Source organism: Pinus tabuliformis, chromosome 2_1, assembly GCF_031772625.1.
Source record: "Pinus tabuliformis cultivar Carrire ecotype Pingquan chromosome 2_1, CPIR1, whole genome shotgun sequence".
NCBI classification, from domain to species: Eukaryota; Viridiplantae; Streptophyta; class Pinopsida; order Pinales; family Pinaceae; genus Pinus; species Pinus tabuliformis.
The window spans coordinates 714,815,471-714,887,559 of record NC_142299.1 but is presented as its reverse complement, the minus strand read 5'-3'; the positions used below and the strand labels follow the sequence as shown (position 1 = coordinate 714,887,559).

The 72,089-nt window shown below is 38.7% G+C and overlaps 1 protein-coding gene across 1 annotated transcript; it reads left to right on the top strand.

Annotated features, from left to right (window-relative positions):
• Positions 1-18,832: 18,832 nt before the first annotated feature.
• Positions 18,833-61,703, top strand: LOC149202585 (short-chain dehydrogenase/reductase 2-like). The gene is made up of 3 exons (XM_089403193.1): positions 18,833-19,116; positions 54,836-55,009; positions 61,004-61,703. The coding sequence occupies exons 1-3, from the start codon at positions 18,985-18,987 to the stop codon at positions 61,397-61,399; spliced, it is 702 nt and encodes a 233-aa protein (XP_089259319.1). The 5' UTR covers positions 18,833-18,984; the 3' UTR covers positions 61,400-61,703.
• Positions 61,704-72,089: the final 10,386 nt, after the last annotated feature.

The window sequence follows — 72,089 nt, the reverse complement described above, 5'->3', positions numbered from 1 at the left end:
GACAGTCCTCTATATATAGAGGCTGTCCACTCCCTCATAATGACCAATACTCACCTCTGAAATCAGCGAGCAAGAGAAGTCAAGGAAAAGTGAAGAAGGACGAAGTTTAAGGGGTCTCCAAGTGCAGCGAAGAAAGAAGGAAGAAAAGCGAAGTTTTGGGACTGTTTCTAGGGCAAAGTACAGTCACACGTGCGAGAAAAAGGAGGGTAGTCTGTGGTTATATCAGCAGCAAAATCACAGTCATATATTCATCTTGGTTTGGGCTTGAAACTTAGGCCTACAAGGCCTCCCACTAGAGCGAAGAAGAGACTCTCTCATACGAAGGAGAAAGGAACCAAATACACTACTAAACCTCCCACACGTGTGAGAATTTAGGGCTGCAGAACTGTCATATCAAGTCTGTACCTACACATTGAAGAAGGAGCTTGGTTGGTCAAGAAGAAGGAATAAATCATCATTAGTGAAGGGCTTCACTAGAGACCAAGGATAAGTGTCTCTTCTAGGGCAAGTACAACAAGGACTACCAACAATTGTAAGAAGAGCAAAGTGCCGGAAGAAGGAGAACAAAGTGCCGGAGGAAGGAGGACTAAGTGCCGGGGAACAAAATGCTGGAAGGAGGAAGGACTTGACTTGTGCTTGGAGGATATTCTAGTCAAGGGTCTAGGGTCTGACATTGATCAATAAGAAGCTTCAATAAGAGAAAATTACGAGAAGGTTTTCCTCTCTAAGAGAGAGAGGTTTTGGCCCTGACAGAGAGCCAATATCTTGTGTTCTTGTTTCATATGTTTTGGTAGCAGTTTGATGAAGTAAACACACACACATAATAAGAAGGAGATCAAGCTAAGATAAATTGTAGAAGTGCTTCACAAACTGTTATCAAGTTTAGAAGAATCCTATTATACATAACTTCCCTTGATTCTTCAACACATTGAGTATTTTTCGCTTGCTTCATTGATCATTGGAATAATCTAAGATTCTAATCTCATCCTAACTTGTGCTAAAAATATTAATTTTCCTATTTGATCATATAAGTAGAATGGTATTTTTGTTATTGATAAATCTGAAGATTTTTCACTTTTGAAGCATTTCGTTTTAATTGTATCTCACTTGAAGCAATTAACTAATTTTCATTTTAGATCTAGTTTGCATATTGCATCCTCTAAATTTACCTCCAAGCATAAGCTTGGTTGATAGACATCTAGGACAACCTTCCTTAACTGTCATTCATTTTCCTAAAATATTGAGTTTGGAACAAAGGTTAAAACGTGTGACCTCACAGTTCTCTTGTGGCTGAGTCCCTTGTAGGAATGAAGGCATGCGGGTTGTATTGAAGTCCTAAGGGGGTATCGTTAATGAGGCCTTAGCCTTCTCACTTAGCACTTCTTGCAACCACCTCACTCCTTACCAAATTGAAGGGATTGAGGGGTAGTCAAACCTTAGATTAGGCATTAATTAAAATTTACCAAGACCATTTTGTCTCACACACTTCACATACACTTGTTTGCATCTTTTACACAATTGGTTATTGTATAAGTTAGGTTGTGGGCATTTTATCAAATTTGCAAGCATTTCATTTTCTTATACATGCATGCTCTTGCCAATTGTCCTTTAATGTTATTTCGCCTTGAGCATTTCTCTTTAAGTACAAGCTCTTTATTTCCTTGCAAGATCTAGATCTATTTATTGCTCATATCTCAAATTTATTTATAATCTCATGTGGTTCACTAACCTCTTGCTTTGTAGCTTCTCTAATTGTGCAGCTTGTTGATTTTCTTGATATCATATTTGCAAGTATCGTGGATTTATCTGTGAGCATATCTTTCTTACAAGTATATTTGGCACTGGTCTAATTATATTTGCCTTGCAGGATATCTCGTTGAACATAATTGATCTATCTAGATTGTTGATTGCTATATGCTCTTAATTATTCATATTTGCTAATCAATCTCATTTCAAGATATAATACAAGTTGTTCAATTGGCAAAGCCTTAACTAATTTATTAATATCATAATCTCCTAGAGCTTGTTATCCTTAGCAAGTTTTCCTCTTAGAATCATCTTTAGAGACCACCCCCCCTGCTTAACTAGGAGAGAAACTAAACGGAGAGAGTTGGGAATAGGTGACAGCCCCTTCTTTGAGCGTTTCGCCTTAAGGCCGCACCTGGTGGGATTGGAGACTTTTCCCACATTAAGGTGTGCATCCTAGGCGACAACAGGTCCCACTAGATTCAATATGAAATATATCTCATTTCATATTAATATATTCGTATACTCCTTGTAACTTCCAATATTTTTTTCAAACATCTTATATATAAAACTGTATGCATGCCATGACAAGAATATATATGAACAACCATCAAAACATATCAGCGTCATAACCTTGTCCCTCCATATATCAAAATAAGCTTAAGACATAACACTCAATTTTTTCTCTCAAAAACATATCAGGGGTCATATTCAAAATTGTAAAGGTTTCATCCAGTCAAAAATACAAATGTATATCATTACCACATGACCATAAAACGAAAATAAGCTTCAATATTGAGATAAATTTGGATGCATGTCCAAATGTGAGATCTCCCTCTTGCTGCCTTCCTCCTTCTTGGTGTCAGCTTGTAAGTTTTTAGTAACCAAAAACAGACTGGGAAGACTCAGAACTAGAGGTTTTTACCAGATGTTGTTTTCCTTTTTCATTGGCTGGCTACTTTGGTGAGGAAGATTTAACTCATTGGGTTTTTGTTTTTAAGCAAATGAATTAGTAGAAGTAGCAACAAGAGTAGTGATTGGCATAGATGGTTTCTTATGGTTGTTTGGCTAGTTTGCAATCTTAGAGGCAGGTTCACACCCATCATTCACTTGGTCTGGTTGCGGTTGAGAGATATCTGCTATGCTAGGATGAGGCTGCAAGGGGGTATTAGTGGGGATAAAAGGCTGAGGTAAAGCTTGCCCACCTAGGAAAAGATGCCTACTCTTTGTGAGCTGATTGAACTTATCAGAATTGGCATCAAATTTGTATAGAAAACCTTATCCCCTTGTTCCTCTGTTCTTGCCATATGGCATAAGGTCTCCTGCCATGTCCTCTTTTGTGTCCATGAGAACCTTTTCCAAATAAACTCATTTAGTAACATGCATAAATAATGTCATCTTTCGTTCCATAAAACGTTTTAAACTTATAATTCACTATTAACTGCATGTGAACATAATGTATAATACCTCACTAAGCGTTCATTCATGCAGTTTAATAATGACTGGAGTTTAAGAAACATGCTCTAAAAGAAGAAATGATAAATTACATGCAAACTTATAGAGAGTGTCCTTAATTTATACTAGATATTTCTCTTTTTGTCAAAGGAATTTCAAAGTTTTGAATGGCATGCTTGCTTTTTGTTATTGTTAGAAAACAAAATTTCTTCTATGCAAGTGGTAATAAAGGAATGATTACATGCATAGGGAGGAAAACGATGTATCCAGAAGCAATACCCAGGTACTAGTCTTCAATTATAGATCTTGCCTTATAACAGAGCTATGGAAAATCATAAATCATGGCATTTGGAACCCATAAAATTTTGAAAATATATGTCTAATATACTGTAGCTATGCATGTGGATTTTTTTTTCTTTTCCAACAATTTTGACAAAACTATATATTAAAGGGTATGATAGGTATGAGTAGCGTAAACGGATGATGCACAGGAGTTTTATATTTAGTAATGGTAAACCAATAGCTTGAACTATTAATCAACATTTGAGTATGAAGGTGATAGGGTGTATATATATATATATATCCAACTCATTTTAGAAAGTTAAATTTATGCCAATGCTACTCGATAGACTGAGACTGGACATAATAGAGCAAATTTCCTTCATAATGGATAAAAGAATGAATTCTTTTGACATGCACTGGAGTTAAAACCACCATAATATAAAGAAAACAGAGCACAATACAGGCAAAGAATGCAATGGATGAAAAAGCCCTGTTCATTTTCTATATATGTATAAAAGAAATGAATTCTTTTGACATGCGTTGGAGTTAAAACCATAACGAGGAAAACAGAGCACACTACAGGCAAAGAATGCGATGGATGAAAAAGCCCCATTTCATTTTCTATATATATATATATATATATATGCAACTCACTTTAGAAAAGCAAATTTATACCAGTGCTGCATGATAGACTGAGAATGGACATAATAGAGCAACTTTCCTTCGTAGTGGTTAAGAGAAATGAATTCTTTTGACATGCACTGGAGTTAAAACCACAATATGAGAAAAACAGAACACACTACAGGCAAAGAATGCGATGGGTGAAAAAGCCCTGTTTCATTTTCTTTCATTCCATTTCAATACATTTAGTGACAGAGCATAATAATGTGCAATAGGGATGGAAGAAAATGAAAGAAAAACTCTGAGCCATTTTAACTTTGAAATGAACAAAAAGCTACATACAGTCATCTATGTCCACAGCTAGAGATTACAACTGGCATACTTATCTTGGACACTAAAAAAATCCTTTTGGCTGTGCGTTATCAACCTCCAGTAGCTTGGCTCCTTAAATTTTCTTCTGAATTGGTTGCTAAGCTACAAGGATTCACCAGATCCACATCGGAAGCCAAGCCTGAGAGAAAGGCGACCTCCTAACTCCACGTTAGTTCTTGAATGCCAGCGGAACAACAACCATAACCAAGTTACAAACCAAAACTTGCCATCCATGGAAATACCTCATACTAAATGTGCCTTGTACATTCCAAAGTGTTACATAAATGCTGACAAGACCTCAAGACCTTCAAATTTCAAACAGGTGCTAACTTTATTACGAGTCATACCACCTTTTTCATATTTTCATAGACCCTCCATAATACTATACACCAATGCCGATCCCTGCAGTATATTATAGTACACCGTAAACAAAACATTATATTACCATTCCATATTATATTATCATTTCATGTTAGCTTATAACATATGGTCACAGATTTCACAACAAAGTTCACTTCATTCCTTAATGCCATAACCACTATTCCTCAAGTCTTGTGCAATTAAATAGTTTAAAATCTCTATACCATATGTCACTATATCACTTATACCCCATCCTTTGTAACACGCAATATCAATCATCAGTTACTTATCATTGCTTATTATCGTCATTATAATGTGTCTTTCAAAATAAGTCATAAGTTAGCACCATTCCAAGTCTATTTTCACATGGATACCAGTGCTTGATTATTGCCTCATACATTAATTTGTATTGCAATTAAAATCAAGATTCGTACCTTTATCAGCATGCAATACATGCTAAAAATTCTACGGGGTGAACTAGTAAATTATCTTTATCAGCATGCAATACATGCTAAAAACTCTACAGGGTGAATATTTGTGTCCAAGTATAATAGCTCATGTCATTCTTATTTCAACAGATATGGCATATGCATATGCTTCCAAACAGAATTGCAACACCTTCTAAAGGGACCACCGCCTATCTTCCAATACAATCCACATATAATATTAGGCAAAGTGATAAGTCAATATTTACATTCGAGACTGGCAACTCTTTGCAGGCTTTTAAGATCAGTTGAACCATATTTTGGGTCAACAGGTTCAATTCTTTCTCTCTTAATTTTCATGAAGGAAAGACCCTAAAGGAGGGTGAAGATGAAGCAGTGAAGCTGATGATGCTTCCTCAGAGAAGCAAAAGCAAAACCTTGTTATGTTGAACTGCTAAAATGTTGAACAGGTTAATTCCATGGACAAGCCAAGTCTTACATTGATTGTGGAAACATTGGCTGTCATCTCGCTGGTAAGTCAACGGTCAAACAAAAGGTTGGTGACATGACTTATTTTGCATCAACCTTTCCAGGTACAGTTCACTTCTGCTTGTTGACTGAAAACTTCACTTTGAAGTGCACTGCACAGACATTTTTTTGTCCAAAGATTTTGGTTTTGTTTTAAAACAAACAATCTATGTAATATGACCATGATGGGAGGCATAATGGTCATAATTAGAGGAATACATACTTTAGACATGTAACAAAGTTATAATAAATGACTGAGGGAGAGTTAAATATTTTAAGTGATGTAATCATGACACAATGAATAGTGAGTTATTAAATGATTGGGTTTTTGGGAGTTATGTAATGTACTCCTTTCTACCTTACTATGTAATGAGACATTGGATATTGTGTCCAGTGTCCTTCAATAATATTCCTATATACAATCTTGTTTGTAAATCTGACAGAGTTATGCAGAACAATATCAGACATCAATTTCTTTCAGATGTGGCTAGATGCTCAGCGACCTTAATGGAAAGATTGTTGTTGGAGCTATTATAAACCTTTTCTTGTATGACAGAAAAAGGATATATAAAAAGATCAAATTGATTAGTTAGCTAATAAATGGTTAAGAGCATGTGTTTCCTCCTAAGAGGTGACAGGTTCAAAACCACAGGGGGGTAGAGTATGTATGCCTTCGTAGACTTAACAGTCAAATCGCTGCGAGAAGTGAGTCCCTTGTCCCACAAACAAGGGGGTCTCATACACCAATTTGGTGTCTGGCTTGGCTGTGACCTTAAAAATAGATATTATTATTATTATCACTAGAAAGGGGCTCAATATGAGTCACAGGGGATTTAGGACACTAAGGGTAAGCGGAACAAAATATGTGAGTCGATAAGTGGCTTTCAAGCTGAGTGTTTGGTTGGATGAAATTAATCATTGCTTGGCCGTTAAAGCAAGGTTGCATTCTACTGGGCTTTCCAGTATGGAGTTTTAAGGTGGCACAACATTGTGGGAACAAACAACGTATTTTGCTTATTCTATGAGGTAACCACGAGACATTGAGCGACCCACAATGTTGGTATACATTATAATTTGTTTGAGTCAACCAGATTGTACTGAGTCATTTCTGATGTTGGTATACATTATAATTTGTTTGGGTCAACCAGATTGTACTGAGTCATTTCTGGTTTGCTCCTTATTGTGGAACGATGAACGTTTATTTCCAGACACAGCTGGGCTGGACTACCACCGGTGGGAGCCACACTTTGACCTTAAGATTTTGTCAAATTTTTTTAATTAAATTGCCAATAAATTTTTTAATATTTATTTATTATACTGGCCGAAAGCAGGTTATATTGTTTTTGCTTTTAGCGAAAAAAAAGTTAGACTTTCACTTAATTTTGAAACTTTGAAATGAATTTTATAAATTTATTAAAGTTTTGAAAAAAATAAATATTAAACTGAATATTTTGAAAAATTAAAAATAAAATTTTGAAAATTTGAATTTCTATTTTCTTATTAGTTTGAAATGACTAATTTTATGTGGTTATAAATAGAATTTGTCAGAAATAAAATTTATTTCAAAAATAAAAAATCATAAAAATTCTACATGCTTATGAATGTCATAACAATACACATATCAAATCTCAATATTTATGAAAATTTGATTTTTGATAGAATTTGTCGGAAATAAATTTTATTTCAAAAAAAAAAATTCTAGATGCTGACAAATATCATAATAATACAGATCAAATCTCAATATTTATGAAAATTTTGATTTCTATGCACAAAGAGCTGAACCGACGTTTTGTGTCCTTAATTGTTCCAGGGAGGTCATTAATCGTCCAAGATGACATACACGCAAACTAATGGAAAATATGTTGTACACGCAAACTAATGGAAACTTTGTTGTAATCCATTTGAAAGTCAAGTTGTAAATTATCACTTAATGTATTCTTTAAGAAAGAAAGGCTTCTCTTATATACGGAGGCTAGTGGGTAAATTTGTTTGGGATTACGTGTTAAAAGCATATTGTTTCATTGACCATAGCGCTTGTGCGTAAATATCGATTACTAGACTTTATTGGCGCATTATTTTTTTGTTTGTCAAGTAGTCTGAGTTCATCAGAGATTACATCAGGCTTGACCTGTGGCTTGAGAAACCGTGACCCAGGGGCATCTAAGCCATCAAAATCACTTGGGAATCGTACCTAGTTTGAATCACACCAACGCTTAACATCACTGAATTTTTGCCCACAGAGTTTCGAACCAGTGAGTTAATAGTACACCCATCACCGTATATTCTATGCCCCATGAGCTTTATTGATACATTATTATTATTATTTTTTAATATATATTTTTAAATTAATTTTATTTTATATTTAAATGTTGTTTATGAGTGTAACATATAGAGGAAAATGTTTAGTAAACAAAGTTTGTATGTTCAATTAAATAAAAAGTACATAAAATGCAATAAAATGTTTTTTAAAACATTTGAATAATTTGTTTTTTCAATTAATTTTTTTCTTATCAATATAAATATAAATTATTAAATTTTGTATATTTAATGAACAAAAATGTCATTCCATGCTAAATTGATGTATCCTTTACTATGGATTTTTTGGTTCATAAGAGGTCACTAACTCCATTGATCTATTAAGTTAAAATTATGCCCATCTATTTTGCAACTATGAATGTACATAACCCATTAAAGAGAAAAGAGGCTCAAACTTTTAGAGAGATATTGATAACATTCAACTTTCATTGACATGTTATTATAAACTATTTTATATTTAAAACAAACTAATAAGTTTATTTTTGTGTCAAAATGTATTTTTTACAATTTAACATGAAAGAGATGTGTAACTCTTATGTTCAACATAAAGTTAACATATAATATTAAAAGAAATTAATGATAAAAGAATAAATTATTTTAATATTCATCTTAAATAAAATATTTTAAAATCATCTTTATTTAAATAATATAAATAAAGTAATTGAAAAACAACTCTTTTTTTATTTAAATTTTATTCAAAATTGCTTTTGAAAAACAACTCTTTTTTTATTTAAATTTTATTCAAAATTGCTTTTATATCTTAATACTAAGGAGATATGTCATTTATTAAGTGTTTAGTATAGAATTGGAATGTGACATTTAAAAAACTGTTTTAATGCCAATTATAAATTTTATATATATATATATATATATATATTTTTGGCTGTGGTTCACGGACACCCTGGTCAATCGGTGGCGTTACGTCTACGGAAAAATCTGGGCTGATCGACCCCGAAGGGAATCTAGCCCTGCGGCCCACTAGCAAGGCCTAACCCCAAGGGCTTCGGGGAGAATGGACCCTGTGACCTCTCGATGGCAAGGTACTGATTTTGACCAAGTGAGCTAACCCTTGGGGCTTATATATATATATATATATATATATATTATTAGTGTGTTGTTTAGTATGAGTGAGGTGTAATTTTTATTATGTTCAACAAAGAGTTGGCATGTGTGCACACACACTTGGGCATGTAGAGACTCACATACTAAGAATTAAAGTAAATAACAATGACAATAAATATTGGAATTGAGCTGGTTTCTTTGTTTTTTTATATGATGTAGAATGCTTTGTTTTCAAAAGTGATCTTTGTGGCTTGAGCTCAATGCAATTTTGAGTGAAACTTTTTTGCTCACTTTTCTCTAGTTAGCATGTGATAATGATTTTGTTTGTTAACTTTGTAATGCCAAAGTAGATGGTGGCATATTTCTCTTTTGTCACTGTTAGATTGTGATGCTACTTTAACAATGGCATATGCTAATCAATGACATTTCAATTGACTCCTTTTCCAGTCAATATTCAATTGGAATTAATTCTTTCAAGATGAACAAGGTTGAGACACTATCATGGCACTTTGTGTTATCATTTTTGTATTCTTATTGCTTGATTGTTGAATTATAATCTTCTCCCAAATCTCTAGTATAAAATATTTCAGCACTCAACATCCATCTATATAATTATAGTTAATGCCAAAACCACTTGTTCAAAATCAGATTTGAATGCATCTACTATTTAGTAGTAGTCTCTTAGCTGTAAAATAAAGGAGTTGAATTGTGGTTTCCAACAACCATAGCTTCTCCTGTCAAAGTTTCACCTACCATTTAGATTTTATTCCCTTCCATTGAGATTCTATTCATTTGAAATCAATTCTTTTCAGATGAACATGCTTGAGACACTTTCATGTCATTGTGTGTTATCAGTCCTGACTCCTAATTCATGTGGCTTGATTGATGAATTATAATCTTCTTCCAAATGTCCAATACAAAATATTCTAGTAATCAGCATCCAACTATATCACTGTAGGTAATGCCAAAACCACTTGTCCAACAAAAGATATAAATGTACCACACTACTTAGTAATAGTGTCTTAGTTATAAACTAAGTTGCTAGGAAATGCGAGTTTGAGTATAGATACGCATATGCAACTTTTTGAAACGGGACACGTGGGTTTGTCGAGGGTATATATATATAAAATTTAAATTATGAATTTTCAATTTTGAAATCTTTCAATTTTGAAATATTATTCTTAAACCATGTATAATTTTTTTTTGGTCAAAGTTTTTTTTGGTCAAAGTTTTTTTTTGTCACTTTGACAAGAGGCTTTCTCACAATTTTGAGAAAATGTGATTTTTAAATAACTCTTTACATATGACTCCTTCCCAAAAAAAATCATCTAATTATGAAAATAGTATGAAATCCATAATTCCCTTGCTCTTCTCATCTTCTCATCATTTTGATGATATGAAATCCATAATTCTCTTTGCTTTTCTTGGCTTTCTTATAGCTCCTCAAATATTTTTGCTTGAAATGACTCCCTTCACTTCCATGCTTTGTGCTTCTTAATTAGGTTTTTAAGAATATCTCTCTAATCTTCTTTTTATATCTCTTGACCATATCAAACGTATATTTGTTATCTCCGATACTATTTCTTTCTTCTTTGTAATGTTATTCTCCCACCCTTCTAAATTATTAAACCTTTTCTTTTATAATAATTTTTGTTGGCTTATAACTATTTTTTTCTTTCTTTTGAATTCGCTAAATTATAATAAACCACAATTGTGCTTTGTTAAATATATTACATTATGAAACTTGGATTTAATTGATGCACCTCCAATACTTTCGAAACAAAGCTTACTCCCTCTAATTAGACAATTTAAAATGGTGACATTGCTAATTAGGTGTTGACACCTAATCATAGGGATTGGGTGAACAACTGTAATTAGTGTAAATAAATAATAGAGGAAATGGAGAGTCATCAGGAGATGCTCTGGACAGTCACTTCCTCTTGTATATAATAATGAACAACTTGAATGAATTAATCAATCACATTTGAGGAGTTACCTCCTGGTCTAACATGGTATCAGAGTCAGCTCCCAAAATTAGCTTTTGTGTTGTAACTCCTTGTATTAGTTTTCTGCCATATTTTGTCCCTCTATTCTCTGCACTCTTTGAGTTGTGCATAATTATTCTCATATTCCAGGCATACCTCGACTGTGCCTTCGGTCTTCATATCTCTCAGGTTGAATACGTTGAGTGCTGGTGACTCTGTTGAATGTTGGAGACTCCTCACAACATTCTGGTATACGAATACGCCCTCCTCACAGCATTCTGGTATGCGCACCTCATTTCCTGAATACGAAGGTGAAGTCACCCCTCGGCTTCAGCCCTCCCTCCATACCGCTCCTCCATAAGCGCTGGCGCCGTTGCTCCTCCTTATACCGTCGCTCCCACGTTGTCCAGCAACTTTGCTCACTCCATACGCTGCGCTGCTCCTCGGACCATACAGCCCCTCCTCCCACGCTGCGTTGCTCCTCCTTATACCGTCGCTCCCACACTGTCCAACAACTTTGCTCACTCCATACGATGCGCTGCTCCTCCACAACACGTGGTCTCTACGCCCTCCTCGACTGGTTGCGCCTCATTGTTATAAAATATCCGCTGCCTACTATGCTGAAGGAACTCCATGACCTTTTGATTTTTTTTTGGCATTAAATACTCCCCATATGTTACCTCCCCCACATATAAACCCTTCCCCATAAACCACCTCCCCCATAAGATACCTCTGTCCTATATATCAAAGGAAATTTTTTTTTTCCCAATTTTACACCAGAATTGCATTTTTTAACACTAGAGGTGCAATTTTTTTTACATTGGCAGCAGAAGTATTTTTACAGTACACAGATTTTTAAAATGTATTCATTGATATGCATTGTGGGAGTGGTTCTCACCCGCAAAGGAAAACTATCCAGAATGGTCGTGGAAAATCAAACACACTCTCATTTTTAATGAGCTGTGGAAATGAGTGTGTGTTGGAAACGGAGACAAAGAGCCAGAACAGCTTACCTCAAATAAGGAATTCGCCATTTGGGAAAATAAGAACAACAAGGCTTATGCATTGATTGCAGCATCAGTAAATGAAGAGGTGAGTCGCCATATTTCGCCATTTTCAAATGCTTTCGAAGCCTTACAAACGCTGAAGGAACTCTATGACTCACACTCTGCACTTGAAGTTGTTCAACTCATGATTAAACCGTTCACCCTTGAATTACAAAATGATGATCCTCTTGCTCTTGCATCACAAGTAAAATCTATTATGCATGATATCAAAGTCACTAATGTTGAACTGGATATTCCTCTGATAGCTTTTCTCAAAGCACTTTATCCTACTTACTCAAATTATCTTGAGTCATTGCAAGCAAATGGAAACCTCAAAGATATTACCTTTGACTCCCTTGTGAAAAAAATGGCTGAAAGAGAGAAAGCTCTTGGGAAGAAGACAACTCCTCAGTCTTCTGAAGAGGCTGTGTGCCTTGCACATAGAGAAAAGAATCTTGCTCAAGATTCTTCCAGAGGAAGAGGTGGTCGAAGAGGAAGAGGAAGAAATTTCAGAGGCAGGGGGGGCAGACACTCTCAAGGAGAAAAGTCAAATTTGCACTGCATACACTGCAAAAGAGATGGATCACATGATGCATCCACATGCAAGTTTCCTTGGGACAGAATTGAGCAGGAAAGAAACCAACCCAAAGGTAAAACTAATGACAAAGAGAAAGGTAAAGCACCTGAATCCGCTCACTATGTTGTGGCACACTGTAATATTGGAGTAAATGAAAACTTATTTAATGCTTCACTTGCTTCTTGGAAAAATGATTGGTTGCTTGATTCAGGAGCAACTTGCCACATGACTTTTAGAAGAGATTTTTTTGAAGAATTTACTGACAATGTTGATGGAGCAGTATACTTTGCAGACAAATCAAAACTCAAGCCATCAGGGCTTGGCACAATCAGGCTTAAATTACCCGGTCTTTCAGACTTTCTTTTGCACATGTTCTATATCTCCCATAGCTGAGGAGAAACTTGCTGTCCTTGGTCCACATCCGCCAACAAGGACACTCCATTCATATGTTTGATGGCAAGCTTGAGGTGAGAAAAGCATCAGACCACTCACTTGTCATGACGGGGATAGAAGAAAGGTTTCTCAAGCTGTAGGCTACCTCTGCTCGTGCACAAAATTTCTCATACAATTCTCATTATGAAGAAGGTACATTTCCATCAAGTTTATTATGGCATGCTAGATTTGGACACTTGAACTATGACAACCTCCACTTGTTGAAGAAAAATGGTGTTACTGGTTTGCCTACAATTCCTAGGAAACTTAAGCAATGTGATGCTTGCATTCTAGGAAAGCATAGCAAACAGTATTTTCATGATTCACATTCCATAGAACATAGAAAACTTGAACTCATTCATTCAGATTTATGTGGCCCAATGCTTGTTCCTTCTGCAAATGGAAATAAATATATGATGACATTTATTGATGACTACACCAGAATGTGTTGGGTTTATTTATTGAAGAACAAATCTGATGCTTTTCAAACATTCAAGAACTTTCATACATGGATTGAAAATGATGCACAATCTCATATTGGCTCTATTTGCACTGATAATGGAAAATAATACACTTCAAATGAATTTGAAAACTATCTTCGCCAACATGGGATCAAACATCAAACAACTGTGCCTTATAATCCCCAACAGAATGGAGTAGTTGAAAGAATGAATAGGACAATCTTAAATATGGTGCGCTCCATGATGTTTTTCAAAAATGTAAATTGATGTTTTGGGCTGATGCAGTTCTATGTGTTGTATATGTAAAGAATAGATGTCCATCTAATGCTATTAGAAACAAGACTTCTTATGAAATGTGGTATGGGCACATTCCTTCGGTAAAGCATCTCAGGGTCTTTGGTTCTACATGTTATGCCTTGATACCAAAGGTACATAGAAACAAACTTGGTGCAAGAAGTCGTAAGTGTATCTTCCTGGGGTATTCAAACACCTCCAAAGCATACTGTCTCTATGATGAAATCAATAAAAAGTTTGTTGTATTTAGAGATGTAATCTTTCTTGAATCATCCAAAACTGACAATGTTGTTAAGCGACAACTTGATCGCGTGGATAGATTCGCAAATGCAAAATCATTTCAAGAATTTGATAATCAGATTCCACATCTTGAAGGGGGGATTCCTATACTAGATCAACCTGTGGAATCTTCTTTTGAAGCACTCTCTCCCCTGCATGAAACTCCAACAACGGATGATACTTTGAGTGATGTGATTGACAAAATTGGGAGACTCAATCTTGATTCAGTCCCAACTCAATCAACAGAGCAGCCTGGACCATCTGAGAAAGGTCCCCCAAAGTGGCTGACAAAGACACTTGAAAGTGTTCATCCTGATGAGGTTGGAAAGATAGGAACTAGAAATTCAAACCGACAAAATGGAGGTGATGTAGATGACTCTGATTCACTTGTTGATATGGATGTTTCTTATGATTGTGAATTGAATTTGTCTACAGATTTTGAACCAACTTCCTTCAAAGAAGCTGCTTCTCATGATGAATGGAAAGAAGCAATGCAAAAGGAGTATGATGCCTTAATAAAGAATGGCACTTGGAAGCTGGTTGATTTTCCATTGGGAACCAAACCAATTGGCTGCAAGTGGGTCTACAAGAACAAGTATAAAGCTGATGGCTCATTTGACAAGCACAAAGCCAGGCTTGTGGCAAAAGATTTTGCACAGAAGGAAGGGGTCGATTATGAGGAGACTTTTGCCCCCACAGCAAAATGGGCTACCATCCAGACACTCTTTGCCCTAGCAGCGCAGAACGGTTGGAAAGTCCATCAAATGGATGTAAAAACTGCTTTCTTGAATGGAGATCTAAAAGAGAATGTTTTTATGTCCCAGCCTGAAGGATTTGCTATAAAAGGACATGAACATAAAGTATGCAAACTTGTGAAATCCTTGTATGGCCTCAAACAAGCACTGCGAGCCTGGTATGAAAAACTAACTGAGCATCTTTTGAAACTCAATTTCAAACATTATGGTCTTGATGATGCAACTTTGTTTGTCAAGAAGGTTGGCAAAACAGTTGTATATCTTGTGGTATATGTAGATGATTTTTTGATAACAGGGAACAATGAGAGCTACATTGCATCCATAAAGAAGGAATTGAGGAAAGGTTTTGAAATCACTCATTTGAGCTATGTTCATTACTATCTTGGTATTGAAGTAACTCAACATTCGAAGTACATATTTCTTTCTCAAAAGAAATACATTGGAGATTTGTTGAACAGGTCTGGCATGACTGAATGCAATCCTCTGACTACTCCAATGGAACAAAACTTAAAGCTCACATCCATTGAAGGAAAAGAATTTGAGGATGCAACAAAGTATAGACATCTTGTAGGAAGTCTCAACTACCTAACTACTATCAAACTAGACATTTCGTTTGCTGTTGGAATCCTCTCTAGGTTTATGCAAAAGCCTTGTGAGGGACATTGGTCTGCTACAAAAAGAGTTCTAAAGTACTTGAAGGGAACTCAAGACTTTGGAATCAAGTATACACAGGTGGGCGACTTCAGCTTGATTGGATACTCTGATTCAGACTTCGATGGAGACAAAGAAACTGGGGTATCTACTTCAGGTTATGCTATGAGTCTTGGATCAAGAGCTGTCTCCTGGAGATCATGCAAACAATCAGTTCCAGCAGATTCCACAACAGAGGTAGAATATGTGGCAGCAACTGAGGCAACAAAAGAAATTGTGTGGCTCAGGAAAATTCTTGAAGATTTGCAGGTAAAACAAGTACAATCGACTCCACTCATGATTGACAATACCTCGGTAATAAAGTTGGCCAAGAACCCAAAGTTCCATGATCGAACGAAGCACATCAATACAAACTATCATCTGATTCGACATCATGTTGAGGCCAAAAAAATCCATCTCCACCATTGTTCCACTAATGAACAGATTGCAGACATCTTCACCAAAGTGCTTGGAAGAGAAAAGCTTGAAAGATTCAGAACGATGCTTGGACTCACCAACATCCCTTCAGATTAAGGGGGGAATGTTGACACCTAATCATAGGGATTGGGTGAACAACTGTAATTAATGTAAATAAATAATAGAGGAAATAGAAAGTCATCGGGAGATGAATTGAATAGTCACTCCCTCTTGTATATAATAATGAACAACCTGAATGAATAAATCAATCACATTTGAGGAGTTACCTACTGGTCTGACATTAGAAAATTGTGGCTGTGTATTCATCCAAAATAGCCACAAAAAAAGAAAGCAAATGTACAGACAGTGGTGTAGTGGTGTCGTAAATGATATGTTGCAATTCATTTTCTTTGATAGCGGCTAGATCACATAGCGGAAGTTTGGTATTTGCATGTATCCCTTCGATGGGTATATTCTGTCATGATTTGCCTCAACGCAACAATTTCTTTGTTTTTGTTACTTCCATGGTAGCAGTGGTGATTTCCCAATTTCCACGAATAGTATTCCAGTGAATTAAGTCACTGGGTAATTCACTGGGGTGATGGGGAATGGAATGAATATTCTGTAGTCATGACTTTTTTTTTCACCATTGCGCATGGCGTAATGAGTACCACGCACCTTGCACCTTTTTATGGAATACCAAGTACCCAAGAAAGAACTTATTTTTAAATTTCGGAGTAATGAGTTCTCCATACCTGAACCACGTTTGGAAGAGTGCGTTTGAGAAGAACCCAAACCCATTTTCGGTGCTTGGGTGCGCGAATCGGGTATGGGTATGTGAAACCCTCCCTTGAGTTCGTGTATCCCTGCTTCACAGGTTATAAGACAAACAAGGGGTTGAGTTTTGGTTTTCAACAACAGTAGCTTCTTATCTCAAATGTTTACCTACCATTTATATTTTATACTCTACAATCCAAAAACCTCAATAGAACAATGCTTTGGCTTTATTAAAAAATATCCATGTATTTTTCTTTCTTCGTGAAATAAAATTTTATTAATAGAAAATCTAGAGTGTACAACAAGGATTACAAAGTCACTGTGATCCTTCCCAATAAGAATTTCTTTTTTCCAAGGAAAAATCATAATTTTCATTATATAAAATATTGAAAATTACATGTTGTAGATGCTACAAAAGAGCATGTCTCAAAACTAGTGGCCATCTTGCCATATACAACATAGAGTTTAGTATAACTGTGACTGCATATAAGTAGCTGAGTACAAGACCAAATAAAAATATACATATCCATAAACATGTGATTCAGCAAAAATAATCAAAAGGTGTTCCATCTATGAGCTGAGAGGGATTATGTTGATCCTGCATCCTGTATCTGTAGATCAATGAAGGGCCTGTTATTGTACTGAAAGAAATCCTGTCCCAGTTGATCTTGAATCATCCAAGTGCCAAACTGTTGCTGCACAACTTCTTTGGATAGACCATCCTGTATCTGTAGATCAATGAAGGGCCTGTTATTGTACTGAAAGCCTGTTATTGTACTGAAAGAAATCCTGTCCCAGTTGATCTTGAATTATCCAAGTGCCAAACTGTCCAAACTGTTGCTGCGCAACTTCTTTGGATAGACCGTCGGAAATCTGGTTCCTTTCCCTGTAGATATGATGACATATCACAGAGTCAAATTGTGATTTTAATCAGTCCCCACAAGAATTTCATTTGCCAATACAAATTTATTATTTCATGTTTAATGTTAAGTTATTATGAAATTTAAATTGCTTTGATATTATTCTTATTTTTGTGCGATAATATATTATAATATATTTTCAAAGTATTTTATTAATTAGATAAAATTATAATTTATTTTTTATTTCAAAAAATTGATAAATTCTATTAACTTTTTAACTGGCTTCCTTAACTACAGGTAATCAACAAACTACAAAAAAATCTTTCCTCTAATCATATAATATCTTTATGACACTAATATTTTTATTTTAGTTCCAATAACTTCTGTGATCAATTGCCAATAATAAGTTTAAAAAATAACAATATTATTTTTTTCATTTTATAACCCCAAATATTTTTTAATATTCATGTTATCTACTTTTTGCTCTGAGTTACAATAACTTGAATGGACCTCTTTTTGCCTATCTTGCTGATTATTAGAACTTATGGATTTGTATATATTTTATGTGTTTCTGTTTCCATTTACCGCTATGCATCAGTTATTTTTTTGTTCTATACGGTAAGTGGTATTTTTTGAACTCTATATAATAAGTGGCAGTTATGAGTCATGACCACCAATTTTGAGATATGTTTTTTGCTACATGTAATTTTCAATATTTTATATAATGAAAGTAATTATTTCTACTTGGAAAAAAATTATTTTACAATCAATTACCTTCTTACTTGGAAGTAAGAGACAAAGACTAATCATCTTCAAGTTATTTTATTTTTGTCTCTTCCTTTCAAAACTGAGTGCACCAATCGCACATAGGCCTCTTATTGTTCTTGTTCTGCAGAGGAAGTATGAAAAGGGATTGAAACTGGAAATTTAATAGAATTGGGGAAAAGAAACATAGCTTAGTAGGAAAGGATGATAGATAGGAAAGGGTTTTGAAATCTTTGTCACTGGTGAAAGTGAACTCATTTTTGTTTTGTTTCAAGGTTTATTCACTGTGCATTTTTTCTCTGAGGTGGAAACCAATTTGGTAATTATATTTGGTGAGTGAACTGACAAGCAGGTGGTGGTCAAGGGATACTATTGCTGTTGTCACTGGTGCAAATAAAGGCATTGGGTATGAAATTGTCCGCCAGTTAGCAAAGGAAGATGTCACAGTGATATTGACAGCAAGAAATGAGAAATTGGGCATGCTATCAACTGAAAGGCTTCGGGCAGAAGGCCTTAATGTTGATTTCCACACGTTGGATGTATGCAGTACCGACTCAATTGCCAATCTGTCACAAAATATTAAGCAGAAGTATGGTGGATTTGACATTTTGGTATTCTTCTTGCCTTTTACACTCTTACGAAATAAGTAAATAGCAAAATGGGGTTTTATATAATTCAATTATGACTTATATGCAAGCATCTGTGCGTATGTTGTTCTCGTTGAGAAGAGAATAGATTCTGTATGAAACTCCTTTGGCTTCTGGCCCTGCTTATGGTGTTGTGCGTCTGCATTTTCCACATGTCTAAACTTTTCATGCTTACGTGTTGATGTAAGCGTTTTGATTTGTAACCTGTATAATTTTTCCTTACGCTTTTTCCTCAATCTACATAATTTCAATATTCAGAGAGGAAAATAAAATACCAAATCTGTGAAAGAACCTGAATTCTAAATGAACAACAGTAAGGATACAGTAGTAGACTTGCCAGAAATAATGGAAGGAACTTGTTAGGATCCTATTGCTTTTCAGGAGTAAAAGATTTTTACCTTAGAAATAAATGGAATCATGCTAGACCATGTATGCTGCTAAAAAGTTCCTGTTGGCAGAATAGGAATCAGGAAAAACATGGGACAGGCTTTTTATTTCTACGTATTCAACGAGAGACCAGTTATTATGCTCTTGATATTGTTTTGGAAAAAGGAACTTTGAAGTTCTCACTGACAGAGCAGCATGTAACGTTATTTCAACATTTACACCTACAATGTACAGTCAGCCATTCTAAGGGTTTTTCCTAAAGTGTCTGTAGTTGCTGTTGCTGAATATTTGGCATTTTCTTTTCAGCGGTTTGGAGTATGCATCCTTGTTTTGGTAGGACTGTGAAGGGAGAAAATGATCTTTAGTAATCAGCTTTGATGCTTGTATTGTCTCAATGTAGCATAAGTGACTTTTCCCGTACATGTGATTAAGTACCTGTTACCACCAATTTTGTCTGGGACCAAAGTGGTGTTATGAGTCATGACTACAGATAATAATGTTACGGCCCATTTTTAAGATCTGGCACGTTTACAGAGTATTGAAGGGTTTCGAAGTTGAGAAAGGGAAACATTTTGATTTGCAGCATTATGCAGTGACAGAAAAGAATTGAAGCTTAGACTGATGGGACGGATATGGAAGGAACATTAGTTATAATTCGAAGATCTCAAATTGAGACTGTGAGGAAGGTGTTACCTCTCAAACTGTCATAGGCTATTGGCAAGGCCTTAGGCTTGAGAGAGGTTCAGGTTTTGCATCCACAATCCATGCGGCCTGCAAGAGATGGGGGCATTCCTTTCATGGTTACCCAACAAGTTTGTGGGTAGCAGGGTCCAAGCATCCTGTTACCGAATGATTTAGCAGTCTCGACAAGGTCCTCTCGTGGCATTAAGGTGGTACCATACAGGATAAATATCCTCTCGTGGCATTAAGGTGGTACCACACAGGATAAATACCCACTGTCACCTTGGCGCAGTGGAGGGTTCGAAACGTTGACCCCAAAAAACCTGTGTGATCAATCTGAAAAAGTCCTTTCTCTAATTTACAAATTCCACTCTTTAAACCCGAACCCTGTTAAAGGCTATGGAAAGCTTCCCTAACATACATGCGAAACTTCACCCAAGATGAGTAGACCAGTGCCTAGTATTGATGTTTAAGGTGAAGGTAGGAGTTAATTATCTAATTTACTGATTTGAAAATGAAATTAAATTGCAGAAAAACACAGACCAACAAGAAAAATTTCACTCAAACCCTTAATTATTTAACTCCAGTAGTAGCAAAAGAGTGACTGAAGAATACCCTAAGCAATTACAAGATGAATTCACTGTTTTACCCTTGGATAAGTGGTTGGAAGTGGACAAGTGTCTTGCTGTTGTGCACTTTAGAGACCTGCAAAATAGGTGAAAATGTAGAAAACCAGCAAGCAAATATGTCCTTTGAGGCTACCCACAAGTGTGGAAGCACACAAGATCCACAGATCTGTGGGTGGGAAGTCTTGGGCAGCAAATTAATGATGATAAAAACAATTCAGAAACTTAAATCTGAAAATAAAATGTAATTTTCTAGCAATTTGGAAATTACTTGCAGTGATGGGTTTAATTCCCCCAAGGGTCAAAACCTGGAAAATTTTCCAGCTAATTTTTCAAGACTCTAGGTTGGAAAACGTTTATTTTTGCTCCATAAAACTAAAGATACGCTATAGAATCAAATCTGGAATAAAACAAGGGTCATTAGTGATAGATACTTGGTCAAGACTTATGTATGAAGATATTTGCCGGATCTGTGTAATATTATGTTGTAATAAATTGTAGATCTACAAAATATCTCAACAATACTCGTGAAATATCTAATTTAAGGGAAGAAAATCAGAGGGCAAAATATCCTTTGATAAAAGTAAATCTTAAGTTAAAAGTCCCAAGATCCACTGGTTTTCTAAAGATAAAATTTGGCACAAGCTATTAAAAAAGTATTTTTTTTTTTTTTTAAATTTTAATATATTTTTTACTTTTATTAAAACAAAAAATAAGAGGTGTAATTTTTTAAAATAAGATGGTTGTTATGATGAGGCTTACCGTGGCCTTGCTTTTACCTTGTAGGGCGTCAGATTGCGATCATCTCTTTGTTAGCTTATGCAATTTGGACTAGGAATGGGGATTGGAGTTTAGGCGACTATCGCATATGATATTCTAAAATAGTGGTACAAATTCTCAAATTCCATTAGGAAGGATCTCGCTATGGGAGAAGCCTCCATCCACTTGGTCAAACTATGGCACAAAGTGAAATCTTGCCCTTCTTGAAGGAACCCCAATATGGATTTGTCCAACAGTTGGGTTTGATGAACACCCAATACCAACAAAGGATAAGATGAGGTTTAGCGCCTCTACTTCCACTTGACTTGTTGTCCCTCAATGGAACCCAATAGTCTTGCAATAATCTAGAAATACTTGTGTCTATTCCAATGTTGCATGACTTGTACTTGTATAAGACTTGTCACGGCATTGACTTGTCAACTCGTATAAGACTCGGGAACGACCCTTATAAGACTCGTATAAGACTCATCAAAACACAAAAAAACTTAAAATATGGTAAATTTTAAGCATAAAATAGAAACTAATGACAATTCCAATCCTTATAAGTTATAAAAGTTAAAACCACAATATATGCAATAATTCATAACATCATCTTATATCTATAAAAGTACAACATAACATATTCGATTTTTGTAAGCAAAACATTTAGATATTGAATAAGAAAATGACTCATGATTCCATAATTAAAATGAAAAATGTCAGCAAGTTCAAAATTCAAATACATATGTCATAAATGATGAATGATTGTCTCATAACAATCTCGAGTCATCACTCATGGATGCCGACACCTACAATAAGCCCTCGTGGAGCTAGTGGTAACATCAGAAGGTTGAAGCAACTGCAAGGCAGGTGTATTTGGAGTCTCCATTTGAGATGGCAAACTAGAGAGATCCTCAGTCTCTTCATAAAGCCAACTCGAATCAGGGGTCTCCTCCTCCACAACCCAATCAGACTCTAAATCAATAGCATCCAATAAAATTGGATTTGTATCCTTTGGTTGCACTTGTTTTGTGAGCATTCGAAGGTTGTAGTAGATGAAAACCAACTTCTCCAACCTCTCATGCTCCAACTTGTTTATCTTTTTGCTATGGATGTGCTCAAACACTGACCAATTGCGCTCACAAGAAGAAGCACTGCAGGGTTGACTCAAAACTTTGATGGCGAATTCTTGTAATTGTGGTGCCTCAGTGCCACAATCTATCCACCAATGAGCTATAAAAAAATAACAACAAAGATTATTAGTTTGCAATGTCAAACATATAAAAGAGAACTAGCAAAATTACAAGTTAAGTTCTAACAATTTTCACTTACAAGTCATTTTCTTGTCATTGAGACGTTGGCTTGAGCTGAATCCAAACATGCCAGATGCTTCCTTGTACATATCTCATTGTATGTTGATTTTGTCCTGAATATATTGATCTGGGAACATCTTCTCAATGCATATCATGACACCTCTCATCACTATTGATTTTTGGTAGCATCAATGTGCTCTAAGTCTCAAAATTTGCAGGGAGGCTTAGACATGCATTCTCCAATACCCAGAAATCGTTTTTGGAAATTCCACCCAAAAACAGTTTTATTAAAATAATTAATTATTTTTAATGGGACCTTAATTCTAAACTTAGGAAATTAAAATAATTAATGGGTATTAATCTAAATTGTGGGTGTAACTTTTAGAAGAAGGCGGAGATCAAGTCAATATGATCCTAGCCATTGATTAGAATCTAATATGGGCCGTTGATTGATTAGCGAGAGGATTATAAGAGAAGGCTTGATGGGCACTTGGAGAACACACAGAGAGAGTTCAGAAGATTGAATTTCTGAAGCAGAGTAGTTGCTAGTGAGAAATTCGAAGTGAGCTTTTGTAGTGAGGGGCAGAGATAGTATCCGAAAGAGGGAAGTTTTCCTGGGCCGGAGAGTACAAGGCAGAGAGGGCAGAACGACGTCCAGAGAGAGGTTGATGCTGGCCCACGTAGAGCTGACGTAGTGGCAGCGCAAAGCCTAGAGGCAAATCGAATTCCTGTTGAGAAAATCGAGTTTTAGAAGCTGGGAGATGGGGGTGTGAGACCGGGAGGCTGAAAATCGAAGTTTTTGGGCAGCGGAGGATCCATAAGAGGAGCAACGCAGTCCCCAACAGAGGTGACACATAAGCTGTGTAGGGTTGACATAGATTTGCGCAGAGGCTGACATAGAAGGGACGCAAAGCCTCCTTCCAGTGAGATCAGGGTTGGATTCTTCTAGTGATACAGTGAGATCATCTCACTATTTGTTTTGTCCAGTTTCTCTCTGTATCGGATAGCTAGTTGGGCTTCCAACAAATTGTACTCAAATTTACTACTGCATAATAATAAAACCCTCAGAGCTACTGCATTGGTTTTCCCACATTGGGTTTTTCCAGGGACATCTATCCAAAAATAACTGTGTAGATGTGTGTGCTTATTATTTCTCTCCTGTGTTGTATTTAGTTTCCGCAGTTTATTTTGGTGTAGGCTGCAGTGTATGTATTTCAGTGTTTACCGTAGAAAACTGCAAATAACTTGTTCAATTAATTTAACAAGTAGGTGAAATATAATCACTTTGCTGCAGTAGGAATTAGGTAACCGATTTTTCACATGGTATCGGAGCACAGATTGTGAGCAGAAGAGCTCAGAAGCAAAAAGGAAGAGGGAGTTTGAAATTCCTGCAGAGACAGCAATTCGAAACCCTAGGAGGTAGCACAGTTCGAAGGCCTGAAGGGTGAAGTCAGAGGAGAAATCAATTTCTTTTAGAGAGTCGACAGAGAAATTCAATTTCTAGTTCAAAAAATTCCAGAGGCAGAACCAACAACGTATTTTTCCTTGCAGAGCAGATCTTCTACTGGGACGCAGATATTTTGCAGCAGTTGCTGGGAGAAAAGCGTCAGTGGGAGAGAAGGAGACGCACTAGGGGAATTTCTTCCTTAGAGAATTCCTAGCTAGGGAATTTAAATTCTCATTTGCTGAGCAACAGCAGGAGAGAGGAGGTCATTCGACTTTTTTGATTGGCAGAGATGGCAGCTAGTGGACCGAGAGATCAGGATAGGTTGTGTTAGCACTCCTCCCAAGGCTGAGAAAGGAGACCGACGGAGGTAACCTCAAACCAATCTTTTAGTTTGGCAGCTAGCCCCACCAAACCAGAGAGGGCTCTCTCTATGGTCACAACCAAGAATTTGACTGGTGCAAGAATGGATTTTAGGCTAGATAATTCAGCTCAATTTGGGGGTTTTTGATTTTAGGGTTTTTGCTGGATGATGGTCTAGATGTAGGGGGCTAGGCCAGGGTTTCCAAAAGATGAGTTTGTAGAGATATAATGGGGCAAGATAGGCATGCTCAGTTAACACTCTTAATTTGTCATGATGGATAAGGTAGAAAAGTAAGGTTTAAAAATGAGCATGAATTTCATGAATTCATTTTTATCAGAGGGAAAGGTAACAAAAATATGAGAGTTTCATCAAAACAGAGCTTAAACTTGAGAATTCTATTTAATAATTATGAAACAATCACAAGAAGCATGAGATGGAAGTAGAGAGAACAAATAGAAGAAAAACACTGCTAATGAACATACCACATGGATCCCACTATAATGACTGCAACTCCTGTATATTACTCCTACAAATAATTACAAATACTCTAGCTCCACAAGCCTCGACTAAACAACATCCAACCCACAATACTTCGAAATCTGAACTATTTATACAATGGTTTACAAAAAAATATCTTGAAACAGAATTCAAGATTTGTTACAAAAATTCATAAAAATAGTTCAAACTGCTAAAAATATCATTTGGTTGAGCTCTGGTGCTGTTATGGGCATTTTGGTGTAACTGAGGCCTTGAATAAACATTGATGTTAATCTTGCTGGCTTATGAATTGCGTTGTTGTTCCACTTTTTACTGCATTCGGTTCTGAAAACTGTTGTAATGAATGTGCAATGCTGTCTCCTTTTGCTGCTTAAAACGTGCTGAAAAGGTCCTCATTGTCCTTTGAGCGACGACGAAATGAGTGATTTGGTGCTCTGTGAATAGAGGCCGTGGTCTTTCAGTTGAGAAATTACATGAAAGACAACAAGAAACTGCGGTCGAGGGTGTGAAAAAATGAACTGATATTGACCATTGAGAAGAATTATGAATTGTCGAGCTGAGCTGTCTGATCCGAGCCGATCAAATCTGGGCCGTCGATCCTTATCACAATCACATCCGGGACGGGTCTGTATCGTATTGCAATCGCAATACAGAGAGGAACCTTTACACGGATTTTTCCTGTTTCACAAAGAAGACAGACCTGAAAATTTAAAAATCGCAATATATAACATATCGCGTCCAAAGGAAATCGCACATCGCCATTGGGGAGTGGGAAGGGGTTTGGCAGAGGGGAATTTAAGATTTGGCGATCCCCGATTGCGATATCGCAATCGGTGGGTCAGGTCTTATCGCAATTGGTGAGTCGTGTCTCTGCGATATGCGAAATCGCAATTGCAATCGGGAAGGGGAGGGGCGCTGTTTTATTGTTTCATGTAATATGCGCCGATAGCGATGTGTTTTGCTAGCTCCGGCCTTCAAAGAGACTTCGACATAGTTTGAATATTTTTAAACATTTCAAAGAAAAATGGAACAACGACTAGAGTCGGAATATTAAATGGACTTCGGCTAGAGTTTCAATGTGTAAACAATGGAAATGCGGCTGGAGGGATGGGACTTTGGGATAAGGCTAGAATTTAAGGATTTTCTAAAGGAAAAAGGGGTTTTAGATGGAATGAGGGGATTTATGAGGGAGGGTTGAGGGAGGTATATGAAGTATGAATGAGGATGTTGAAACACGTTGAAATCTCCTTGAACATTTTTCCCCTTAATTACTACTCCCATAATGATGACCAGGTGATGTCGTGACTCTTTTTATGACCTTTTTTGATGATTTTATCCTGATGGTGACATCTAATGGAGTATGAAACTGATGATTTGGACCTTGAAACATGACTGACCATGATATGATGACTGAGATGGTGATCAAGACATTTTACTGATGACTCATCATAATGAGTGATGACATAACCAAAATGGCAACTTGACCATGAAACGTAGGGAGTAGTAACATGCCTAGACACACTAACCAGTGACCAAATTTTTATTTGAAAACCTATTGAAACTATAAAAATTTGACTTAGGACCCTATCAAAACTTTGAAAGAGTACATTTGATCACTGGTGACTGGCAGGACTGGCAGACACTAACATTGGCTCTAGCTGGGGATGGCAGCTCCTTTAGGAGATGTTAAGAACACCGTAGACTAGGTAGCCTTATCCATTGGGTGATGGAGTAAAAAAGAATAAACAGACTCAAAACTCAACACTAAAATGACTGACTGACAAAACATAGAACAAACTGAAAATGACTCAACTTTCAAAACAACAACTGATCATAAAAAGCCTTAGGGCCTTCTCCATGGGCTTCAAAATTTCATGACATCTCCTTTCATACTTCAGTGGTAAATAAACTGTTATGTACAATGGAAATGGGAAATTTCTAAAGAAATCAGGTGAGGTAATGCTTGAGGAATCTGCCATTGACTGGTCCTCCTATTAGCTCTTGGCCATCTAGTTCTTCCAACAAGTAGGCATTCTGACCTCTGAAAGCTAAAATTTTGTATGGTCCTTTCCACAAGTTATCAAACTTGCCATGCTTACCTTTCTCTTCATTCTGGGCATCCCATCAGAGAACAACATCTCCCAAACCGAAATCATCTGCTTTGGTTTTCTTGTCATAGATCTTCTTGATCTTTTCCTGAAGCTTGGACGTATTCTGAAGTACTTCATCTCTAGACTGCTGCAAATGAATCATCTGATTGATCCTTCGCTGAGTATCATTGGGTTCACTGTCAACTTCTTGCAAAATATTCATCACCGGGACAACAAGAGAAGTCGGAAAAACAATGTCTACTCCATATACCAGCTGAAAAGGTGACATACCTATGGACTTCTTAGTGCTCACTCTGTCTGCCCACAGAGCATTGATCAACATTTTGTGCCAATTCTTCTTGTTTTCTTCTAGCAACTTCTTGATGATATTAACCAGTGATTTATTTGATGATTCAGCCAACCCATTACCTTGTGGGTAATATGTTGTTGAATGCTCGAGTTTGATGTGGTACTTGTCACAGAAATCAATCATCTTCTTCGACTTGAAGGCTGCTGCATTATCAGTGATAATTTTCTGTGGACAACCAAATCAGGACAAAATATTAGACTCAAGAAATTGAATTATTACCGCATCCGTAGCTTGTCTAGTGGGGATGGCTTCGATCCACTTCGTGAAGTAGTCGGTTGTTGTCAAAATCCACTTGTGCTGAGCTGAAGATGAAGGGTGAATCTCACCAATAAAATCAAGACCCCACTGCTGAAAAGGTGCTTGGACAGAAATGGGCTGCAAGGGCAGCGGTAACAACTTTCTCTTTCCCTGAAAGATTTGACACTCATGACAACTCATTACAGTTTTGTAGACATCAGAAAATAAACTTGGCCAATAATATCCAACTCTCAAGATCTTGTTTGCTGTAGTTTTCTAATAAAGGTGATCGCCACAATCACCCTTATGAAAGTCATTCATTACCTCTGTTGCTTCGCTTTCGACTAGACAATTCAACAAAATTCCCCCTGGATCCTTCCAGAATAAAACATTATCCAAGATACAATATCTTTGAGCTTTTAACCTCAATGATCTAGCCTTGCTTTTTGACACACCCGGTGGAGAATTCAAATTCTGAAGCACATAAACAATATCTGAATACCAAGGAGATGAGGTAAAAATCTGTGATACCTGAACAAATGAATCAAACCCTTCTTCTTCAGACATTGCAGCAATAAGATTGATATCCAAAGCATGTAAATTGGACTCTGCCATCAACTTTGCCAAACCCTGCCATTTGACCAACTTTGTAGGCTTAATTTCGAGGTCATACTCCAACATTGCAGCAATCCATTTACCTCGCCTACCTTCAAGATCATTCTGCATCAAAACATCCTTGACTGCAACATTTGGAACATAGGCAATAGTATGTGAATGAAGAATGTACACCTGGAAATCCTTCAAAGCCTTTACTAGGGCCAAAGCTTATTTTTCAATGATATTGTACCTTAATGCTGCATCCCTTATGGTTATGCTGAAAAATGCAATTGGCTGCTCTGTTTTTTGGTCTTTTTTCTGCATTAGGACAACAGCCAATGTGTTCTCAGAAGCAAATGAAAAAATGATAAAATCCATAGTGTAATTAGGGCTGATTAAGATGGGAGCGCAAGACAATGTAGTTTTGACTTGGTTGAAAGATTTCCTTGCATCCTTAGACCAACTTACCTCGCTATCACTTTTCAACATGTTAGTTATTTCTCTTAGATGTTCAACAAGGTTAGGAATAAACCTTCTCAAGAAGTTGATCTTACCATTAAAAGACTAAATTTCCTTCTTGTTTCTTGGGTAATCCAATTGTTGGATTGCCTCGATTCTTGCGGGATCTATGCAGATGTCCTCCTTTGATATGATATGACCAAGTAATTTGCCTTCTTCCATGGCAAACAAACTCTTCTTCGGATTCAGGGATATACCAAATTTCCTGCACCTCTGGAAGACTATCCTCAAATGATGCAAGTGGTCCTCATCTGTTTGGGAGAAGTGATATCATCAAGGTAAATAACCAAAAACACATCCTTTTCATTAGTGAAAGCGATGTCCATCGCTCACTGAAATGTAGCTCCTGCATTCTTTAGCCCAAAAGATATCTTGGCATACATGAAAGTACCCCACGGTGTAGTGAATGCAGTCTTTGCTTGGTCATTAGGATGGACCAAGATTTGATTATACCCGGAATAGCCATTTAGTAAAGATATTCTGGTAGAACCCACCACCCTTTGCTGAATGTGATCCATCTTTGGGAGAGGTTAATTATCTTTCAAGGACACTTTGTTCAGATTTCAAAAATCGATGCATAAACGAATCTCGCCTGTCTTCTTCTGGACTAGAACGAGATTTGACATCCATTCAGAAAAGCGAAGTGGAACAATGATACCAGCTTATATAATCTGTTTACCTCTTTATCTATGGATGGTAGTAGCTTCGAATTGATCCTTCTGAGCTTTTGGCGGAAAGGTTTTTGATTGGGCTTGATAGGAATAGTATGTTGAATTACACTTTTATCAAAAACCTTGAAATCCGAATATTCCCATGTAAACACATCAAAAAACTTAGCCAAAAGTGCTACATACTTATGTTTCATTTCTGGGGTTAAAGACTTTGACAATTTCACCATCTTTGGCTTCTCGGCTGTACCAATATTGATGTCTTCAACTCCTGTTTCAGTGGGGGCCAATGTCGGCTTCTGTGCAACATCATCATGATCGAAGAGCTCTTCCAAGGGTACAAGACCTCTTGGAATGGAATTGTCCTTTAGCTGTAATATTTCCAATTTTGTGGCTTGGATCTCCTGATCATCTTCATAAAATACATCATCAATGTAAGAGGTGGCAAATTCTTCCTCCATTTGCAGAAAATTATTGATTTTCTTATCATCTTGAAACACTTGCCAGTACCGAAGATTATCAGGGACAATAGGGCGATGTTTAACATTGATTTCAAATTTCTTATTGGAATGTATTGGGATTTTAAACATGCTTGCAATAGTGGCAAGAGAATTAGCCATGAAATTTTGGTTTCTTGGAATCAAAGATAATGTATACTCAGGAAAAGTTTTGAGGATATCTAACACAACATTTCAATATGCTCGCATCCTGGAATTTTTGGCCTGGTATTCCCCCTTTACTTGTTTGATAACCAATTCGGAGTCGCCATAAACTGAAATTCTTTTTGCACCTAGCTTTTTAAGAATCTTAAGACCAATAATCAAGGCTTCGTATTTTGCTTCATTATTTGAACAATCAAAAGCTAGTTTATATGAACATACTTTGACATTACAAGGAATGTTACCTGAGTGATTCATTGGAGTACGAATCCAAATTCCGATTCCAGCTCCTTCCTTTCCCAGGGCTCCATCAAAATCCATGGTCCAAAGAGCCTCTTCCTCATCAGGAAGCTGAAACTCGGAAGATTGATTTCATTTTTTGTTTGAAGATGATCCTTTGTTTTGACATAATCTGTTTCCTTCACTGAATCCACTGTCCTTTCAACTGATATATTAGGTTGCAAACTGTTCAATCCCTGTTCTTGATTTTCTGCAAGTGGAACTACTTCAACACTACCTGAAACTTCTGAAATTTCTAAAACTTCTTCAATATGACTATCTAAATCAACTGAACTACTATCATTGTACAAAATAAAAGATTCTAAATCAGTATGTACAACATGTATAGGGTGATTATTCGGCTTCTCTTTGCTAGTAATCATATATTTCATCTTGGTTTCCTGGTACAATTTTCTAAGTTGACCGAACACCGATATAGTAGCATAAGAGAAATCAAGCTGCAAAGTACCTTTGAGTTTTGCTCCCCATGACCGGGAAAGCAACATTCCATACCTTGGAGGAATATCAGCAACAACCACATCCATCAGAACATTCTTTGTCGGAATCTGATCTAAAGATACTACCAAGTCTTTAATGAGACCGAGACACTTAACTCTTCCTGAGTCAAAGGAGTAAAGGTCATGATATGATCGGGTAATATCCAATCCTAACTTGTCCATGATGGCTTTGGGCATGAGATTGTGAGAAGCTCTGGAATCTAACATGGCATTGTGAAGGATGAAATTGTGGATCCTAAGACTGAGGTAAAATGGTGGGACTTCATTGTCTTCTAAATTTCCATCTACGGTAGGGCCAAACAAAAGTTCAGGGTGGTCATCACTAACATTCACCATGTCTGACATTTGATCGACCTTTAGCAATTTGGCTATATGGAATTTATACTGATCATTCTTAACTAATTTGGTCAAAGGAATGGAAATTTTCAGTTTAGAAATCTCATTCTCTAGACTAAAAAAGTTAGGATGTTTTTCTACCTCTTTGGAAATCATATCCTTCTTTTCTAGTTGTTCTTTGCTGGGAATCTCCTTTCCCTGTCCTCTAGTTTGTGTTTCTGCATTGTTCTTTCCCTGACTAGTGGTAGCAACCTCCTTTTCTTTGTTCTGATTTGCAGAGGTTGTTTCTTTGGTATGAGTATCTTTTTGAGAAGTAGGCTTCTTTGGATTTGAAGTAAGTTGCACACTTCTATTCCTCAAATTATACTGCCTTTGCACTTGGCTAAGAGCATTTTGGTAACCCCTTTGATAATCTTCTGTTTCAACTGCCAACACATCATCATTTGAAAGAACAAGTCTTTGATCATCAGTTGCATATGTTTCCTCAGAAAACTCATCCTCTTTTGTGAGAAAAATAGGTTGCTGATCCTGCTCAAAAAAGTGGTTCTCACCTGCAAACTCTTCTTCTTCATCAAGTCCCTGTGCATAATTCTGCTGGAGTGGAGTACAGATCTGCTGCTATGCTTGCTGGTCTTGACCTTTCTGCTCTCTTTGTTTTAATCCTAAATTGAGGTTGCTGCTGTTGACCTCAGTAATTAGGATTCTTGACTTGAGTTTTTGATATTGTCATCTTATCCATCATTTTCTCCATGGTTTTGATTAAAGTGTCGAGCTTAACATCTGATGAAGTAGAGGGATCCTCTTTGATTGTGACCTTCTTGTCCACTTTCTTCTAAGATTTCTTAATCAATAGGTTTGCTTCAACACTCACAACATTCTGCTGCATTTATTCAAGAGTTGTGGGATTCCTCTCTCAACTGATAGCCCATGTCAGGGTCAAAGGCATCAGGATAATGAAACAATGCCAAGTCAGGAGGAGGTTTGATGTTGTTTGGGATAGCATTGTAGACCTTATTGAATCTGATGTTGAAGTCTTTTCAATGAATTGTATTCACCCAAGATCTGAAGGGGGCTCTTTTTCTCTTCCCATCTGGCCAAGAACAAGTCTATCAACTGTTGGGGATTGGCTATTGAGGCAACTGTCAAAGCAAAAAGCCAATTTTTCACTTCACCAGAAAAACTTTGAGCTATGAGGTGCATTTTGGCATCATCTTCATCGACTTCTTCGAGGTTAATGAAATCATTTATCTTATCAACATGTTGTCTTGCTGTGATCTCGATTGTGCCATCAAACAGAGGCAACCTTTGGCCATAATTCTAAGGTAAAGCAGCAAGCTGCCCAGGCAAAATCAAAGGGCCAAATCTCACCATAAAGGTTGCAAAAGTTAATATGACAGTTACGACAGTGGGTATTAATGGAGGAGCTGTTTTGGAAGAGGATGATTTGGGAGGAGATGATGGTTTAGTGGTGGAAGATGACTGGGTAGCTGTGTAAGGAGGGGTAACAATTGGGAAAGACTCTTGCTGATACAAGGTGTAAGCCTTTTCAGATATTACTTTTAGCTGATCAACTAGATTCTGGAGTTTATGGAAATTTGACCAAACCTTATTGTCAAGCTTATCAGATGAAGCCTCAGAAGATTGTACATATGACTCAAACTTCATAGGGTCAAAAAGTGTTTCTGAAAGAGAAGATTCAGACTTGGACTTGAATAATGATAACTCAAAGTTTAGATCAAAAGACAAATCTTCAAGAGCAATCAGTTGTGCAGGTAATGATGTAGTTCTTAGCAATGGAGATGTACTTGTTTCAGATTCTGGAGGTTGAGACTTCAGTTTCCTCAAAAGTTTCTCAAGATTGTCAACTACTGCTGGAGGGTTGGGATCTGGATTTGACCTTGTATATCTTTTAGGAGCTAGTGTTTTCCTCAATCTGCACTTTGGCTCAATTACCAAATCAACCTTCTTGAAAACTAGGACCTGTCACCCACAAGTCTAGATCTTGATGAACACACAGAAAATTCCTGGGGACGATTTGTCACTTCGCTCTCCAGTATGGTCACCAAAATTGTTAGCACTCCTCAGTGTCCCAAAGGCTGAGAAAGGAGACCGACGGAGGTAACCTCAAACCAATCTTTTAGTTTGGTAGCTAACCCTACCAAACTAGAGAGGGCTCTCTCTATGGTCACAACCAAGAATTTGACTCGTGCAAGAATGGATTTTAGGCTAGATAATTCAGCTCAAGTTGGGGGTTTTTGATTTTAGGGTTTTTGTTGGATGATGGTCTAGGTGTATGGGGCTAGGCTAGGGTTTCCAAAAGATGAGTTGCAGTCATTATAGTGGGATTCATGTGGTATGTTCATTAGCAGTGTTTTTCTTCTATTTGTTCTCTCTACTTCCATCTCATGCTTCTTGTGATTGTTTCATAAGTATTAAACATAATTCTTAAGTTTAAGCTTTGTTTTGATGAAACTCTCATATTTTTGTTACCTTTCCTTTTGATAAAAATGAATTCATGAAACTCATGCTCATTTTTAAACCTTACTTTTCTACCTTATCCATCATGACAAATTAAGAGTGCTAACTGAGCATGCCTACCTTGCCCCATTATATCTCTGCAAACTCATCTTTTGGAAACCCAGGCCTAGCCCCCTACACCTAGACCATCATCTAGCAAAAACCCTAAAATCAAAAACCCCCAAATTGTGAATTATCTAGCCTAAAATCCATTCTTGCACCATTCGAATTCTTGGCTGTGACCATAGAGAGAGCCCTCTCTGGTTTGGTAGGGCTAGCTGCCAAACTAAAAGATTAGATTGAGGTTACCTCCGTCGGTCTCCTTTCTTAGCCTTGGGCCACTGAGGAGTGCTAACAGGTTGTATGGGGCATCCAACTATGTGATCTGGAAGGCAAGGATGTCATGCCTTCTGGATGAGCATTTTCTCAAAGTCTACGTCGACAACGTGGTAGCTGAGCCCACAAATCTAGATCAACTCAAGAAGTACAAGGGAGAAATGGCGAAGACAAAAAGAATGATCCTCGATGGAGTGAAGGATCATATAGTCTGTCACATGGCTGGCAGAAACACTGCCAAAGAAATGTGGGATGCATTGTCGATGTTGTATCAAGGATCTTCTGAGCAACGGAAGATGTACTTGGAGCAGAAGATGAGATCTACGCAAATGCCGAAGGGTGAACACATTGATCTGTTGTTCACGAAGCTTCAAGAGACCTGAGATGAATTGGCAGCTGTGGGGTCAACACCTCAAGGATCCGAGATGGTTAGACTGGCCCTCAATTCAATCTCAGAGGAGTGGCAAGTCTTTGTCCAGAGCATCCTGGGCAGGGCGACTTTGCCAAATTGGGATGAGATGTGGGTAGCTCTCAAGCAAGAGGAGCTGATGCGGGATTTGGTCAAGTGTAAACTTGACGGAAGTAGCAACAGTGGGTCAAAGCCTAAGGAGGAGGATGAGAATGCAACCCTCACATCTAAGGGGCAATAGGAGCAGCGGAAGCAGAAGAAGGACGTTTCGAAGATTAAATGCTTAAGGTGTGGTGAAATGGGTCACTACGCAACACAATGTCCTCTCAGAAAGAAGGACAAAGATGAGAAGCATGATCTGAAGGCTGCTGTCGCGAAGATCGAGGATGAGTTTTCCATGACAACTAAGATACCTCTAGGATGGAGGTGGGCTGATTTAGAGCTGTAGTTCGAAAGAGATACAGATGGGCAGGATCCTGGAGGAGCCCACCTCTCGGATCAATTCCTTGCTACGAGAGCCCAATTTAGTAGTAGCAGTATGGACCGAATCAGTTGATGCAGGAGAGTGCTAGGAGAGACAATTGTAGTGGCTAGGAGTGCCAGAGACTGAGCAACACAGAGTAGAGTTGGAAACAATGCAGTTGGCACATAACATAGGTCAGTAGCAGAGCAGAGGCTTCAGAGGGTCAGCACAGAGACTAGCAGTAGTCAGACTCCAACAGCGAGATGCATCATACTGAACACCAATTCAATAATTTTGGATGCTTTTCTGTTGCTGATGTAGTAGAAGCAGCAGTTGGAGAAGGTTGTAGTGCAAATGCAGTTGGCAATGGCAGTGCCAACAGGAGCACAAATGCAGAATTCAGAGGGAGTTGCAGTACGAATGTAGTGTTGACAGTGGCAGGATCAACAGCAGCACAGATGCAACATTTGCGCAGTAGTTGGTGGGCAGTGATGTGAGACATCAACAACGCAGAAGGAGATGTTACAAAACATAGTGATGCTTCAGTAGGTTGCATTGCTAGAGCACATTCCTCGCTAAGAGGGAGTGTTTGTTTCTAGTAGCATCGAATATGCTTTAAGTCTCAAAATTTGCAGGGAGGCTTAGACACATTCATTCTCCAATACCCAGAAATGGTTTTGGGAAATTCCACCCGGAAACAATTTTATTAAAATAATTAATTATTTTTAATGAGACCCTAAGTCTAAACTTAGGAAATTAAAATAATTAATGGGTATTAATCACTGTGGGTATAACTTGTAGAAGAAGGCGAAGATCAAGTCAATATGATCCTAACCATTGATTAGAATCTAATCTGGGTTGTTGATTGATCAGCGAGAGGATTACAAGGCAGAGAGGGTAGAACGATGTTCAGAGAGAGGCTGATGCTGGTACACAGTGGCAATGCAGAGCCTAGAGGGAGATCAAATTCCTACCAAGGAAATTGAGTTTCAAAAGCCGGGAGCCGGGGTGTGAGACCGAGAGGTTGGAAATCGAAGTTTCTGGGCAACAAAGGATCCGTAAGAGGAGAAACACAGTCCCCAACAGAGGTGATGCAAAAAATGTGTAGGGTTGATGCAGATCTGCGCAGACGCTGACACAGAAGGGATGCAGAGCCTCCTTCTAATGAGATCAGGGTTGGATTCTTCCAGTGACAGGGTGAGATCATCTCACTATTTGTTTGTCCAGTGTCTCTCTGTATCGGATAACCAGTTGGGCTTCCAACGAACTGTACTCATATTTACTACTGCATAATAATAAAACCCTCAGAGCTGTTGCACCAGTTTTCCCACATTGGATTTTTCGAGGGACATTTGTCCGAAAATAACTGTGTAGATGTGTGTGCTTATTATTTCTTTTCTGTGTTGTATTTAGTTTCCTCAGTTTATTTTGGTGTAGGCTACAGTGTATGTATTTCAGTGTTTGCTGTAGAAAACTGTAAATAACTTGTTCAATTAATTTAACAAGTAGGTGAAATATAATTAGTTTGCTGCAGTAGGAATCAGGTAACCGATTTTTCACAATCACCTCAGGATCTCTTTGAATGCTAGAACTCTCATTATAGAATAAGCTTGGATTGAGATATGCTCTTGCTGCATGCAATGGTGAATGTAGCTGCCTCTCCCACCTGGAATCAATAATTTTCCATAGGGAGATATTTAGACTAATTTCCCTTATAGAAAGTCTTGATGGCCTCTTTGGACCTGTCCATGCCCCCTCACAAATATATCCCATTACAGGTTTCTCTCCATCCATCAATCTCAAGACTTTCACAAGGGGATTAGTAAAACTGACAATCTCAGTGACTTTGTCCCACAAACTATCACCAAAGGCAGATGCTTTCACAGACAATGCTTTTGGTTTTGTGCTATCTTTCCAAAATACCCATTGTTGGCTACCAAACATTCTTCTCAAAGCTTGGTACTCATACGAAAGGCTTTGGAGGGAAAGAAAGTTTGTAGCAAACCGTGTGACCGCTGGGTGACTAAGCTCACCTTGTGTGAATTCCCTCATAAGGTTCAACACCCAAGTATGATTATAAATATACTTGGTAATTTGCTTTCATTCTTGCACCCACTCCAACTTCCCAATGTCTTCTAGCATCAAGTCTATGCAATGCGTAGATAAGGTTCAACACCCAAGTATGATTATAAATATACTTGGTAATTTGCTTGCATTCTTGCACAACATCTTGCACCCACTCCAACTTCCCAATGTCTTCTAGCATCAAGTCTATGCAATGCATAGCGCATGGAGTTCAAAAAATGGTGGGATATTTGGCACAAAGCAACCTTCCAACTGCCACATAATTTGCTGCATTGTCGTGATTACTTGGACAACATTTGTAACCCCAACTTCCTCCACCACACCAACCAACAATGAAAAATCAAATGTGCATCTTTTACATTTGTAGATGCATCAATGGATTTTAGGAACATGGTTCCTTTAGGGCAAGGTACAACAAAATTTATTATTGTTCTACCCCTCTGATCTGTCCACCCATCAGACATAATTGTACAACCTGTAAATTTCCATGAGTTTTTAATGCTTTCCAATTGTTCCTTGAGACATTCAATCTCCTCATCTAGCTCTTTCCCCCTAAGTGCCTTATAAGATGGGGATTTGTATCCAGGGCCAACACTTGCAATGGTATCCACCATGGGCTGATAAAAACAAGACTTTGCATAGTTGAATGAAAGACTATTATGGTAGCAAAACCTCCTCACTGCCATATCTGCCTCCTTCCTCTTCTTTTCATTAAAACTATCCAAGGTTTGTTGAGATCTTGGAGTTGTACGAGGACTGAAGAAATAAGAGGTTATACTCTTGTTTGCCACAACACTTGAAGAAGAGTTACCAATACCTGGACTTTGAAACTATGTTTCACTCTGAGATGAAGATCTACCTATACCAACAATCTCATCCTTCCTTCTTGCCCTCTTAGAACTTTTTTCTTTAATGGATTCCAAAGTAGCTGCCATTTCAGTAGTGACTTCATCAGGGCAACTTTGACAACATCCCACACCATTCCCAGGAATTCTGGCTAGGTGGTATTTCAGCTTGTTTATGCTTGCATGCATTGTGGCATTGCAATAATTGCACTTGATATGGTGGTCATTACCGACAATGATTCGTTGACCATGTGCCCATGCTGGATCATGAGACTTTCTAGAACCCTTTGGTGGCATGGTGACAAAATCTGGAAGGAAATATATATATATATATATATATATATAGATATATATATATATATATATATATATTATTTTTTTAAAATTTGCAATTTTTTTGCCCCTGTGTGGTTGAGAAACTCAGCCATAGGGCTTGCGGGTTGAGGAGGCACCATGTGGTTGAGTTTCTCAGCCACACAGGGTCGCTGTGTGGATGAGAAACTCAGCCATAGCTGGCCCCCCAAAAAAATAAAAATAAAATTGAATACAAAAAAATAACATGGAAAACATTCAAACAAGGTTCATGAAGCCTACCTAAAGCTGAGTTTGATCCGATGAAGCCTCCTTTAGCCTCCTCCAAGAGCTCCTTCACTATGCAATGGAGTCACTCAACACTCATACAAATTAGCCAAACACTCAAATGACAAGTGAATGACAAATGGAAGGGAGAAAGGTGCTTATAAAGCATTTTGTTCCGTCCAATTTCCCTTTCACTCCACCTCGTTTCCAAAAAAGAAAAAAAAAATAAAAAATCCGAAGATTTTGTGCCTTTTGAGGCTCGACGGGTCTTATACGGGTCCGATATGGGTCGTATAGTATACCCGCATGTCTTATACGGTTACACGGGTTTATGATAAATCCGCCGAGTCCGGTTCTTAACCACAGGTTCTATGTGGGTGACCGGGCCCGATATTGAACCTGTGAAGACCTGCAGGTACTTGTGGGTCTTATGCGGGTCATGATTCATAGTCTATTCCATGAAGCACTATTACAACAACTTGAGAAGAAAAAGCATACAAGAATCAATCCACAAATTGCACTGGAAAATAAATTCTATTGAAATGGCATATAATGAACTCATAGTTCAACAACAACCAATTTGGGTAGAGGGTCTACCCTTATATAATTTTTCTTGTAATGGCTAGTTAACAACTAGTGGATCCCTCTCCCGAAATGATTTGTTGAGTTGTCATCCACAAGACTGGCGACTAAGTGATTACATAAGAAAATGATATTCTGCAAAATAATTAATTCAACCACAAGGGGCTCAACTTGCTTGATTTGATAACCACTTAGCTTGAAAATGCAACATTTTTCTTTGTATAGATAGAGAGTGCAAGAGCTTGACAACAATAAATTGTTGCACTAAATCAACAAAGAAACGTTGTAGACCTTGAATGCTCTTGGCTTGATGAATAGTAACCTCTACCAACCCAATTACTAGCTTAAGAGAGGGTTTCAACTCGCATTAATCTCCATTTATGGCTTAGTGATGCCCATAGCTAGATTTGGAGAGGCCTGACCCACACTAAAAGTCCAACATTCACTTGGGAGTGAGTACACATTGTTAATTGCTGAAGCTTGGGAGGTACTCCCATGGATTATGGGCATTTGATTTGTGAGGATGTGACGTAAGTACCCAAGTCATGAGTTGTAATCCTAAGTGAGTGGGAAAATAACTCAACTTAATATTATAAGGGAAAGTGGGTAAAACTCTAAAATGATTTAGTGTTTTCCTAAGAAACCCTAAAAGTGAAATATAAAGAGGCCAATGGATAGGCCTAAAGGCACATTGTGCAAGTGTTCATTCATGAGAGCTATTTCTAAGCATTTTATTAGAGGCAGTGCTACAAGCTAAGTGCGAGAAGGGTTAGGCCATATTGGTAGACCAAGGAAGGCCGAGCTTTTTGGGTGAAGAGGAGCGCATCTAGTGCTGATCCGTGGTGAGGAGGCCCAGATATGGCCACAGGAGAGGCTGATCTAAGGCCAAGTCCGCGCTGACAAGTAACTCGCAGATCCTCCAAGCCAGTTTTTTGATTTGGAGCAATCGAGGTCTAATCCACAAATAAAAGACACTGTTTAGGCTTGTGTGAGTAGGCCACCACTATAGGAGGGTGTGTTGAAAATGTAACTAGTATCGGTCTTCATAATTGTTGTCTAGCTCATGATATAATGTATTTGTCAAAAGAAAGGAAAAAGAAGAATTATTGTCAAAGAAAAATTATTTATAAGCATGGGTTTCATGCTCATTTTATTTTGTTTCTAGATCAAAGCACCCATTGAGTGCTTCTAAGGTTTGTGTCATGAGTCATAGTCCTTGTCATCATGTAATAGACCCTTCTTGGGCTTTGTATATCAAGAAATAAATTTGTAATTGAGTCAAAATGTAAGTTTACCCTCCTCCACCAAGTCGGCCTCATCATCTAGCAAGTCGGCCTGATTGAAGGGATTCGACCACCCTTGAAGTCTATATATAAGCAAACATTCGACCTATTGTGGCATCCAAGGAATAACAAGTTCGATCTGAAATAAAATAGCAAGGAAGATAAGCAAAGGTCTAGGAGAAACAAGGAGACAAAATAAGAAGCCAAAATCTGAAGTTTATATCTCTCTCTCTCACATGTGTGAGTATTGGTTAGGGTTATTACAGCTGTGATAAAAGCCAAGCTCAAGAGGATTGGATATGCAATTCACAAGGAGAAAAATAAGTGCAAATTCATAGAAGAGAAAGCCTAATCTCTAGCGAAGGAAGGAGGAGCCTCAAGCAAAAGAAAGAAGGTCTGAAATCTGCCATTTTCTGTCACATGTGCGAGAAGTCTGAAGAATTGCAGGGCCAAAGGTGCAGGACTAAAATAGCAGGCCAAAATTTCAGAAGTTGCAGAGAGCTAAATTGCAAAAGGCCGAGTTGGAGGGTTGACTTGAGTTGACTTTTTTGGAATATTTTTGACTTGACTTGAGTTGCTTTTCTCTTCCACCCGACATTGATTTTGTTGTTGCAAAACCCTCTGTGTCCAACCAGAAATCTTCTCACCGAAAATCTGAGCTGCTGCTACTTCCTTTGACTGCTGGAATCACTATTCCAGGCAACTCGACTTTTTTGCCCACCTGCAATTGAAAATTGAATTTTTGCCCTAGCGATTCGACCTACTTGTCAATGAACTGCGCAACCTTTAGGAATTTTGGCCTACTGCTCCTTCTCAACAGCGAAATTATCTCCTCTGCTTCTGAGCTTCTCGGTTGATCACTCACTCTCTGATACCATGTGAAAATCTCCTCTATTGCAACAACTGGAAATTATTCTCCTAACTGTAAATTTAATTATGCAATTTATTTGCTACGACAAATAAAGAATAAAATCACAACTACAATTTTCACCATAAAAAATACCGCGGAAAATAAAACACTGGAAATTGAGAAATTCTAGCACACACACAAGAATTGTGACACTGTTATTTTTGGACTTTTATCCCCGAAAAAATCCAACTTGGGAAAACCGGTGCAACAAATGTGGGTTTTTATTATTAACTAGTAGTGAAATCTGAGTACAATCTATGAATGCCCAACTGGCAATCCAAACAACAAGAAACTCTGTCCAAAATTATTTAAGGGAATTTCCCTTCTTCCATAAGCAACCTCGGCACAACTCCCCTTTAGAAAATTTGTCCTCTTGGATCTTTTGCATTAGCGTCTGCATAGACCCTTAGACATCTAAGCTCAAAACTACCTCTTATGAAGTCATTTTGCTAGTCTCTACTGAGGAAATTGATTCTCTGACCCTCTAGAAGACTTTCCCGACTGTTGGAAGCTGAATCGATTTTTTTTCCTTCAGCCAAATCAAATTGCTTTTCTAGAACAACTACGTAGTCCTCTGCGCTGCCTCACTGTGCATAACTCCGCCTCCTTGTTGCTGCCTCTTCGAATTTGGAAAACTTCCTTCGGATCACTATCTCTGCTTCCTCACTAAAGCTCGAACTCTCCGGCAACTGATTGCTGCTACTTTGGAAAATCAAATTCTCCAAGTGACTATGGTGTATTCTTCATCACCACATCAATCCCTTCTTATATCTTCCTGTTGGGATTCCAACGACCAAGATTAAATCTTAATTGATGGCTCAGATCATTTATGGATCGATCCGTGTGAGTTTGTAGAGAATTCTCACCTTGACTTAATTAATTGTGATTAATTAACTAATGATTCTAAGTTTAGACTTTAGGAAACATTAAAAAAATTGGTTAATAATCTAATTAAGTCATCTCTAGGTGGAATTTTTGGGTTTTCGAGATCTCATGTATTCTAGTCTCTCCACCAAATTTCGTGGCTAGAACACATCCGTTGCTACAAAAACTAAAATATAGTCTCGCATATATTTGGCAAGAACACTACCAAGGATATGTGGATGCTCTTGCAGGGTTGTTTCAGAATCCTTCTGAGCAACAAAAGATATTCTTAAAGGAGAAGCTGAGAAACATCAAGATGCAAAAGGGTGAAGGCATAGATTCCTTTCTCACTGGAATTTAGGAAATTTAGGATCAACTTGCAGCCATTGGGGAAGTGCCTCAACCTACAATGCTTGAGCATATGGCCCTAAATGGTGTCTCAGAGGAATGGGAAGTCTTCGTCCAAGGCATTTTGGGACGAGACACATTACCAAGGTGGGATAGTATATGGTCAGATCTACAACAGGAGGAGATGAGGCGAGCTCTAGTAAAGAGCTCCATCAGGGGCAACAACCACAAGGATTCGAAAGGTGAGAAGGAGGAAGAGAATGTGGCCCTTGCGTCAAAGGGTACTAGTCAGGGATAGGTGGAGAGGAAGAAAAATGAACTATCTAAGGTCAAGTGCTTCAAGTGTGGTGAGTTTGGCCACTACAATAGTTAGTGTCCTCAAAGGAAGAAGGACAAGTAGGAGAAGCAGGACCAAGCAACAACATTCACATAGATAGGCAAGTTGTCCTCTAGGCTGGAGGAAAACTTTGCCATGTTTGCAGCTATACCTCCAGGAGTGAGGTGGGGCGATATGGAGTTATAGTCCCAGAGTTGAGCAAAGACTTGGGTAGGGTCCATTGAGGTGTCTTCCTCATGGATCATTACCTTGCTATGGGGGCCCACAGTATTCAGTAGCAGGATGGATCAGTGTCAGTGATGCAGTTAGATTCCAGAGTGACAGTTGCAGACTAGTTACAGTCAGATGCCGAGGAGCGCAGAGTAGTGTTGACAACAGAGCGAGAGGCTCAATGTAGAGTCAGCAGCAACGTAGATTCCCCAGTGGACAGTGAAGAGGTTAGTAGTAGTCAAATGCTCAGGAGACAAATGTAGCACAAAGACACAGTTGATTCAATATTTCAGATGCTTCTCAATTGCAGTAGTTGTGGTAGCAGCAACAACGATTGAGAGGGAGTTCCAGGGCAAATGCACTGTTGGCAGCAACTAGCAGTGTCAACAACAACACAGATGCAACATCAGAGTTGCGTAGTGGCAGGAAGTCACAGTGGCCAAACATTAGCAACGTGTATGGGAGGATGATGCAAACCTTCCTCGCTAAGTGGGAGTGTGGAGCATCAACACATATGATGGGGTTAGAGACTACTTCTCTAGCTACAAGGAGGAGGAGATGGAATTCCAAATCCATATGGGAAACAAGACAAGCATACTCCAGTTGTGAGATGTACCATCAACATTCAAGCAAGAACACTAATGTTACAAATGTGTTGCATTTGCCAAGTTTGGGTATGAACTTGATTTTAGTATTTGCACTCCAGGATAAGGGGTACAATGTCTACTTTGTGGGGCAAAAGGTGTTCATCAAACACCAAAGATAGAAGAAGGTAAAAAAGATTAGGGTTTGAAGCTATGTTGCAGGAAACATGGTATAGAGGTCCGTTTCCGTACGGAAACGGGTACGAAACACGGAAACACGTTTGGTACGGCCGTGAAACGCGTTTCCGGCCGTACTGCCACGTTTCCCGAAATGGAAATGTGGCCAGTACAGCCGGAAACACGTTTCAGGGCCGTATGACCCACGTTTCCTCATTAACTTGTGTTTTTTTAATTTGTTTTTTAATTTACTTTTAGGGTATGTTAGTGACTTCTTGTTGCTTCTAGATGCTTGTCTAAAGTTATAAAAGTGAATTTTTTCCCTAGTGTTGATATGCAGTTCATCAGGAAGTTTGAGGGATATGCAGTTCATGGTAATGTTAAATTCTTAAAGTAAAAGTGATATTCTCCTTTATTTTTCGTTTTCATCCTTTTACTTAAATTTTTAACATTACCATGAAATGACTCAGGATGTTTGAGAGTGGTTTCGCCCTCATTGGATTTCATATGGAGAAAGTAGAATTTTAGATCTCACTCAAAATCCAGCAGACTTATTTGTTTTTAAGGATTTCAGGATTGGAAGGATTGCAATGTTTCCATTGGATTTTATCATGTATTAGGGTATGGAACTTGTATTTAATCAAGAGAACCAAGCCCTCTATGCAGGGGAAACTCCCAATAATCAAGATCATGTAGGGTGCTAGGGTATGAAACGTGTATTTAATCAAGAGCTCTAAGGTCGTTCGACTATGCAGGAGGAGACTCCCAATACAACAATGGTCCTTCTAGAGAATGGGATGTGGATGCAAAAAATCCTGATTTGGATCTCTCTCTTGCAGTCTTATAGTCTTTATTGTACTTGCAGCCTCATATATTAATATAAATAAAGGTTGATTTTGAGATTTGGATATACAATAAAGGTTGCTTTTGGATATTCCGATATTTTTATTTTCATTATGTGATCATTCATGAGTAAATGTGATGTAAATTAAATCTTAATGTTTAAGTGTAATAAATTATAATGTATCATTTATGCTTTATGATTGCACATATATATATATATATATTTAAATATTTTCAATATATATATATATATATATATATATATATATATATATTCGCGTTTCCCCATTTCCAAAATTTGGGGAGGTCGCGTTTCGTATCGCTTCCCGTTTCGGAAACTCGTACACGTTTCCCCGTTTCGTGCAACTTAGGTTTGAAGCAACAAGCTATACAGGCTGCAGTTTGATTCTCCAAAGGCACTGGTTAGCAACAACAACAACAGTTGTAGAGACTTGGGAGAGTTATAGCATAGAAGGATGGGACACTTACACCATGGAGCTCTTAGGTTGCTTAGAGAGACTGTAACAAGTTTTCCAAAATTGAGCACGAAACATGATGACATGTGCGGAGGGTGCATACTTGGGAAGTTTACTAAGGCAACATTCCCATGAAGCGACAATAGAGTTGATGGTGTGTTGCAGTTGATACACTCAGCTATTTGAGGCCCAATGTTCACCAGATCTCTTAGAGAGTAAGCATTTTGTGACCTTCATAGATGACTTCTCCAGGAAAAGCTGGATCTACTTTTTGAAGACGAAGGATGAAGTCTTTAGTTGCTTCCAAGAGTTTAAGGCTCTTGTGGAGAACATGACAGGCAAAAGGATCAAGGTACTTCGTACAAACAATGGAGGCGAGTATACAGACAAGGACTTCACAGGGCTCTATGTGAAGGAGGGCATTAGGAGAGTGGACAACTCCATACAATCCACAACAGAATGGAGTAGCGGGGCAGAAGAACAGGACAATTTTTGGGGCAACAAAGGCAATGTTGTATGACCAGGATATGCCCAAGTTTTTATGGGAATAGGCATGTAGCACGACAATGTACATATAGAATAGGGTTCCTCACAAAGCGTTGGGGAAGATAACACCAGAGGAGGTCTTCACGGGGAAGAAACCAGAGGTCGGACACTTCAGAATCTTTGGTAGTATAGCATACTAGCCAGCAGAAGTTCCAAGGGTTGAGCAACAGTTGCAAGGACAACATAGCATGAGTACAATTACCAATACAAGCACTAGCTCAGGTGTAGAGGGTCCTGCAAGCTCACATCAGACAGAGCAACAGGGGTAGGATGAGGAGCTTCAATCTCCACCCACCACTAGCTTGAGAAGGAATAGTGAGGTGCTACAGATGCTGAGGGATGCACAAGAGTTTGTGGGAGCTCCTAGATCGAGTACCAGGGAGTGTAAACAACCAGACAGGTACAAGGCGTTGGTGACAAAGGTCGTCGACAGGGAACCTTCCAGTTATGATGAGGCTGCACAACATCAGGTGTGGCAGGATGCCATGGTGGAGGAGTACAACTCCATCATGATCAACAATGTATGGGAGGTCGTGCCTAGACCAGTGGACAGTGTAGTGGTCGACTCCTGATGGATATATAAGATCAAATATGCTATAGATGGCAGTGTAGAGAAGTACAAGGCTAGGTTTGTGGCCAAGGAGTATGCACAAAAGGAAGACATTGATTATGTGGTGACCATCACACTAGTGGTTAGATATAACTCTATTTGGGGGTTGTATCTCTAACAACGTAGATGGGATGGTAGATTCACTAGATGGACGTCAAGACAACATTCTTGAATGGGGTAATAGAGGAGGAGGTGTATATTGAACAACCAAAGGGTTTTGAAATGCTTGAGAGAGGCACTCATGTGTGCAGACTGAAGAGAGCACTATACAGGCTCAAACATGCTCCTAGGGCATGGTATGGTCAGATTGACAGCTACTTGCAGCAAATAGTCTTCATGAAGAGCGAAGTAGATTCCAACCTCTAATATTTGATGGTAGGGTTTGAGCCACTCATCCTCGTTTTGTATGTGGATGATCTCTTCTTGACAAGGTCATCAGGGCTCATAGAGGGCTGCAAGAGGGAATCGACAACCGAATTTGAGATGAAGGACTTGGGATTGATGCATTACTTCCTAAGATTGGAGGTATTGTAGATGGACGAGGAGAACTTCCTTGGGCAAGGGAGATATGCTATGGAGATCTTGAAGAGGTTCAGGATGTAGGATTGTAGACTCATGTCCACACCTATGATTACCAACTGGAGGAAGATCGATGCTTTAGAGGATGTAGATGTGGACCCAACCTTGTATAGGCAGCTCATCGAATCTCTTATGTATCTGGTCAACACAAGGCTAGACATTTGTTTTGCAGTCAACATTCTTAGTCAGTTTATGGTGGAACCAAAGAGGATGCTTTGGAAAACGACGAGACATGTTTTGAGGTACTTGCATGACACAATTGAGTATGGATTGAGATATACTCGAGGTGATGGTGCCACTTTATCTGGATATACAAATGCATATTGGGCATGCAGTTCAGTGGATTGGAAAAGCACCTCACAGTGTTGTTTCAGTATTGGATTAGGGGTTGTCTCTTGGTGCAGCAGGAAGTTGAATTCCATGGCACTGAGTTCTGCAAAGGCAGAATACATGGAAGCTAGCATGGCCACATGCGAAGCTATTTGGCTTCGGAAGCTGCTAGTGGGTTTGTTTGGTCAGCAGTTGGATTCAACCAATATCTACTGTGATAATCAGAGTTGCATTAGGATCTTTGAGAATCCAGTGTTTCATGATAGGTTGAAGCATATCAACATAAGGTATCACTTCATCAAAGATTGTGTGCAGCATGGGTTAGTTTGGCTACACATGTTCCCACAGATCAACAAGTTGCAGATGTTCTCACGAAGGACTTGGACAAGGCAAAGTTTGTCTTCTTTAGGGACAAGATGGGAGTTGTGGAGAACACCTTTCTCGATAATAGGGAGTGTTAGTTTTTGGTAGCAGCAGATAGGTGTTCTAGTCTCTATGGTGTCTATGAGGCTAGGGAACACATTTTCTCCGATACCCAGAAAAGGTTTCGCGAGAAAACACCTGAATTAGATTAATTAGCTAATTATTAAAATTTCCCTAAGTCTAACTTAGGAAAACTAGTTAATTAAATCAGATTAATTGAGGAAAATCGATTTTTCTCTAGAGACTTTTGGAAAAGTCATTTGATGGAGTCAAGATGATCTTAGCCATCGATTGTGATTAGATCATGGCTGTTGGTTGCTCAATGAGAGATTATAAGAGCAAGTCGATGGGGTTTGGAGAGACACACTTGAGTAGTTCGACTTACCCAGTTGCAGAGTTAGCAAGGGCGTAGTTGAAGCAGAGGGAGACACCAACAACAAGGTTTTAGCAGAGGCTTGGGAGGAGAATTCCGGAGAGGAATTTCCACAGTGATTTCCAGTTTCCAGAAGCAAGAAGTGTTGATTTTATCTGTAGAGAAGAAGGACAAAATTAGCTGTGTGAATTGCTAGTTCATTAATGCGAGTGACAAAGGAGCTTGATTCAATAGCCAGTTGCCAGAAGCAACGTGAGTGGGTCAGATGAGTCACTGGAGGTCATCGAATTGCCAAGAGGAGGTGCGAATTGTTGGGAAGAGGTCGAGTTGTTTTTGCAGAGGGAACTTCGTGTTTCCAGACTATTTTTGATAGTGGAGAAATTGTATACCAGAGCTTTGCCAGTATCAGGCAAGCAATTGTATCTCTCGTATTGCTGAAGAATAATAATGTAAACCCTCATCTGTTGCACTAGTTTTCTCCACATTGGGGTTTTTCCAAGGACTATTGTCCAAAAATCTTGGTGTCCAAATTTTGTGTGTCTAAGTTCCAGTATTTAATTTTGTGAAGATTGTAGTAGTGTATTAGTTGTTATTTGCCGAATTAATTTTCTCTAGACAAATAATCTCCAGTAGATAGAAAATTAAATTTCCAGTTACTGCAATTCGTGGAAATTTCTCAAAAACTTCAAATAAGAATGAAATTCGACAGATTGTCTCAGCAAAGTGTAGAGTGGAGAGTCCTTTACCAACAGGACCTCCGACCAAGCGATGAAGGATGTCGACACAAACATTGAAGGATTTTGACAAAAAACAAACAATTTTGGAGAAGAATTTGTGTCAAAGGAGACAACAAATTGGCAACAATAGCGCAATGGTTTCATTCCAATAAGTGTTTATTGAGGAGGCTAAATTTTCTCGGTTAATCAATAGAAGAATTCAACGGACGATGCTTGGTATACTAGTTTTCTTAAATGCTATGATTGGACAAATAAACTACATATTGTTGTTTATGATGATGGCGAAGAAGAATGGTTTTCGCTGGAGTGGGATAAGCTCAAGATTCAAATACTCGCTTCCAGTGAATTTTCAACAATACCTAATAGTGGCATTAGGCAGAGTAAGTGTGTCCCGACCGCTATATGTAGGAAAAACATGTCCATACGGGTCTGTATGATGACCATTGGTCATAAATATAAATAAAGCAAATTTATAAATTATAAATTTGCTTTATGAAAATTGTTAAAGTCACTTTATTAAAGTATAAAGTTACTTTATCTCCTTCCTGAATGGTTTAGAGATGGTGGATAACCACTTTGTTATTCACTTTTTCCTTGTAATGTAGCTTGAAAAAGAGCTAGTCGATCATACAAGAGGTTATATTGACCTCTTTTGTGTAACTTATGGAGCAGTGTTTTAAAAACTGACAAGCTTGAACCAGTAACTGGTCAAACCGACTGGTTTGACATGCTTGGGTAATGAATCGACAGAGAAATCACATCGAAGGGCCGGTTTGTACTGGTTAGGTATCGAATTGGCCGATTTAGTACCTAATCAGTACAAATCGGGCGTAACCGGTACAAATCAGCCCTATTCAACCAATTTTGATACTAACTTCCTAGATAGGTCTGTAGATACCTTGAAGACTTTTTTTTTTGTTTATTTTGAATACTGATAGATCAGGCCTTGGTTTAAGGATTTCTCATAAGGTTGTGGTATTAGTAACATTGCTTAAGGATCTAGTTTTAACTTTTATGTCTAAATCTGACACTTAACTCTCAAACACTTTAATAAAGGACCCTCAAATATTGTTGTCTGTTCATTGATGCATTAAATATATCTTTGAAATGCTCTAAGTGTCATTGAAAATCATTGTCATAATCTGATCTAGGTTTAATGTTGAAATTGATTCTAATGGCTATCTTTTGTTGAGAATTAGTGCATGACATGATCACTGTCAAATGATAATATTGAGTGTTTGAATGTTCATTATTGGATTATTACAATTGTTAAGGTGATGTTGAAGTTCATTGATCATTAATCACTGTCATAATCTGTTCTGGGCTTATTAAAGTTTGAAGTTGATTCAAATGGCTATCTTTTGTTGAGAATTAGTTCATGATATGATCACTGCTAGTGTCAAATGATAATATTGAATGTTTGAATGTTCACTCTTGGATAATTGTAATAATTATTATGGTGACGTTTAAGCTCATTGATCAGTGAACTAGTAGTAGTCCAATTTTCCTAGCATTTAACCCCTTACATTTGATTTTTTCATGTGATAGCAACAGAGTAGATCTATAGTTTTCATGTGCAAGTGTTGCTTGTCATGGTTTAATGCTCTTCATGGTGTGACTAAGTGTTAATGTACTTATACACATGATTGTTAACCAAAGATATGTATTGCAGTCTGTGTAATTTTGATATATTTATTATTCACCCTTACATGGTATATAGATGAACAAAATTTGCGTATTTTGTCTCTATCGTTTAGAATCATGGTTTGAAATCTTAAAAATATTTTTTTTTTCCATTAAAAATTAACTTTTTAATGTATTTTTTTCAATTTTGATTCATTGAATCTGGTTCGAACCCTGGTTTGATAGGTGCCCTATTCAAAACCTGGTTTTGGTTTTTAAAACTATGTTATGGAGTAGTTGTTAGTGAGGGGAAAACTGAGGTTTAGTTGTTAGGAATTGATAATCTTTCATAATGGCTTTCCACTATGTGGATTTTCATTCGACTTGGGGTTATGGTTCTTTTTCTTGGGATCTGATTTGGTATAGGTCTTTTGGCTATGGTTATGTGGGATTGGTGTCTCCAATGCTTGCAAACCAAACTTCGTTTTGGTATTTTAAAGAGTTGCCTTTTGTAGGTCAACTAGCTGTTGTTTCAAGAATTCTCCAAGCCTCGCATATTTACTATGTTTTGTGTTGGCCCACTAATAGGGCTCAATTCAAGTGTGTGGAATAGTTTATAAAAAACTTTTTGTGGTTTAAGAATGGTATAGAGTGAGGGATACCTATGGTTCTTGGGGATGTTTACATTATTCCCAAGGTGGATAGGGTTTAGGTCTTGTTGCTGCAAAATCTAGTAGGGGACTCACAAGGAAAAGGCCAGACCCTATGGAAACAATGAAGAAGGATTGCCATTGTCACCTCAACAATCTTTCTCTTGTTGTTTAGTGGAATTTCACCACAAGGGAGGCTTCCCTGTATTCACCTATAAGGGTATTCTAATTAGAGGGCTCAAGGTGATATGAATGGCCTAGGGAAAGATACCTTAAAGCCAAAATAGACTTAAATCTTCTTTATAAAGGAACAAGTATTCTAACCCTAGACTAGCTAAGGACTACTACAAGTTAGGGTTTATTGATATGCAATGATAAGGAGTATCTAGACATGTAGAAGTCAAAGAAAGGATTCCCTCAATGATTAAAGTCAACAAAGGAATAGGGGAACCCTTAGATAGGCTTCAAGTTGAAGCTTGGCTAGGGACTAGGGTTTTAATTGATATAAAGGAGCTTGAAAAAGATGACGTCAACCCTAATTAGGGAGGTTTCACCACAATTAATGCTAGATTTTGCGTTTAAAAGGTTTATGAAGGCAAACCTTGGAATTTCATCCACAAGCATCCACCCAAACTCAACTCTATGGAAAATTGGCCCTAGAATAGCCCTAACGACTTTGCCTAAAAAGCCTAGGAGATGTAAGAAAAGGAAAATATTTAGGTTTTGCTACTTTTTGATCGACACAACCCTAGTCAGTGCCTAATTTTACTTGGGCTAGTATAGTTTTAGGGAAAATTTTGAAGGAAGATTAAAATTGATTAGATTAAGGGGGGGAAATACTTTTCCTCTTGTAAAACCCTAGCTATCTTTTTTGTGAGGGGAGAAATTAAATATAGAAGATACACCCTAGGAGACCTTCGATAAGTTTCAAGGAAGATAATTTTAACATGCAAATTTCACCAAGATTTCTAGTAAACTATATGAATTTAGTCATGGAACATTTAGAAACCCTAGCATAAATTCATTCACATGCAAAATACAGAAAATTCAAGAATAAGCTTACAAATTTCTCCAAGAAATCCTTCTTGCAATCCCAAAAACATGTTACCAATGCAAAAATCAATCTCCAATATAAAGATGCTCCACAAAAATCACATTTTTCTAAGTAGCTAAACAGATAAAGACAATTCGCACTCTATCTAACGAGGCCGAATTCACATCTGTGATGATGAAAAAAATGGAGGGAATCTCTATTTGTATGAGGTTTATCACTTCACTTTTACAAATAATTAAGCCTACAAGCCCTAAAACAAGTTTGACTTTGAGTGTTTGACAAGACAAGGGGTTACAAGCCAACCCCATAGCTCAAAACAATAAAATAATGCCATAAATGCCCACATGTGTGGGTCGATATCCTCCAAAAGCATGATGTCATCTCCTTTTTGAGCAATAAATTCCACAATAAGGTGTGGAATGGGCTAAGGAGATGCCCCATCATCATAATCAACTCCAAATCTTGAGGGGAAGCCTCAAGAAGTGCCTCAAAGTGCCTCCATGTCCAAAAACCATGCTCTAGGTGCCCTATGTCACCCTCTCAAGGGCTAGATGGGTGATGTGGCACTATCTCTCTCCAACGTTGGGGCTCCAAGAATGAGTACAAGTCCTCCCTTGTCATCTTGGGGATGACCATCATCATCTGGACTTCGGAACAAGCAACACCCACCAACAGTGTCAAGGATAACCTGGGGGCGTCTTGGGTTTGCTTGGTACAATATCAATTTAAGCATCTAGGGGTACTTCAGCCTTCATGGTGTCAATCATCATATGAAATCATCAAAGTGCACAATGCATTGCCATGGAGGGGCAATGCCGCTTCTGCAAGGTCATCATTGCTCTCTGGAAGGTGTAAAACAACCTAGGTACTTTAGCCTTCATGGTGTCAATCATCATATGAAATCATCAAAGTGCACAATGCGTTGCCCTGGAGGGGCAATGCCGCTTCTGCAAGGTCATCATTGCTCTCTGGAAGGTGTAAAACAACCTAGGCATGCTGTCTAGTGGAGTGATGTAATGTGCTCTCAAAGGCCTTTGCTGCTATGTGAAGAACCACTTGGAAAACCATCTCAAGATCAAGTGAAAGCCACTAATCATTAGGGACAATGACCATATATGCTTTATGGTGGACCATTATCCATACTTAATTGTTAAGGGCATAAAATACTTCAAACTGAGGTCACCTTCAAATATTTAATTTGACCAAGTCCCATAAAAGTGTTCTCTACTTGTCTTAGGGATGGTTGGATGCTCAACCCTATTAAGTGTTTCCAGCCCCTAAGGGGAATTGACGAGTCCTAGGTCAATCTTTCAATCCATAGGTGCTTGTGATGATAGTGGCAATGGAGGGGAAGGATTTCGGGGCAAGGTGCCATGGCCATAGAACTAGCTGATGGAGGTCCATCATCTTGAGTGTATAGATGTAATGAGGGAGAAATCGTGGAGGCATGAGTTATCGCTTTCCTCGGCCTGCTTTTTCCACCCTTCTGGGGCATCTTTTACTTCTTTTTGATAATGCTTTAAATGGGAGCATAGCTTAAGAGCCCAAGCTTGTTTTTAATGATTTAGCATTTATTTACCCCTTAATTATAAGTCAGTTTCTCACTCATTAGGGTTGGGACATGCAAGAGTTCCTTAATGTCACAATAATAATCACTTGTGGGCCCTCCTTGTATTGGTGAACTGCCTGAAGAGGTTGCTTACAAATACTTCTGTTTGTGAATTGCTCCTTTGTGAAATGTCTTTTATTCAGAGCAGATCAATTTCCCTCTTACTACTCCCACTTCGACAAAAATGAATATGGTTGGAATGCATATGCTCATCAATAGAAGATGCTACTGAGATGCATTTCTCTGCCAGGTTTTGGGTGATTTCCTGGTTGTAGACAATGGATGATAGATCTTCTAAATGTATTTGACTCTCAGGAGTTACTGCTTATATAGCTACCCTGCACAATTGGATTTGGTTTCCTTGTTAAATCCATATGGGACCTCCCTCCTGAGAATGTTGAGCTCCATATGGCTGATTTCTTGTCGAATGCAACATAGAAGCATGCAGCCAATTTGTGCTTTATCTTTTGTTCATTCTTGTTTAGATTAGACGTATTAACTTTCGTAGATGCTTTAGGCACTCCCTCACTTGTTATACCCCACAAAATGATGTGTCTTTCAGTCCCATGGACTACATCAATAATAAAGTTTTATTGTTGTTTTTGTTCATTTCTGTATATCTTTGATTTTGATGTACTTTTTCCATGGCTGTGTTCTTTTTTTATATAATCCTTTTTCACCTGCTTGGTCATGGAAAAATGTTGGCAGTAGTGGTTTTCTTTTAGCTTTTTGGATTACGGGATAGCAGACATTCATTTGCCAAACCAAGAATTGACGTTTTTACTATATTTTTTTATATATATTGACATCTAGATTCAAAAGTCTCTTTTTCCTTTTCATTTGGGTCTTGAAGGTTAAGTACGTGCATTGTGCTGAGTAGCCATGTCTTGATGTTTGGATTCTTTCTGAGTTGGCCTTGTTTTATTGGAGGATTATCATGATGTTGTGTGATGCAGGTAAATAATGCAGCAACTGCAGACTATGGAAATAGTTATGAAGAACAAAAACTGGTTCTGCAAGCAAATTATTGGGGGGTTAAAAATGTAACTAGAGGGCTTCTTCCTCTTCTTAGACCATCTTCTTCAGGTGCTCGAATTATCAATGTCAGTTCACATCTTGGCATGTTAGAGGTAAAATTTGCGTACTATATTGACTCCTTTTGCATACTTGCATTTCATATTTATAAGCATTGTATATTAGCGTAGAAATATATTTGTTAACAATGTTCAAGAGGTATCAGATGCAAAAAAATCAAGTTTTCTCTTGTACTTAATGTCGACTGCCATGAAACTCAACTTTAGAGTATCATTTGGCATATTATTTCCAAATGTTGTTGTCATCAAAATTCGTACACACATCCCTCTGGAAATTCACAGCTGAAATTTAGAACTATAGTCCTACCGATGGAAATCAATATGCAACATCAATGCCGCCACCTTTCTTACATATTTGTGTGAGTGTGAGAGAGAGAGAGATTGAGTTCCTTGGGGATCCCTCTATGGATTATTTTCATTCATTTGAAACATACATAGGGTAGATTGAAAGAATCACATATGGGGGTGCTTCCTAGTGGATTCTTAAAGGTTAAAGATGGCTTCTCCAATGGGATTGAAGCGCGAGATGCTCCCTAGTGGATTCCTACTGGGCACAGTTTAGAGATGTCTTCCCACATCTATGGGATCAAAGGGGCGCCTTTGGCCTCTGATGTGTTTGGAGCAGGTTCTGCTTTCAGGATAATTTGTTAATTGATTCATAATAGGTTCTGAATTACATGACAAACTATATGCTAGGAGTTAGATGTAGAAAATTTGTGTATGCTGTAGCCCTTCCCAGTTTCAAGTTTTGGCATAGGTTTAATGCTCAAACCTCATCATAACATATGAGCTGATATATATATATATATATATATATATATATGTTAGCATGCATTTAACTCAAAACATAGAACTATACTCTTTAGACTTTTCACAGCTGATACAAGAGATAAAATGCGAGCACACACTCAGAAAATAGACCCTTGTTTTTGGTCTAATGATCCTGGAAGAAACGACAAGGGGAAAACCAGTCTTCAAGAAGGATTTTAATTGCTTTTAAGGAAATAAATACACAGCATAGATAAAGTCAACTTATCTCCCTTTTAATGCTTGCTGATGTCATTGCCAAATTACATAGAAATTTGAGCTCCCACAGTCATAAGCTCAGACTGATATTTGCTTTGATTTCTGTGCATACAGTCACCCAACAGTGTCTAGAAATTCGAGCCAAATTGAGCAGAAATATGAGCAGAATTCTGTGCCAGTCTTCTCTGAACAAACTTGGGATTCCTGCCTTTTTGAGCCTTGAACAACAAGCTATGTCCACTAAATGTAGCAGAGAAAGCCTCCCTCAATACTTGTCCCTGTGACTGTATATATGGCAGAAACAAAGGGTTCAAACAGCTCCTCTTTCATACAAGAAACACACTGAGTCTCTCCCTCAGCTACTCCACAAGTCTGCACAGTCTTCCAGCTTAAAACACGGCTAGAAATACCAAGAAACTTGGCCCAATCTGCTGGCCCGAAATTCTTGGGATTCATGCCAGTCAGAGGAAGGAAATTCGGGCCTGCTGTACGCTGCTCTCCTCTGCAATATGTGCATCCTCATTTTACTCCTTTCTCTCCTCTCTTCAAGTCTCATGAGAATAATGAGAGTAATGCATTCCTTATCCCTAAAGTGAGGAGAACCCTAACCCTTGAAATCAAGGGCTAAGATTAAATCTTAGCCCATGAGATCAATGAATGAGATCAAGTCCCTCGACCCCCTCCTCCATGTGGTCCTCGTCAATTAATGAACCTCTTAGTCCTAGTACTTTTAATGTTTTGTACCATGTGCATTTTTTTCTCTCATGAAGTTACTTTTAAAACATAAAAGTTACTTTAATAATATAAAGTCTACTTCATACTTTTCTTATAAAGTCACTCTTATAACACGTGATTTTAATAAATTAAAGTACATAGTATATCACTCATAAAAAGTAACTTAGCTCCCTGACATTAATTAAATTCATAATGTCCCAAGAAAAAAGTCATTAATGTGTCTTCCTAGGCCAAAAGGATAAATGCACTAGGAAATTCCTCCTTCATACCCTTATTTTCAACACTCCCTCTTACCGAGGAAGGTGTTTCTCACCACTCCCATCCTATCTCTGAAATATACATGCTTGCCCCTTGGCATTTACTTGGTGAGAATGTCTACTACCTATTCAATAATGGTTATATACTCAGGCTTCACAACTCCCCTTTGAACCTAGTTTCTGATAAAGTCGTATCTGATCTCAATATGCTTTGACTGATCATGAAATACTATATTCTCAAAGTTTGATACAACTTTGATTATCAAAGTATATCATAGTTGGTCTCAGCCTCTAACCAAATAATCAATGAAGCATCTTGTGAAGCCATAGTGCCTCACAACCAGCTCGACTAGCTTCCATATACTCTCCTCCGCACTGCTCAATGCCACTAACCTTTGTTTCCTGCTGAACCATGACACAACAACTGAGCCCAACAAGAAACATCTAGAAGTACTCTTCCTGTCACTAGCATTGCCAGCCCAATATGAGTCTGTGCAACCAATCAATCTAACTCCATCACCCCTGACATAGTCCAAATCATAGTCCATTGTGCCCTGTAGGTACCTCAACACATGTTTCGCAACCACCCAGTGCACTCTCCTGGGCTCCATCATAAACTGACTCAATGTGTTGACTGCGAAACAAATATCTGGCCTAGTGTTACCAAATACATTAACGAACCGATCAACTGACGATATAAGGTCGGGTTCACCAACTTAGAATCTGAAGCATGCAACTTCTTCCAATTGGTGATCATAGGAGTAGCCATAGGCTTGCAACCCTCCATACAGAATCTCCTCAAGATATCACCTGCATACTTGCCTTGGCCAATGAAGATATGCCCATCCTCCTGCCAAACCTCCAACCCCAAAAAGTAATGCATCAGTCCCATATCAGTCATGTCAAACTCTGAAGCAAGATCTCTCTTGCAGTGCTGGATGAGTCTATCCTCTCCTGTAATAAACAAATCATCCACATACAAAACCAGAATGAGTGGATCGTCACCAACCATAATGAAATAGAGGTTTGGATCTGCATCACTCTTCTGGAAACCCATCTGCTGCAAGTAGGCATCTATCCTCTTGTACCATGCCCTCGACGCCTACTTCAGTCCATATAAGGCTTTCTTAAGCCTACACACATGAGACTCCCTCCCATGCACCTCAAAGCCCTGTGGCTGCTCAATGTACACCTCCTCTTGAATAACTCCATTGAGAAAGGCAGTCTTCACATCCATCTAGTGAATCCTCCAACCCATCTCAGCTGCTATAGATATCATTACTCTAATGGAAGTATAACGAGCAATTGGTGCGAAGGTCTACTCATAGTCAAATCCCTCTCCTTGTGAGAAGTAGAACCTCCACGCCACAAAACGAGCCTTGAACTTCTCCATGCTGCCATCTGCAACATGTTTGATCTTGTAGAGCCACCTGGAAGTCACCACTGACTTCCCTTCAGGTCTCAACACTATCTCCCACACATCATTCTTCATGATGAAGGCATACTCCTCCACCATGGCATCCCTTCAGATCTACTGATAGGCAACCTCCTCATAACTAGTTAGTTCTGTCACCACAACATCAGCCACAAAGCCACCCAACCTCTTTGGTGGTCTGCTCTCCCCCACTGACCACTTTGGTTTCCCCACTGCCTCTCGGGCTTCCTTCAGGGTCTCATGAAGCCATCTTGGCTTCCACTTCCCTGTAGTGGCCTCCTTAATTGGTATGGGAAAATCCTCAACTTGTGCCTCTCCTCCTGATGAGGAAGGCCCTCTTGTGATCAATGGTGATCCTGGACTCTGAGATCCTGCACTTGATGATCTTGCACTCGATGATACTAGACTCTGTGAACTTGTCATCCCTAAAGAAGGTGATCCTCTTAATCTTGGTGTACCACTTGAAGGTCCTAATACCTGTGTTATGGTTCCCTGTTGAGGAGCTTGCTGCTCCACCTGATCAACCTCCTGAGACCTCCTTAAAGCCCTCTCCTCCTCAAATTTTACATCCCACCTTAGGACAACTTTCTCGAGTGCAGGAATATATATATGATAGGCCCTGCTAGTCTCACTGTAACCCACAAGGATACCCTTCTCTGCAGTGGGTTCCAACTTCGTCCTCTTCTCCTCAGGGACGTGTGAATATGTAAGGCACCCAAAGATCCTGATGTGCCCAATCCCAGGCTTCTTCCTAGAAAAAGCCTTCTCGGGAGTTTTACTCCCAAGACTCTGTTTGAGCTCCTATTCTGCAAATACACTACAGTGTTACATGCCTCGACCCACAAGAAGAAAGGTAATCTCTGATCATGCAACATAGCTCTAGTTGCATGCACTATGACCCTGTTCTTCCTCTTCGTCACCCCATTCTGTTGGGGGTTATAAGGCACTATATACTCCCTCCTGATGTCTGCACAAGAGTTTTCGTCCTCTTATCCTCCCTACAAAACTCCTTCATCTCCTTGGAGGTATACTCACCCCCATTATTTGATCTCAACACCTTGATCTTCTCCACAAGAGCCTTAAACTCTTGGAACCTCTGGAAGACCTCATCCTTGGTCTTCAGAAAGAAAATCCAGTTTTTCCTAGAGTGGTCATCAATGAAGGTCACATAGTACTCACATCCGCTCAAAGATACATGAGACATGGGACCACAAACATCATAGTGTACCTACTACCAAGTCTAGGATACCTACAACTTTGTCGTCACTGCTCAGGAAAAGTGTCGTGGTGTACTTTCCCAAAGCACACCCCCTGCACACATCATGATGCTCAATGCTGAACTCAGGGAAACCAGTAACCATCTCCCTCAGCATCCTGAATGCTCCATGGTGCAAGTGGGCCAACCTCTTATGCCAAATCTCGCACAACTCATTGTTGTCGGTCTACGCCACCAAAGCTCTAATAGGCTAAAACATAAACCTGTATACTTGATACAAGATCATCTAGGATATAACAACACCTGTCCTCCTTGGAACACCACCTCATACCCCCTGTCCTCCAAACTGGAGACTGATATCAAGTTCTTCAGTCCTGGAACATAAAGAACATCCATCACTTTCATAGGAGGTAATGACTCCCTCTAAAATGATACTGTCCCCACTCCTACTGCTTTGACATTGGAGTTATCTCCAAGCACAACCTCCAAGTCAATATCATCCTCTGAGAGACTCATGAAGTGCTCTCTCACTCCAGTCATATGGCAAGATGCTCCACTGTCTACAAACCACACATCAGAAGATGTGACATGAGTGGCAAGACTCACCACTAAGGAAAATTCATCCACCTCTGCCGATAACGCAAACTCGATGTCAAATTTGGAAGTGAACTTGTACACCTCTGCCAAAGCTACAATTCCCTTTTTCTTCTTGCCCTTCTTATTGGGACGCTAAGCAACATAGTGACCCATTTTCCCACAAGCAAAGCATTTCACTTTGCTCATGTCCTTCTCCTTTGCCGTCTGCTTCCCCTTCTCCTGCTTTGCTCCACTAGAAGACCCCTTCTTGGCCTTTCTTGCAAGGGCAACATTCTCCTCCTTATCTCCCCCACCATGCTGACTGCTAGCCTTGGCACTCCCCCTGGATGAAATCATCCCACATCCTCCTCCAGTCTGGAAAGTGCTCTTTGGCCACAATGACATTCATGAATCCATCCCATTTTTGGGTGAAATCGTCTAGTGCAATCCTGACCAGCTAGTCCTCAGGGATAACCTCTCCCACGACAACCAACTCATCATTCACCTGTGAGATCTTGGTGAAGTATGAGGTCACACTGTCGGTCTTGCCACGTTTTATTGCTATTAACCAGCTTGTCATATTGTTCTTGGTTTCTATTTCTTTTTATTGATTGATGAGCATTTGAAATTCTTAACATGTGTTCTGTTAAAAATCATATCTCATAAGCTTTATGGCCTGTTTTTTCAAAATCCTCCAGCTTGAAGAACTTCGTGACAGAAATTTATGCAAAATGGACCTCTTTGGCTAAAATCTGAACAATTTCACAAACATTTTTTCTTGGCAGAGAATCAAGAATGCGACTTTGGTTCAGCAACTGTCTGACATAGGCAATCTTTCAGAGGAAAAGATAGATTCTTTTGTGCAACAGTTTTTAGAGGATTCCAACTCAGGTAACCTGGCATCCAGGGGTTGGCCTAAGAATCTCTCAGCATACTGTGCTTCAAAAGTGGCACTCAACGCATACACGAGAGTGCTGGCTAAAGAGTTGGCCAACCGCCCCGAGGGTCAAAACTTTTATGTGAATAGCATGGCCCCCGGCTATTGCAAGACTGACCTGAACAGAGGTTCTGGCATTTTTACGCCAGAACAGGGTGCTGATACAGTTGTTTGGCTTGCACTGCTTCCTCCTGGTGGGCCAACGGGTCAGTTCTTTTTTCAGAGGAAGTATCTTGCATTTTGAAAAGACTCAGTTCAGTGATTGAAACCAGTTGACATTCACATCAGGCAGAATGGAAGCATAGTTACCTGTATATTTTCATGTCATGAAGTTGTTTCTCCATTAATTTCCACTAGCAGGTTGGGCATAAAGTAAAGTGTATGGTATATTTGCTGTTTAATAATATTTGTATTTTTCTAGCATTTTGAATCCATAACCATAGAATCTCCAGTCAGGTATGGGGTTTTTTATATGCAATTTCTGAATGTCTGCAATTTATTTGCATTGAAATTCATATCATCATAAATTTCAAGTTTTATTTAAGATATTTCTCATGCTAGTATAAGGACATCTTCAGCGATTATTTTTAGGTTTTAATGTGGAAAAGAAGTTTTGATTGAATATATTGTATGTTGTGGGTTGGCGTCAAGCAATATAAATTTCATGGAGTGTTTTCTGATGGTTATAGACCTACCTTCTGTTTAGGTGCTTTGTAAAATATACCGTTGAGGAACTATTCTCGATCAGTTTGATCGACTCATTTGTTCTATTTGATTAGAATTTAGGCTAGTTTACCTCAACATAGAAAGTTATCAAAGGCAACCCTAAATTGAAGAAAGTAACATACAACACATTTCAAATAAATTTTTGAGAAATTATTTATATTGGTTTAGTTGAAGGAAATACAAAGAACAAAATTAGCAGAGAATAATGGAGGCAACACAATGTGAACCAACTAGTGAAAGAACTCCATTTCATTCAAGTTACAGTTCATATTATGATAAGTAATTGCCTAGGAACTTGCAAGTTTTCACAACTACAATGGCCTCTGTTATTGCAAAATGTAGAACATTAGTGCAAAGCCTTACTAACCATTTAGATTGAGAGCAACAATGGGATTAGTCACCATTGTCACTTCAGCAACTATTTCCTTACTATTTTGTCATCGGATACAATCCACGCGAGGGGGGGTTCTCGAACAGATCTTGGGGATTAAGTAACCTTAGTGATTTAGGCTAAATACCCCTTAAGAGTTCTAATACAAAACTCGCCCAGCGATAAATATTTTAGTATCAGGGTTTTGGGTGATTTGAGATGTAACTTCAAGAAAATGAATTCAAAAGGCCCTTTGGCTAACTCTAGATAGCTTAGTGAGTCCTAAAGAGGCTCAAATAGATTCCCAAATGTAAGATACCCACCTGGATATCTCTTGAAAAACCTTCAAAAGTTCTGAGTTTATGAGATTTGGTTCATTGTGGTATTTTAACAAACAGTTTGCATTTGATGTGATGTAGGTGACTTTTAGATATTTGTTCTCAAATAATCATGCACAGTAATCAGCACTCACCATAATAAAGCATTCAAATGCCTTTGACTGATTTCTATTATGCCTAGATATGTATACAATGCTGATACAAAGTCAAGACCATAATAAATTCAAGCATAAACAGTCCCTTTCTGATTTAATATTAAAGAACATAGTGAATATATAAAGTAGTGGAACCTGGGGCTTATTTCAGCGAGTAGCCTCCAAATATTAGTCACAAAGATATGAAGAAACCAGCAGTAATAAACAACACAATATACTAAATCTGAGAGCTGATATATGTACATAAAATGATGGTAAACAGTGATACGAAGAACCTGGTATACATAGTGATATCTCTTTAGTTTAATGATCAGTCGCCTGTGCAATTTCAGCAGTTTTGACCTCAGGAAAATGATCCCATGTAATTTCTCCACCTTTATCCTCTGTTACAGCCACGAATATGTTACATGAGTGCACTTTTTGGTAGACGGAACACTGCCAGCTCAATACATATCAGCCCCACAAACAAATGTGAGGTGCAGCCAGTCGTCCTTCTCAGTTTTACACGAGTATTTGTGCCCAGAAATGGTAAGCAGCCAGCAAGGAGAGGGTTTAGACCTCTGTTCAGTCCACACCAGCAAAGAGAAGATGACCCAGCTTAAGGAACATGCCGAGAAGGCTCAGCAGACTCGTTTCTTCCACAAATTAATACGGCCAGCAACTGAGGGACAAATTCGGCCCACAAACTCTGCTACAGCCACTGTAAAGTCGGCTTCCTTTCAGGCAGAACTCAGTCAACACAAGAAAACACGCCCAGAATTTGAGTATGGAACCTTTGGCATGTAATACAAGGAGAACTCGACCCCCTTGAGCAAGGATAAACATGTCCAGCCAATTCGACCCACTGAATATATGGCTGCCTGGGCTCTCAAGAGATGTTTTGAAACTCGGTCTATTCTTCCATGAAACTCGACCCATATTTGTTTGATACCTCAACCTGTCAAGTTATATGAAAAACTCAGTGTTAGAAGATAAATTCAGATGATAACACCTTTACCTCCTTTATCTCCTTCGAATCTTCTTCTCAATGAAGTGCCATGATGAAATTTGAGTGATTCTGCTCTTCCGCTAGCTAGGGTGTATGGTTTCAACACCGAAACTAGTTATCTGCAAGTAGGGTTTCCAAAATGCTAGACTCTTCTGCAAGAGCTCTCCAAAGTTTCTTTTTCTCAAATGGAAAAAGACTAGAATGAGGAGAGACCCCCATCGTTTCCCTTTTTACAACTCATTTGCCACCATTTTACTTTTTCCCCCAGCTAAATAATAAAAGCACTTTTCCCTTCTTTATTTAATAAAGTGATTTTTATTAACTAGTTAAAGTCACTTTTAACCTGGAAAAATGCTTAGCTCGCCTCCATGGTCACACTGGCCACGCAAAGCCCCTTTTCATCATCCTGCCTTGTAGATCGTTTTGCCTCAATTCCAACGAGTTATTACACTAAGGTGTTTCTCCAAGTAATCAACTCGAAACAACACTTTAAGTGTAATTAATTAAAATATGCTCGTTAATAGCTCTGTTTTATGGAAATCGTCGAAATGCAACAGAACCAAGAGTGAACCGTGCACCACTGATCCTGATGATGAAATATGGTAAGCAATCCTAGTCAGACCCATAAAACTCCTCTAAAACCCTCCGGGCCCACCAATGGAGGAATCCCGCTCCTATGACCGAGCTGACACAAGCTTTGGAAATCCCTCCTAACCACATCACCAGGTAATCCAAAAGAACTTAAAACCTCCAAAAACGTTTTGAAAACTAGATCCAGAGTTTTCGAAATTTGGATATGGTCCAAATACGTTTTTAGGGTGGATTGTATGCAAATCGTACCCGTTTCCGTTTCGGAAAAGGGGAATGACGGTTCAGGCAATTACTCTAGGCATTTTCGGTATCTTAGGCAAAATTACTAGAATGAGGAGAGACCCCCCTCATTTCCCTTTTTATAACTCATTTGCCACCATTTTACCTTTTTCTCCAATTAAATAATAAAAGCACTTTTCCCTTCTTTATTTAATAAAGTGACTTTTATTAACTAATTAAAGTCACTTTTAACCTAGGAAAATGCTTAGCTCGCCTCCATGGTCACACCGCCCATCCAAATCCCCTTTTCGTCATCTTGCCTTATAGATCTTTTTGCCCCGATTTCAACGAGCTATTACACTAAGGTGTTTCTCCAAGTAATCAGCTCGAAACAACACCTTAAGTGTAATTAATTAAAATATGCTTGTTAATATCTCCGTTTTACGGAAATCATTGGAATGCAATAGAACCAAGAGCGAGCTGTGTCAAATTGATCCTAATGATGAAATATGGTAAGCGATCCCAGTCGGACCCATAAAATTCCTCTAAAACCCTTCGGGCCCATCAATGGAGTAATCCCGCCCCTATGATCGAGTTGACACAATCTCTGGAAATCCCTCCTAACCACATCACAAGATTATCCCAAAATTTAGGGACATTACACCAAACATATGCAATTCAGAAATTACACTTTGCTGTTATAAACTAGGGTTTTAATCAACACAATTATAGCATGCAAATATTATAACAATGATAACAAAATAACCCAAAATTTATAATAGACAAGTGAAAATTAAAGGCTATTCAACGAGTAAACTAGGAAATAAATTGCAACGATTTTCAATAGCTGAAAACACATAAAACCAATGTTCCACCAAGGTTCCGGGACGAGGGGGCGAGGGAGCGAGGGGGCGCGGGAGCGGCCTATGCAAAAGCTCCCTACCATTTTTTAGGAAACGTGGGGGAGCGTCAGGGTCTTAAAAATTTATAAATATAAAATATAATTTATTAATTGAGTCCACTATGACAATTTGGTTTGAATTGAAAAGCTGCAAAGCATGATCATTGATATGAATTCCTGGAGCAAGAAAGCAATGAATTTGAAAATTTACACAATCCTTCTTAGAAGAAAACTTAAACAAAGAGAGAACTGTCCTTCTTAGAAGAAAACTTAAACATAGAGAGAACTCAGAACTATAGTGGATTATGTATAATGATTTTGAGAAACTGGACTTCTAAGTTCTTGACATATTAGTTAGGCAGGTCGTAGATTTTCAACTGATAATATTAATATGAATAGCCTATTTGGCAATGCTTCCATAGGACTAGCCCATAGGTCTGATATACCTTCACAATTATGTTTTAGATACTGCTAACCTAGAGAAAAAGTCTAAAAGAAATCATTTTTGGAACTTGGACTAAACAGAACCTGGATGCTTTTTCCACAGGTAAAGACCATAGGCCTAATATAGTAATAGGCTGACTGTCTATTGTTTATTCAGTTCCCAGGTAACCATTGCGACAACCATAACCTTGTGCCATAGATTTTTCCATCGGCAATCTCATGCAAAAAATGATAGACACGTAAGTGGAAGTTACTTTCTTCTTTTCATGTTGTTAGACTGCTTAGTTAGTTTCCATTTTACAGATCCTGCTGGTTTCTTTCTTTGAGCGAATGTATATTTTGAACCCTTTAAGTTCTCATGGGATCAAAATTAGATGTCAGGGCAGAATTTTGAGAAATCATATAGGAAAGTAGTTGGGTGGCTGGTGGAATATTAACATTCTGTATTTTAATCAGGTCTTATTATATCAACAATATTATATTTCAGTCAGGTCTCATCAACACAACGCATGGTAGTCAAGGAGGCAGTCTTTTAAGTTTTTACAAGTCGGATTTTTCACCCATACTTGTGGTTAATTGGTTCCTGGAAACAAAATAGTCAGATCCACTTTTCAGAACATGTGACAGTAGGCTCTTTTCCTAATTCTACTATCACCATGAACGGGGAGAGCCCATATTGAACCGATTCAAGGTCTTGGTTTTCCTAACTTGCACTTTCAACAAATTGTATTAATTCACAGACTTTTTTTAGGTAATTTACCTTTTGTATACAATTCCTAATACAATCAATAATGATATAGGCACTGTTTATTAAAATCCAACAGTGAAATCCAACGCTGTGAGTGGAGCGCTCAGCAAACTTGCAAACGCTGTGAGTGTGTTGTTCATGGTTCAGGGTGCTGTTTTTATAACATGAAACAACGATTTCCAAAACCCTAAACGTTAATTAACTCTTAATTAAAGATTAAGTTCAACGTTTAGTTAATTAAAATGGTTTTTAATGCATTAAAGGTGTGCCACGTCCCCCCTCGTCCCCCCACGTCCCCTCTCGCCCCCCCTCGTCCCCTCTCGTCCCCCCACGCCCCCCCACGTCCCCCTTTTCGGAAACGCCCCCTCAGGGAAGGGAAACGTTTCCCTGGCACGTCCCCCTGAGTTTCCTCCATTTTGGGAGCGTGGGGAAACGTCCCCTACTCGTCCCCAAGTCCCCGGAGCGCGGGGGAGCGAGGAAACTAGACCCCTAGGGGGGGGGCGAGTCCCCGTGGAACACTGCATAAAACAACAATGAAAACCCTAGATGTCAGTCATAATTAATAGCTGAAAAATGCATTCAAAATAATAATTTCACTTTTCCAATTGGATGCATGCAAAGTCTAACCCTAGGACAATGAAGTGTATGGTAATGCTGAGTAGATTTTGCTGTAACCTAACCCTCATTTATCCTAGAGAACATAAAAAAAAGAAATTACAGTTTTATTTTATTAGTTTTTGGGATTGACGCAAGAGAATGGATTAGGGCCTTTCTCAATCAAGGGATAATGGAGTCTAAGGCTAAAACCTATGGAAGAGGACCGATGGAAGTGATTTTAGGAGAGAGAAAGATACACACAGGTTTCTTAATTCCTAAACCCCTAGTGTCCTTTTTTGGAGATTAAGTGGGAGGAAGCTACACTTGGGTTCCTCAAGAGAAACTTGATGAAAAATGTTGTTAAGGGGATGTTAGAGCCATAAAAATATTCAACACTTTGGTGAAAATTTCATCAAAACCCTAATTATTCAACAAGTACAAGATGGAAGAAGAAACTTACAATAAAGTATCAAAAATTCGTCATAGAATTACCATTTATCATCCAAGAGAAAGAACCATCCAATCATAGTATCCTCCCCAAGGCACATGCTCATAGTGACCAAGAAAGATAAGATTAAAGTGAGATCAACATCATGGATGCATAAAACATGAGGTATCAGAGTGGGCCATCTTTAATGTAAAATCAAAATGCATCAATGTACTTTGTTACCCACCATTTTGTGGGTAATATCCCTAGGATATTTTTTTTCTCCAAGATGGTCCTCAGCCGACAACCAACAACCCCTTGTAGCCACCAACTAGCTCGTTGTGCCATTTCTCCACCACCTGAGCCAACCATGTGGTCCCTCACCCATCTGTCATGATCGTATGTTTGAAGGTGGGCCTTCTAAACCTAAAGGTATGCCTTGTCATTTGGTAATTGAGTATTGTAGTTTGCTTATCATGGACACTTCTGGGCATGGATTAATGGGGGGATTTGGCAGAAAGAGTGGGCTAGGTATGTGCTTTTGTCCCTTAGACCTCTTTTGGATGCTACCCTTGGATCTTAATCCCGTGGGATATCCTTTATTGACCATTGGGTTTTAGGGTGGTACCACATGGGAAGCCTCGATTTTGGTTGCGTGGTCCCATTTCCCCAACCATATATATTACTACCCTTCTGTTTATTATAATCCCATCCATCGTCTTTCCCACTTGGGTCCACATTTCTCCACTGGGTTCGCATAGGGTTAGCCTCCCCTTCCCCTTGTTGACACCTTGGGTTAGGCTTGGAACGATGCCCCAGAGGTTGATGCAATTGAAAAGAAAAGTAAACGCATAATTGGCCACATTCAACAAGAAAATGTACCGCAAGATGCAAAAGATGGCCAGGATAAACATATTTAGCACGTGGGCAAAAGCCAATGCATGAGCTCTACCACATTCCCATGGCCATCACCTTGGTTCCTATAGGCCCTTGATGAGCCTCCTTTATCATTCAGGAACCCATGATTGCCCCAACCCCCGGTGGGCAATGAATCACCCTACCTTAAAAGGGGTATCCACTGCTGTACCTTACACATCATGCTCTTATCCTTTGAGCCTCGAGTAGTTAATCAAAGAAAAATCATAAAAGGCAAAAGGCATAAAAAGAAGGGTGGAAAAACCAAGGTCGGGGCTCATGCACCACGATTGCTCCCTCCTATACATTATATACCCAAGTGTGGGCTTTCCTTTACTAGCTACCCTTGTACCCCGACATGTGGCCCAAACATTCCCTACTCTATCCATATCTTTATCACATGCCACCACCATTTGAAGGATGTACCTTGGACATACTATCCCCTTTAAAGGCAGATAGCACCTAATAGGGTGCTTGGTTAGCCCCCTTTGGAGCTTGGGGACATTAGCACAAGCCAAAGTACACTATGGAAGGGCATGCCATTATGAAGTGCCCACCTGTTGTCCGTGGTTTGTAAGCTCTTTAAATCGATTTCCTTAAATGACTTGTTTTATTGGAAGGCTAGGGGAAGCATTGGATCTTATGCAGGATTGCAGATGGTCTCCATTTTGGGTTTGGTCTCTCTATACGGGGTCCTAACCCTCCAGAGGGCTAAATTGGCACATGTAAGGTGTGTGTAGAGAGCCATGGGCCTGCACAACAATAGACATCACTCCATGGATCCCCAAAGATGGTCAGATATTGCTCGAGATTCACCTATTGGACGAGGAAGATGCATTTGGTTCATCATGCCCAGCCGACCCCACAGTTGTACCATGCACTTGGTAGATGACCCGAGACTTTTATGCGGATGTGACATTGCTTATATTATCATCCGAGCCCTTACAGATGGTCTACAAGCATCTTCGATCTACATGGAGACCCATGAGGTTATTTGGATGCCCCCACACCCATTGGGAGCACCACAAGTTTATTGTTTGGAGAACAGGGGGCCACCCCCTTGTCCATCACTTTTGAGAGTCCTATTCGTCAGTATGGCACTTATGGACTTCATCAGGCCCCTTGGAGGGCCCAACCGACGTGTATTATTCATCATTTGACCTCTTGAGAGTCTTCTTATTTTGTTTTTGAGCTAGTTTGGTGGGCTTGTTACCAAAAATTAGTTATTTTGCACTTTATTTCATTTTAGGGGCTAATGTAGGCCTAATTAGGTAATTCGAACTCCTAAGAAGTGTATAAATAAGAGTGATGTGAATTCATTTTGAATCATCACTTGGATTGGATCATTCTCTCTTTTGAGATTTTCGCTATTCTTTCTTGGTGGACGAAATTGGAGTATGGATGAATTTTGATGTTTGGATTACATTTTCTTGTCTTGGAGTTCTTGATGGAAAATCTATTGATGGTTGGATATATTCTCTTACATGTAAGTATGAACTTAATGCTATTTTCTTTTACTTTGTCACATACATTAGTAATGGGACTTTCACTATTTTAGGGCTAATTGCTGCATGCATTTATTGCTAGATTGTGGAATTATGTTTCTATATAGCCCATGTATGATGAACGAATTTTCGTAGAGATCGAATTCATTTTGATAAGCCATATTGATTTGCAAATGAAGTATAAATGCTTTAAGGTCACTCTCCTTTTCCCTTATGCCAAACGAAGTTGTTTTTAGAGCCTCCTTGAGCTAGAAACGAAGTCCATTCTCATTATTCTTCTTGACTCCATATCCCCACAGGAATTAGGCACTGGTCCACCATAAGGTGATCACCCTAAAACCATTTTTCTTCACCTTTTCCTCCTCTCTAGGTCTAGCCACGCTGGGTCACCTAGGGCCTCATTTTCCTGACAAAATACCCATAGAAAAAGTTCGATCTCCTAGCCTCTCCTACGTTGGTGTGTCCTTAAGGTCTCCTCCAAATTTGAAGAAATTTCGACGGTGGGATTGTGAGATATCCCAAGCCCTAGCCCTGAGATCAAACTTTGCCCTAGGTTTCCCTAGGCTAGCACCTCATAGGATCATTTTGGCATCTTTAAGTGGAAATTCTTTCTTTGATCCTTTTCCCCTCCTTGTTTAGGTTAAAATCATCATTGGTTGCTAAACTCCCTCCTCTTAACCTAAGCTGGGTCCACTTGGTCCTGTGTGGTCCCATTTCTCATCAAAGTCAATTCTTCAAAGACAACTCGGGAATCCAAGTTTTGCAAGGATTTTAGGGATTGGGGAGCTCCTTCACAAGTCACACTCCTTTAACCTAGCCCTTAAATCCTCACCTCCTTCTCCTAGAAAGCCTTGTACCTTGCTTAAGAAGCAAGCAAGCCCCACTCTTGACTCCCTTCTAGGAAAGGATCATTGAGGTCACTTCATATCCATTGTTGATCTATCCTTCACAAGTGACTCTCTATACACCGGGTCTCCTCCCATCGGTGAAAGTCTGTAAAGAGTAGGGAGCCTTAGTTGAGGTGACAGTGGGCTAAGTCTCCATTGTTTCCCTTGATCTAGCAGTTTCCCCTTTAGGATTCCTTTTTAGGTCCCTTGCTAGTTTGAGTGGTAACATACTTTACACAAGCATCATCTTCAAATGTCTTCCTAGCTTATGATTTGTAAACAAGTTACTATGCTTAGATATGGGAGGCTTATTATAAGGCCATATTAGGGCTCCCAACCCAAAGGGGAGGATTAATTCCTAGGCCGACCCAACAATCGATAGGTGCAAGTGATTAATGACATGGTATTTACTTCATGGAGGATGCCATGGTCTTTGTAAAAGTTATGAACTTCCTACATCCTTGAGCATTATGATGTGAAGAGGGAGCAATTGTGGGACCTAAGTCACCCCTTTCCTTGGATTTTTTTACCACCCTTCTTATGTGCCTTTTTCATCATTGATTTTCCTTTTACATAAATAACTTTATTGACAAGCATTTATTGATTCATCACCGACCCCTTAAAGATGAAGTGTTTCGTTGCTCATTAGGGCTGGGATATTAAAGTTCCTTTTATTTAGATAGCTTCTACTTTAGCTAGGAACTAGGTGAGGGCTAATGAGTGGGGTAGAGCTTAGGCTAGGCTTTCGTCCATGTACTTTCATTTATCTTTGCCAATATTTTGCATTTTAACATTATGGCTCATGTTTTTTTCTTTTTTCATTCTACTGCATCAACTTCTTAGGGAAAAGTTTCTAGGACCCCACTCAAGGATGAGGAAAACAGGGAACCAATATTGGTGACAGATAGCAATCAACTTGAAGATGGGATGTGGATACATGGGGAAGATGGAAGGTGTTACGTATGGATTACCATGGACACACACCATCAATCTGAGCCTCCTATTTGTGCCCCTCCTAGATATTGAAGGAAAGGCCTCAAAGAAGGTTATATTAAACTAGGGGCGAGTGGAAACTGCCAAGGTGAAGCAAGGGAACAAATCTTTAGTCAAAAGCAATCTATCA

Coding starts and splice junctions, on each gene's coding strand:
- LOC149202585 (XM_089403193.1), top strand. CDS start 18,985: ATGCTATCAACTGAAAGGCTTCGGGCAGAAGGCCTTAATGTTGATTTC. Junction 19,117..54,835: donor ATGGTGGATTTGACATTTTG/GTATTCTTCTTG, acceptor TGTGTGATGCAG/GTAAATAATGCAGCAACTGC. Junction 55,010..61,003: donor CACATCTTGGCATGTTAGAG/GTAAAATTTGCG, acceptor TTTTCTTGGCAG/AGAATCAAGAATGCGACTTT.